The sequence below is a fragment of the Anastrepha ludens genome, chromosome 2, assembly GCF_028408465.1.
Source record: "Anastrepha ludens isolate Willacy chromosome 2, idAnaLude1.1, whole genome shotgun sequence".
Taxonomy (NCBI): domain Eukaryota; kingdom Metazoa; phylum Arthropoda; class Insecta; order Diptera; family Tephritidae; genus Anastrepha; species Anastrepha ludens.
Window position 1 is genome coordinate 41,862,429 of NC_071498.1, and position 72,089 is coordinate 41,934,517.

The 72,089-nt window shown below is 38.8% G+C and overlaps 3 protein-coding genes and 1 long non-coding RNA gene across 6 annotated transcripts; 1 reads left to right on the forward strand and 3 right to left on the reverse strand.

Moving 5' to 3' along the window:
* Positions 1–14,418: 14,418 nt before the first annotated feature.
* On the forward strand, positions 14,419–21,136 carry LOC128869619 (BOS complex subunit NCLN). Of its 3 annotated transcripts, none has more exons than XM_054112190.1 (8): positions 14,419–14,438; positions 14,660–14,892; positions 15,251–15,329; positions 15,385–15,493; positions 15,569–15,940; positions 16,027–16,206; positions 16,544–16,966; positions 19,988–21,136. In XM_054112190.1, the coding sequence occupies exons 1-8, from the start codon at positions 14,434–14,436 to the stop codon at positions 20,345–20,347; spliced, it is 1,761 nt and encodes a 586-aa protein (XP_053968165.1). In that variant the 5' UTR covers positions 14,419–14,433; the 3' UTR covers positions 20,348–21,136. The 3 variants fall into 3 exon arrangements, with proteins under 3 accessions (XP_053968165.1, XP_053968179.1, XP_053968171.1); XM_054112204.1 differs by lacking the exon at positions 14,419–14,438 and adding an exon at positions 14,453–14,560; XM_054112196.1 differs by lacking the exon at positions 14,419–14,438 and adding an exon at positions 14,457–14,587.
* A 3,269-nt stretch (positions 21,137–24,405) lies between these two features.
* On the reverse strand, positions 24,406–26,271 carry LOC128869636 (uncharacterized). The gene is made up of 3 exons (XR_008455355.1): positions 25,122–26,271; positions 24,602–24,930; positions 24,406–24,545 (listed from the first exon to the last, which is right to left on the reverse strand). It is a non-coding gene; the product is annotated as an uncharacterized LOC128869636 (long non-coding RNA).
* Positions 26,272–29,281: 3,010 nt separating this feature from the next.
* Positions 29,282–43,539, reverse strand: LOC128869609 (uncharacterized). The gene is made up of 8 exons (XM_054112185.1): positions 43,449–43,539; positions 42,498–43,266; positions 40,451–42,442; positions 38,914–39,517; positions 30,384–31,673; positions 30,176–30,315; positions 29,811–29,901; positions 29,282–29,735 (listed from the first exon to the last, which is right to left on the reverse strand). Coding segments are annotated over exons 1-8 (4,953 nt in total). The 5' UTR covers positions 43,451–43,539; the 3' UTR covers positions 29,282–29,670.
* A 9,027-nt stretch (positions 43,540–52,566) lies between these two features.
* LOC128869641 (E3 SUMO-protein ligase ZBED1-like) lies at positions 52,567–55,041 on the reverse strand. Its single transcript, XM_054112214.1, has 4 exons — positions 54,893–55,041; positions 54,737–54,799; positions 52,945–54,542; positions 52,567–52,890 (listed from the first exon to the last, which is right to left on the reverse strand). Exons 1-4 carry the CDS (start codon positions 54,951–54,953, stop codon positions 52,702–52,704), a joined length of 1,911 nt encoding a protein of 636 aa, XP_053968189.1. The 5' UTR covers positions 54,954–55,041; the 3' UTR covers positions 52,567–52,701.
* Between the last annotated feature and the right edge of the window lie 17,048 nt (positions 55,042–72,089).

Below are 72,089 nucleotides of genomic sequence, written 5' to 3' on the forward strand. Positions count from 1 at the left end.
AAGTATCGCGAATTTTGTGTTTTTTGAAAAATTATTTATTATTCATTAATATCTATTTTGTCCCCTTCAAAGTAGTCCCCATGAGATATTATGCACTTGTGCCAACGTTTTTTCCAATCTTCGAAGCAATTCAAAAAATCATTTTTTTATCTTGTTCAGCTCCTCCTTCGATGCCATCTTTATCTCCTCAAACGTAGCGTCGTCCTTTCATGGGCCTCTTCTGTTTCGGTAACAAGAAAAAGTCACAAGGGGCCAGATCTGGGGAATACGGTGGCTGTAGCATCATTGCGCATAACTTGCAGGTAATATTCCTTATTGACCGTTTTACCGTGTGGCAAGAACTCATGATGCACAACGCCCCAGCAATCGAAGAAAACGGTATGCAAAACTCTTACATTCGACCGAACTTGGCGCGCTTTTTTCGGTCTTGGTTCGTGCGGCAGATGAGATGATTGAGCTTTGGTTCCCACATCATAACCATAAATCAACGTTTCGTCATCAGTTATGACCCTCTGGAGCAAATTTGGGTCGTCGCGGACAGAGTCCAATATCTCATTACCAATGTTCATGCGATGCTGCTCTTGGTCGAAATTGAGTAGTTTTGGTACGCAAATTCTCTAACGGTGATTCGACGATTGGCCAAAACCATTATCTTCACTTCATCAATTTTTTGTCTCTTGTTGAAGTGCTCGGGCGTCCGGCACGCTTTTCGTCGTTCACATCTTCTCGGCCTTCTGAGAACATTTTGTACCACCGATAAACCTTGCTTTGCACTATGGTCTGAAATTCAAATTTTTTGGCATAAATTAGAAGGAGTGGTGCTAGGCCATTGAAATTTCGCATACAGGTTATATATGACTTAGTTAAGAAAAATTCCAAGAATGGATGAAATCGGTCATTCCCCAGGGGTACCTCCCTTGGACCTATAGTAAACATTTTTGAATTTCAGCTCCAAAAATTGCGATATCTTAACGAAAATTGGTAAATATGTTATTCTCGTAATACGCATCGACGATACCAAAAATAGTTGAAATCGGCCAGTCCCTAGGAGTACCTCCCTTCGACCTATAGTAAAAATTTGGTTTCATAAAATAAAAAATTTGCATATGATAGGCAAAAGTGGTCAAATAATTTTATTATCCAAATATTTATACATATGTTTTTACTGAAACAATTATTTTTATAATACCATTAACTGTACATCTGAAATGAGAGAGAAGTTACAGAATTATTAAATTCACTTGAATATAATATAAAAAGTTATATGTACCAAACAAATCATTCGAAATCACAGTCTTCCGTATCTAAAACTAAAGCGTTCTCCACAACGTCTGCTTCCGATATATCGGAATCAGAATTATCCGAATCGTATTCAGATCCCCCTGGCAAGTGGTTGAAAATTTGAAGCTCACTTGGAGGTGCAAGCAATTGTATTACTTCTTCTGGTAGCTTCTCTCTTTTCCGATATTTTTCTCTAACGGATAAAGACAAGCTGGATAGAAGGGGGTCTGAAGAATCCATTGCTCTATTGAAAACATCAGTCATATTATTTTTTCTTGTATTTTGTCTTGCGTGCGCGATGCGATCTCTCTTGTATAATTTATTTCGAGCTTCTGACGCATTTTCACCAAAACAACCAACAGGAATTACGCAACTTTCTATAATCTGTGAGCCGCGAACTAATATTTTATGAACTGTTGCTGACATTGGAAACCAAAAATATTTTTCCATGTACGATAGGGCAGTTCTTTTGCAAAAATCTTCAAACTTTGTGGTATCTATAGGATACTCGCAGGAAATAGCAATTAATATAATTCTAAAGTTATTCAAAATTTCTATATCAATATTTGTAATTAAAGAAAAGAGTTCCAAATTTTTAAATGCTTTCCTGGCAGTATTGCCGTCATTTGATGTTCCACTACCATTTGCTTTAGGCTTATCTACATGAAGGCCCATTTCTTCCCAAAACCTCTTTTGTACTTCTTGTTTTCGAAGTTGGAATGCTTTTTTAACTGAAGCTTCCCTTATTTGCCACTTTTTTAATTCTATTCTATAAGCAATATGTACAACGAATTCAAATACTCGAATCCATGCATGTAGTGGGCTAATACCATATCTAAGGGATGTAAGTTTTTAGTTGTTACGAATTGTTTTGGTGTAGCACCACATATTGGGCATTTTTGATTAGAATTGGTGTTTGTTATAACATTTAGTACTTTTCCATCAATCAAAGTCATATGCAAAAAATTAAATAAATGCTAAATCACTTTGTTTTGATTTTTTTGCCGCAACAGTAGTTGCATGAATCAAAAAATCAACATCGTCATTGTTTTCACAAGAAAGATCACTTGCCAGCTTCCTCTTAAGGCGATCTTTTGCATCTGTGTAGCTAACCTTTGGTCGTCCTGCTTTACTTGAACAGGGTTTTTCAAAATCATTCTCAGAAATTTCAATAATAGTTGCTGCGGAAACCCACTGGGGGTATTTCTCCTTAAATCTATTAACCATACGATTACATTTTGATAATTTTTCGCTAACATATGCTAATAAATTTTTTTTTTTTTTCTTATTTCATCTTTTTTCTTTAAACTTAACTCATTAGTATTAATTTTTTTTAAAACCCAATCCAAAACAACATTAGTTTTGCGATCGCCCTCTATCCAAACTCCAAGCATTTCTTCGTGTTGGAATTTAAAGGTTGCTGAAAATTACAAATATACTTAAATGGGGCAAAAACGGGCCAATGTTACATACATGATTTTAAAGAACATACCTCAAACTTCCACCGAACATAAAAATCTGGAACAATACGGGACAATACACACAACTTTCACTCCACAGAACACAGGTTAATTCGAAATTTTCGTTTAAAAAAGCAATTAAACAAAACTCCACACTATACAGATATGACACAATAAACCACATTTTTTTTCATTAAGTTAAAAAATAGATACCTTTCTTATATTCTTCCATTATAAATTTATTTCTTTTCTTTCCTTTTTAACTATTATCGAACAGCTGTTTTCTTACAATATTTTACTGAACTGTTTACAAGTTTGTTGTTGATTCAGAAGCATCACGTTTTACAGCTCATATTTAGAACAGAGTTGCCATATCCAAATAATTTTTTGTATTGTATATTTTAGACCACTGAAATGTCTCAATTAATACTGCGTACCAATTTTTTTTAAACAAGAAAAAAAAAATTTTGGATTTATGCCAAAAAATTTGAATTTCAGACCATAGTGCTTTGGTCCAAACTAGCTTCTCTGTATGACACAGTCAACATTCGGAATGCATCCGCGCACTTAATTTCGTTTTTCACACAAAATTTGATACAGGTTCTTTAATCCATCTTTTTGAATATGTAAAAATCGAAGACACGTGCAAGCAAAGCAGCTGTCAACAGGTAACTGAACATTCAAAATGGCCGAACTCGTCGGCATGAGTGAGAGACATGAGTACCAACATATCGCCACAAAAAAATCGAAATTCGCATATACGTAACCTGCGAAAATTCAAAATTAGCGCTACTTTTTGAACACACCTAGTATATAATATGTAGAATAATAATATTATAAAAAACCGCATAAACAAAAGGCTTGACATGACTATCCGCAGACAACAAGCTGGGTAGACAGGCCCCACTGCTCCTGTGTTGATCATTGGAATTATCGTGAATGGAGAGCAGCGTTACATCTCGTTTTCGACGACTACAACACCACCTTCGATAGCATCCACAGGGAGTGCATTGGGGCGCCATGCACCAGTTTCAAATGTAGAGCTCAACATAATGGCAGCCTATCATCAACGTTCGATTCAATATCAGGTGTCCGGTAATGGTGTATAATCTAATCTTGCTAAATCGGTAGATGGCTATCGTATAGGCATACATTGCAACTTCAACGGCCATCTGAATGATCTTGACTATGCTGACGATATACTCGTAGATCTAACGTCTCTTAGCACTTGGACATGCAGAATAAGATCATCGACTTGGTTTAGGATTATAAAAAAGTCGGACTAAAGATCTCTTACTTGGTAAGCGTTATATCTACAGACGGCGTTGCAGTAGATGATATTCAGTCTAGAATCACAGAAGCCCGATGCGCGTTTGCGCAACTTAACAAAATCTGGAATTCCTCAACGATTTCCACTACAACTAAGTTGCGAATTTTTAACTCCAACGTCAAATCGGCTCTTCTGTACGCTGCGAAACATTGTTAATGATGGATTCCCCAACAAACTACAAGTTTTCATCAACAGCCAGAACAATCTCCAACGCAAATCTTTGGGATCAGGACAAGCAAATACCTATGAAGTCAGAGATAAAACTCAGGAAGTGGAAATGGATTGGGCATACCTTACGAAAGCACCAAACTGAAGTCTGCGAACAGGCGCTAGAATAAAACCCGCAGGGTAGCAGACGCCAAGAACGACCTACATAGGTGCACATGGAAGAGAACGCTTGAAAAGAAGATAAGTGCCACCGAAAAGTCATTTAAAAAAACTAAGGTAATTGCGAAGGACCATACGCGATAGCAACGTTTTGTGGAGGCTCTATGTTTTATTTGGAACAAAAGCAATTGATAATGATGATTCTGTGCTGGGACATGATGTAGTCGGCCCTTTTTCGAGGCGAATACTAAATGCCAAGGTATTTGAAAAATTAGCGAATAAAATTTATTAATGGAATTATAGGGGAATTATCCACAGTATGCGAGTTCGACTATGGACAACGAGTGGTGTATAAAGCGGGGATTTTACCAGAAGTAAGAATTATTAAATAGGAGGAGTGTTGTGTTCAATCAAGGCGATGCTGGGTTGCACAAAAATCTACCGACGCACAGTGCGGCCGATTCCCGAAAAGCTGGCCAAAACTCAAAAAATTAAGTAATTGATTCAAAATTTTTTACTCGGGGGTTGTCGGGGTCGCTGATTACGAATTTGATCTTAAAATTTTGAAAATCCACCCCCTCACGTGAAATAGCGTATATTCTAGAACATAATCAAGATGCATGTAAATTTATATGTTTTCGGTTGTTCAATAGGTTTCAAAGCAGCATATGACGGCGTTGTATTACTATACAGTTTGAAAACTCAAATTTTATAAAAAAATTCCAAAAAATGTATCTACGTATTGCTGCAGCTAAAAATTTTGTGTCGAGGTATTGATATGTACTAAAGATTTCTCGTATTTTACTAACCTTCCGAAGATGATTCCATTTGGTTTTGTTCAATTTACTCCATTACAAAATCTTTCAAATGTGTAGGGTACAGGACGTTGCTATGAACGGTTTTCACTACTCAAGGCATTACTGTAGCCAACCCAAAGACAAAAAAACTCTATCTAGAAACTTTTTTTTTCGACTTTTGGCCAGCTTTTTGGGAATCGGCCGCAGAAGCTTTCACATCGATTGCATAAACCAGACGAATGCGAATATTACCTTTTCCGACATTTGCAAAATTTTCTGGATGGTACAAAACTGGCCTCAAGTCCGGCTTCTGAAATTAATTGCTCGAAGTGTCACCAATAGAGACGAAGACTTCCTCAATCACTGTGTTGAGATATTTTCCTCAAAATGGAAGTGAATGAAACGACACATATGCGTCATCTTCTTCTTCTTAGTTCTCTTGCATATGCGTTATACGCGTACATAAATCTATCGTGAAACTGAAACGAAAAATATGGTTGGAACATTTTCATTATATATGTAATTAGGTTATATGAATGCCTTTCAAGGGGCCCACTTGGACGATAAATCAAAGAACAACCATTATGATACCGTTGCAAGGCAAAAACGGGGAACAAATAGGAAAAGGAAGAATAGCAGGGGAAGAGGAAGTTCCTTGGCCTAACATTTCTTCTTCTTGACAAAGCATTATCCAAAAATTATAATTTACGACAATTTAAGCACTGTATCAGAAAATAACTAGTCAGTAGCTGAGATCGACACACTTTTTATTGCGGGTATATGCATAGGTGTATGGTATACTCAATCACATAGTATGCAAATACAGTAGCGATAAAAAAAGGCAGTGCTTTACTGAAGTCTACTATACGATAGTTATAAAAGTACCACTAAATTTCGAATTCAACCCAAAAATTTACAATCAAAGTCATTAAAAGTGCACTGGCCTATATACCAATAACAGTTATTTCAAAAGTGACGCCTAGGTGTCTGTATTTTTTATATACACCATAGGCAGCCACCATAGCCGAATGGGTTGGTGCATGACTACCATTCGAAATTAGGAGAATGTTCGATTCTCCGTCAAACACCAAAATGAAGAAAACGTTTTTTCTAATAGCGGTCGCGCCTTGGTAGGCAATGGCAAGCATCCTAGTGTATTTCTGCCATTAAAAAGCTCCTCATAAAAAAATATTCCATTTACTGGATAAAAAAAACCTTATACCAACATATCTATGAGCCAATTATGCAGACAATTAACTCTTTAAAACCTTTTAAGGTAAACCAGAAATTTTCCAAAAAAAAAAAACACGACCGAAATATAACAGTAGGTAGAATAGCGAAAGCCAACTTGCACGAGATTGCTATGATAACCACTAATATCTTATCAAATAAATTTAGAATAGAATAAGCCTATACAACTTTTTTTTCGGTTTCCCTTCGGGCAGACTACTATTATTTTGACTACAAGTGTGTGTGCGCCGTTTCGTACATTCCATTGATTTCGCCTCTGTCAGCCGTAAATTGCGCATCTTTTTCCACTTATGTATGTATTGTTGTCTATATTAACACCAGGATAGCTGTGATATTTGTTTGTTCAATTCCAAATTTGTGAATGCGATAAGACAAATCCATTGACGATAACGGAAATTCGATTTACCCTCTTCTGTTTTATGATTTATTTCTCAAGTGCTTGTTTGTTTTTGTTTTTCTTTTCTTTGCTGCTTTATTAGCCTAAATTAGTCCTTTGAAAATATGTACATACATATATGCATATGTATTGAGTTATACATTAATGTATGCAAAATTTTAAACAAAATTTCACGCATTAGCATTTTAGGTTGAAGTGGAGAAAAGGTATGATAAACCCAGAAACATTCATTCACATTATATTTTGCGGGGAAATGCTGCACTGAACTAACTAATATGTACACTCATACATATATCATAAAGGATTAATGAAACTATATTTTCTACTTCTCTTTATTTATTTATTATTATCCTCGCAATACTTCTTCTCCTTCTATTTTGGCGCGATAACCGCTTACGCGATTTTGGCCGAGTTTAACAAAGCGCGCCAGTCGTTTCTTTCTTGTGCTAACCGGCGCCAGTTGGTCCCACCAAGTGAAGTCAAGTCCTTCTCCACCTGATCCTTCCAACGCAAGGAGGCCTTCCTCTTCCTCTGATACCACCAGCTGCTACCGCATCGAATACTTTTAGCCGCTGGATCTTTATTCGCTGCGCTATGTCTATGTCGTCGTAAAGCTCATACAGCTCATTGTTCCATCGCCTGCGATATTCGCCGTTGCCAGAATCTTTCCCTCAAACATTCCAAGCGTCGCTTCATCGGATGTTGTCATCGCCCACGCGTCTGCGCCATACGTTAGGACGGGCATGATGAGAGCCTTGTAGAGTGTTAGTTGCCTACTTAGTCCAAAGTACCACTTGTTGGCAAGAGAGATTCTACGTTGGATTTCAAGGCTGACATTGTTATCGGTGTTAATGCTGGATCCTAAATACACGAATTCTTTTACAAGCTCAAAATTATAACTGTCAACAGTGATGTGGGTGCCGTTTAAAGACAGGAGGTACTTCGATTTGTCCTCGTTCACCACCAGACCCATTCGCTTTGCCTCTTTATCCAGTTTGGAGAAGGCAGAACTAACAGCAATGATGTCCTCGCAATACATTATCGTTAAGCCAGTTAACATTATTTTGGGAATGAAAATATTTAATATTTAAAAATGCGAAGACTTCAGACTTACAAGTCGGATGAGTCATACAATATTTGTAAATCTTTCTGAAAGTATTGCATCAAAGGTTATTCAAGAAGTGCGAATCTTTCATGGTGCGAACGCGATTCGGTTTCAGAGAAACTATAGGCATGTGGTATCCAGGTTCTGATACAAAATTGTAGAGATGTGCGAAAAGAAAGTATTTGATGGAGTGCAACACGTAAAGCTAATAAATACATTAACTTCTCTGAACATTGATAGCAGAGGTATCTGATGTATAAAGAACTTATATTGGAGCCAAAATGCGGATGTAAATTTTGGAAATATAAACCCAAACTGCATTTAAGTACACCGTGGAGTTCAAAGTTGTATTTTATCCCCACTGATATTTAATATATTTTTACAGCAAATATTTCAAAAAGCTCTCGAAAATTTAGAACCTGAAATCAAAGTGAATGGTCCACTTTTAAATAATATACGTTAAGCCGATGGCACAACCCTTTTAGCCGGCACTATAAAAGATCTTCAGTTGCTGGTAAAAAATATCAACTCAGTGAGTAATAAATTTGTCTTATATATAAACCTAAAGAAGACAAAATATATGATTGTAAAGAGGAACGGCCACATAAGACTTGGCCTGAAAAGATCCGGGTCTGACAAATAAAACACGTTTTTTTTTTGTTCAAAATTAGCTTTCTTCATCAACGTAATTTCCATTGCAATCATTTCAGCGCCGCTCTAACATTTCAATACCACTTTTGTCGAACGATTTATCTTTTGCCTCGAAAAAGTCCTCAGTTACAGCGATAACCTCTTCATTCGAGCTAAATTTCTTGATGGGCTTGTGACACGGTGCGTTGTCTTGATGAAACAAAACAGTGCGCAAACGCGGCATCCCCATTGAGCAGAGCTTTCTCATAGTCAAATGCTCATGCAATATAAAGCCAAAATGTTCGTTTGATATCTTCTCGATGTCAGCTAACTCACGCAACGTCACTCTTCGATCATTCAAAACGATTTTTTATGTCTTCTGGTGTTACCGCCTCATTTGGACGTCCACCGCGTTGTATACCATCGGTGTCTCTACGACCACGTTTGAAGTCAGCAAACCATCGTTTTATTGTTGTTTCTGATGAAGCGGAGTCCCCATAATACTTTTCGAGCCATTGCTTTGCTTTAACGGCATTTTCCCCCATCAAGGAAATTCTTTTTGGCAAATAACAAAAGTAACGCCTCAAAAGTAAAAGCGGAGATACATATATGTACATATATATTTATACAATTTGTTGTACTGTGCGCCAATAAAATTTATCCAAAAAAAAATGCCTATGCACGTGAAACTACACATTTTATAAGTAATGCTGCTTACTCAGTTTTTTCGTTTCTCATAAATTTAAATTTTTAAAAGGGCTTTAAATGTCAGAGTATAAAATTTTCAAGAAAAATATCACGTGCATCTGCAGCAAAATATTTGAAGAAGTCGACGACTTCTGGGTGCAACGGTATACTAAAGTTAAAAACGTTGACAACTTCCCGAACGAAGCCAAAAAACAAGGCCTCTCTAAGCAAGCTCAGAGATAATTGATTAGTTTGTCACAAAGCCGAACCTATCGTTGCGTGAAGCTGAAGCAGTTTTAAGGAAAAGTAGTGTTAATGCATCCAAAGATACGATTCGAGGACATCTACGTGCAGAAGTTTTAAAAAACTATTCACATGAATCTTTCCTTTGGGGCAAATGGTATAGTTGCATGCCATCTTGATAAAAAAAGTACCCAGAACAACCAAGAGGTTACGCTCTAAGTCAACTTATTTGAGTTCTGCTCATGTTTTTTGTTAGGTGGGCACATCTGAGACTATCATTCCTATCAATATTTGATCGCCATTGCTGGACATTTGTAAAAGCTACCCTGTCTTGAGTAAATCTACCGCTGCACGTGTTTTCGATTATTTACGGTTTTAAAAATGAAGCTCGATTAAATTTTGTGTTAAAAGTGGATTCAATGGTGCCAAAACCTTAGAAATGTTGGGAAACAATGATACTCTAGAGGAAACAGCCGTTTACGAGTGGCTTGAACCCTTCAGAATATGTAGATCGTAAGATCATCGAGGAATATAGTGGCAGGCCGTCGAATTCGAAAACTAATGAAAACATCAGAGAGCTGGCAGAGAACTTGAGCATATAGCTCCGTTCAGGGCATTGTAGATAATGACTTAGGTTTGCGCAAATTACTTGAATTTTGTGCAAAAAAGGGACCGCTTTGATATTGTCAGTGACATGATTTCCTACGCTGACTGGACGAGACATGGGTTTATAAGTACGACACGCAGTTCAGACATCAGGTGAGTGGAAGTAGAGCTGCGAATGAACCAGGCGGAAAAAAACCTCGTCATTTCAGTCAAAAATGAAAGTAATGCTTACCGTTTTTATAGATTACAACGGTATTGGACACCACTAATTTTGCCAAGAAGCTCATATAGTAAAAAGAAATATTATTTTTTGGTCGTTATGGGACGTTTACGTGAAGCAATTCGCCAAAAAAGCAAGAGTTTGTGGGAAAACACCTTGTATATTTTGCACCATAGCAACACACCGTCGCACTGTGCCATCTTTATCTGTGAATATTAAACCAAGAACGAAACAGACATCATCCAATAGCCATCGAAATCAGCTAATATGGCTCCCTGCGTTTTTTTGGTGTTCGATTGAGTCATACACAAACACTATGTTCCCCGTCTACCCCCGTTCCCCACTATACAAACGCGTTCCCCGTCTCAACAGCCGAAAGAAAGTAATGGAAAAATCGAAGACGACTCTGATGGCTATGCCAAAAATAGAGTTCCAAAAATGTTTCGAGGGCTGGATCAAACTCTGTCATAAGTGCGTTGTTGGGGAGTACTTTGAAGGTAGTAATATCACTTTTGAGAAATAAACTTGTCTTATGAATTAATAATACTTGAATTATAAATATACGAGGTGTGTTCAAATTTTGAATTTTCGCAGGCTACGTATATTCGAATTTCGATTTTTTTGAGGCTGGATGATGGCCACGCTGAACCCTTGAAACACCATTTTTGCGTTTTTAGAAGTTTAAGCATAGATTTTGTCGTTTTGCTTATTAAAAACTTCTTCAACAGTGACCATTTTCGAATCTGTGAAAGGAACATTTTGATTGTCTTTGAGCGCGTGCCACCGAAGAAGCTGTTTGCATCTGTCGAGCCTAATTTTCTACAAGCGCGTTGTCAAAAGATGACCAGTTGAACGATGGAAGACTTTCATATGAAGGTTATCTCTAATTAGTCTTGACATGGATCTGGTTGATGCATTCATTTCCCTGGATATGATTTTCTGCTTTCTATGCGGATTTCTCCGAATTCTTTCTCGAACGGCTTTTACGGTTTTCTGTCTGTCAATTCAAATGTTTGGGAAAAACGATTGATCGTGCGGTAAACAAACATTCTCGACATACCAGGTTTCTTCAGCAATTCGTAAATCCAACTTGCACTTTTAGCATACTTATTTCATGTAATCACTGCAATGCGATTTTCCTTAACCTCCACTCCATTGTTAACAAGCGAAATTTGCCACAAAACTGAGTATAATTTATGAGTAGGCAATGCATACGAACAAAAGCACTGCACTCACCGCCATAAACGATCAGATAAACCGCGGGCTTAACCAAAACCGCCCCTGCGAGAGGACTGTCCTAGTAGCGTTGGACCTGAAGAAGGCTTTCGACACGGTCAGCCATTCCACGCTACTTATCAGTCGACACTCCCGCCAGGGCTGAAGAGGTGGTCCGCAGACTACCTGAGCGGTCGGCACTCGTCAGTGATTTTTCGAGATTAAACATCAAAGCAGAGGAAGATTAAGCAAGGTGTACCGCAGGGTGGTGTCCTTTCTCCCTTGATGCTCAACTTCTATATCTCGAACAGTGATGGTAAATGGTTTCTTGAAAAATCCCTACACAGCCCAAAAAAATTCCCTAATTTTCCCTACGCTTACAACAAATTTTCCCTACGAAATTCCCCACATTTTTTTCTCCTGTGTTTACACTATAATGAGGCAATTGCAAAGTCAAAATTGAATTGTTTGCTTAAGATTTTTTAAAAATTCCGTACAGAGCTTCTGCAGTGCATTCAGTTCTTATTGGAATTAGATCCAGCAGCTTAACCACAAGCCGATCGCTTTCTTCGTCGAAAAATCTCACCATGAGGCACATATGCTTATTGAGACCGATGTCTGTGCTCTCATCGATCATTATGGAAAATTTGTTTACTTCTAATTTTTTAACTACTATAAATTGTCTTTTTCTTCTTTTGCTAATTAATTTTTTATTATGTTGGTGCACTTCTTTCTTCCGAGCTCAGAGTTTTTTATTATTTCAGAATCGGGCACGATTTCTTTTAAGAGTGGTATTAAATGGTTTACTCGCCTTTTCCAAAAAAAGCTGTTTATTTTAGATGTCTTTTTAATTGCCTTCATATTTTTTGGTGCATTTTTGTTTCGGCGTGCTTCTGTAAATCAGACTTGCCAGAGCTCAAAACTTTGTCGCACGCAGTGCATTTGCATTTGAATGGATCGTTAGCCACAGCTTCAAACTAGCCACTAAAATTTCGTCGTCAAGCCACTTGTTATTGAACTTTTGTTTCCGATACTTGCATTGTTTTTCCTGGTGTTCCTCCGAAGAGTCAGTCGAAGAGGAGGAGCTCATGTCTGTAAAATATATGCATTTTAAATATAAAAAAAAGCCAAAACTAAAATAATTGTAAACTTACTTCAAAAGTGAAAAGCACCAAAAAGCGTGGGACAACTAACAATTTTCGCGCAAAGAAAAAATCGTGCTAGCGTTAACGAAGAAAAAACGGCAAAGTTGCCGTATTAACGCTTTTAAAAGTATGCGGCCATAAGGAAAAGAAGTCTGGCATGAAATCTTACTGCGGATTTTTATTTTAAATAAACTTTTTTAATTTTACCCCGATATTTTAAAATTTTTTCTGTCCTTCTTGAAAATTCCCTACATTTACAGAATTAAAAAAAATCTGTCCTTCTTTTCCCTACACCCACATTTTTCGACAAAAATCCCTACATGTAGGGAATTTTCCCTACATTTACCATCACTGATCTCGAAGCTCACCCAACCACCAGCGGGAGTTTCCCTGATCTCATACGCTGACGACTGTACGATAATGGCGTCAGGCAATGACATCGATGGCCTGTGATCCAAAGTGAACAACTACTTCACCGACCTTTATTGCCCACCAGGTCCACGGCGACCCTCTTTACCACCTGGACAAAGGAGGTCAAGCTGTCCCTTAAGGTAAAAGTCGACGACACACCAATTCCGACGGTAAACAACCCCAAAATTTTGGGTGTAACCTTTGACAGCCTGCTCTCCTTTTCTGCGCACACAACCGCAATTGCCACTAAAGTCCAAAATCGCAACAAGGTCCTCAAATCGCTTGCCGGCAGCACTTGGGGCAAAGACAAAGAACTTTTACTTTCGACATTTAAGGCAATACAAACTGCTCAGCAAGCAGTTCCTGCTTGGATGTTACCGCAGGTTTCACCCCTGCAGACACCTGCTTGAGCCTGAGACGCCTCCCAGGCACGTCAGGAGACACCTTTTAGACTACGCTGACGAAATCCGGGACAAAACTGACCGCAATCTACTGGACCTGACAGTATTTAGACAGTCAATAAACGACATCCACCGGGAGACCGTTACCACCTTCATGAACTCCCGTCCTGTGAATGCCGTAATCGGAGTCCAACCACCACCTATTGCAGACGAAGAGCTCCAGCTTCCCCGTGAGACTCGTGTAACACTGGCACAACTACGTTCTGGATATTGTAGCAGGTTAAACTCCTACATATCCAGAATTGACCCCGACATTCCAAACACATGTCCGGCATGTGAAGGTACCCCGCACGACACTAACCACCTCTTCACATGCCCTCTAAAACCGACTCATCTAACACCCCTCTCCCTCTGGGCCCAACCTGTCGAAACAGCATGTTTCCTGGGCCTACCCCTAGATGAGCTAGACGAAGACGACCGGTGGTATGCCCTACACTGACAGGGCTACCATAACTGTTAAAACAACAACAACAACAACAAAAGCACGAATAATGGACATTTTTTCTGCCATATGCATTGTAAAATTTGTTACAAAATTTATGAGAAAACGAAGTAGGGTTCTTTAAATAATCAAATATTTGCTATTATAAAATCTAAAATTGCCTAAATATTTGCACAATATATAAATATGTTAACCAAAGAATTATTAGATCGGTATCGTTCTTTTAACTCGAACATACGATCCATCATTCATGAAAATGGAAAAATAGTTTTTGTTATATAATCGATAATTCGACAACTCTATATATCGATAATATGCTATTAGCAGCGCGGTATAGTATGGGTTCTCTGCTTCCAGGACAGTTAACATTAATTTTAAAAATGAGTATATGATATTTCTATTTGATTCAAAGTCATAAAAAATACATGATGTATATATATTTCTATTTCACAAAAATTAATAACAATTAAAGCACTAACTTCTACGTAATAAATCTTGTGAATGTCGATTACATGCATAGCGTACCTTTAATATCAACCCTACCAAAAATAAGTTAGCAAATAAAAAAATCAGCCGTGTGTCAGTTCAGTTGATCAAATTGAATAAATTAAATTTAATTAATCTAATTTAATTAACACCTGTCTTTAACAGAAACTTCGTGCCGTATAGCCCTGTGAGCCGCACTAGCTCCCAGCAGTACTCGCACAAAACGGTCACAATGCTTGATGATGCTGAGAATTTCGCGGATATTTTCCGCGGTGGACTGCCATATCTTCTAATTGCACTGCCAATTTTACTCATCTGCTCAGCTAATCCTGTATTAGCATCCAGCGAATTCTCGGTGCAACGCATGTCGCAGTTCGATGTGAATGGAGTAGCTTATGGTGAGTTCTGTGACACAATTCCATTCATTTGTTGAGCCATCGAAAGTACGGCATGAGTGGTAGCGGCAAGAGTGATGTTCGCTGAAATTAGGTTATAGCCGTGTGATAGTGATATCAAGCCCTTTGGCATTTCATATCTATGCTAAGATAAACTATTTTCGTGTTTTATTAATTTATGTGCCTTGTAAGACCATCAAAATTAAACAATTGTTGCTAATGCAAGTGCGAGATTTTTGAGGTTAGAAATTTGTCAAAATTTAGTTTCACCAAGATGAGTTAGCATATCCCAAAACTGGATATGCATACCTACATAATATTTGAAATTTAGTAACAAATTCCTTTTTTTTTAAATTTTAAGGATGCCGTGCGTCTGCTTTGTCCCTAGAAGCGAAATCGCTTTATACTTGGAGCACGGGCAGGCACTGTGTGTTGACTAAGTAAGGAATAATTCTATATATTATTTAAACAATTGTTTAATTCATTGCTTTTTAGATTACAAGATTTGACAATCGACCAGTTCCGCGAGATACGCCAAAAAGCTGGTGGTTTAGTTATACTCTTACCGAAGAACGTAAGCTCAATGACATTTGATGAAAAGGAGGTATGTTGTTCAATTTATAATCAATTAATGTGTATTCTCAGCTAAAGTAAACATAAAACACTTCCTCGCTTTCAGCATCTCAACCTGTTGGAGCAAGCTATGCTGGCACAACCAAACTCCATACCTATTTACTTCTCGCCATACAACCTGGAGTTAGAGCGTATTATAACAGACGTCACACGAACCAGCAGCAACAATGTAGAAGGCAAATCGCAGCGTAATTCCGCTGCATCAGAACTATTTGCCTCGATCTCTGCCAACGGCTATCAGGTTATTGTGTCTGGAGCCAGCCATGTGGCTAGCAAGAATAGTAGAATTCCCATTATACAAGGTGAATTAGCAACAACTACAAAATTAATAAAACAGGTAGACGGTGGAAATGAGGTGAATAACAAATTACCGCTGATTATTGTTACATCGCATCTCAACACATTCGGACTCTACAATGTATGTTGTCAATAATTTTTTACTCAGCACAAGTTCAAGTATTCAATTTGTTTTTTTTTTTTTTTTTTTTTTTTTTATTTGCTCAGGAATACCCATTAAACGCTGATGCCGCTGTATTACTGACACTCGCAGATTTATTTAGCAAAATGCATAATACGCCAAATGCAATACCTAAGTACCGGCTCTTATTTCTACTCACAGAATCGGGAACGCTGCTAAATTTCCAGGGCATTAAAAAGTGGCTTGATGAGAATGTACAACTTCAGGTACGGCCATTAACATCATTTAAACATTCTATACACATTTATATGCATATAATTGTGAATGAATCTATAAAAATGCTGCTGTGGATTAAAGGAGGACCTAGTGTCCATTACGGGCACTTTAATTGCGGCCAAAAGCCCAACTAGTATTAAAAATGAGGTTTGATAGCGAATTAGATTTGACTATCTATCAATTTATAGCTAGCTTAGCGCATAGTTTTGTGTAATTTAATGCTATTTAGAAACTTTGCTTTTTGAAAATATGAACGCTAATTTATTTATCATAATACTAAATTGTTAATATTCTATAACACCTTTTAATTATTTCATTTTCATTTAGAACGTTGATTTCGTGCTTTGCTTGGATACGATTACTCAGGCTTTGAACGCTGACACAGGCAGTCTTTATATGCACGTCTCGAAACCACCTAAAGAGGGAACGGCCATGAATGATTTCTTTAAACTACTTAAAACATTGTCTGCGCAATACTACAATGTCACCGTAGACGGTGTGCACAAGAAAATTAATTTAGCCGATCAGCAACTAGCCTGGGAGCATGAACGTTTTAGCATGAAGCGTTTACCTGCCTTCACAATATCCGCACTGAAATCCCCTAAAGAACCAATACGTTATACTATTTTTAAAGATTCAGATGCGCACATCATTGCGCAAACGCAGCAGCATGCCAAAATTATCGCTGAATCCTTGGCGCATTATATTTATGGCATACAGGAGCCAAATGAGATATTTGCTAATGAATTGGTGAGTAGAAAATACTACAGATACACTTGCCAGAAAAAGTATCCGAACACAAAGAAATGAAAACAGCATATTAAGAAATTCATTGTAAAAAAACTAAAACATTTTAAACTTTTATGAGAAATGTTAAGTCAGTAATTTTTCTACAATTTGTATACATTTTTTTTACGTACATCTTTAACAATTAAATTTTACAAAACAAAAACGAAAAACTTCACTTCAACGAAGCAGAAAAAGTTTCCGTACACATGAAAACAGGGATTCCCCGCAGTTTGCAGTGACATATTCATACCCAATAACGGTTTAGATACCCCTCAAAAATAAGGAAATTAGTGTTGGCGAGACAAAAATTATCCTCAAACTTAGAAATGATCATAGGAAGAAGTCACAGTGCAGTATGTCGTGCAAACATTCAATACAACTGGTTCAATTGTGTCAAAGCCACGTTCTGGTCGAACTAGCAAGCTGACCGTACGTGAAAGACGAACCATATTCCGGCATGTTAAGGTACCCCGCACGACACTAACCACCTCTTCACATACCCCCTCAAACCGACTCATCTAACCCCCCTCTCCTTCTGGACCCAACCTGTCGAAACAGCATGTTTCCTGGGCCTACCCCTAGATGAGCTAGACGAAGATGCATATCACCATGCCTACACTGACAGGGCTACCTATGCTGTTAAAACAACAACAACAACAACAACGAACCATATTGCAATCAGTGAAAAACAATCATCGAATCAACAATCATTGAAATCAACGGCTTTTCAAATATAGGTTGTCAAAAAAGTCTTGCGGTATTTTCGCAAGCTTGTCTTTGCAAGCGCGTAGTTCTAGTTGTATTCGTCGCATCGGTTCACGCTAGAGCTCTTTGGAAAGCTCTTTTCACGTGTTTGATTAATTGTTGTTTGCTTTTAGTCGTTCGTGAGTTATAGCGTCGCAAACATGGAGCAAAATAAAGAGAAAATACGGCATATTTTACAGTACTACTACGATAAAGGCAAAAATGCATCTCATGCTGCCAATAAAATTTGTGCAGTTTATGGACCCGATACAGTTTCCATTTCCACCGCACAACGATGGTTTCAACGTTTTCGTTCTGGTGCAGAGGTGATCGAAGATGCCAGAGGTGATCGAAGATGCTCATCCACTATGAGCTGAACGCTCAATTCGGACCTGTACTGCCAACAACTGGACCGCTTGAATGCAGCACTCATGCAGAAGAGGCCATCTTTGATCAACAGAGGCCGAATTGTCTTCCATCAGGACAACGCCTGGCCACACACATCTTTGGTGACGCGCCAGAAGCTCCGGGAGCTCGGATGGGAGGTTCTTTTGCATCCACCGTATAGTCCGGATCTCGCACCAAGTGATTACCACCTATTTCTATCCATGGCGAACGAGCTTGGTAGTCGGAAGTTGTCCTCAAGAGAGTCCTGTGAAAATTGGCTCTCCGAGTTTTTTGACAATAGGGAAGCGAGCTTCTATAAGAGGGGCATTATGAAGTTGGCATCTCGTTGGGAACTCGTCATCGAACAAAACGGCGCATATTTGACTTAAATCGCATTATTATAACCAATTTTATGAACAATTGAAAATTCAATAAAAATACCGCAAGACTTTTTTGACAACCATATATGAAAACATTTCCAATTCCTTTGGCAAGCATGTACAAAGTACTGTACGGAAAATACATAAAAAATATGGATTTCGCGGACACAAGGAAAATCGTACGTATCCATGGATTTTGTAAACGCCTCCAGAATTTTGGGAACGTGTTCTATTTTCGGATGAAAACAAATATTGCATATTTGGTATTAAAGGAAGAAAACTATTGTAGCGTAAGAGCGGTACTGCGGGGAGGTATATGGCGGCGCAAGGAAACTTGTTTTATAGAATTAACAATGGAAACATTTTCTTATTTAAATATTTTAAAGAGTAGCGTGATGGAAAGTGTTCAACAGTTGGAGCTTGGTTTCAGCATAATAATGATCTTGTTTGTTTGTTAACAGTAATAGTAGCCCCGCCAGTGTCGGGTATATCACCTGTCGTCATCGTCTAGCTCATCTAGGGGTAGGCTCAGGAAACATGCTGTTTCGACGGGATGGGTCCAGAGGGAGAGGGGTGTTAGATGAGTCGGTTTTAGGGGGCATGTGAAGAGGTGGTTAGTGTCGTGCGGGGTGCCTTCACATGCCGGACATATGTTTGGTATGTGGGGGTCGATTCTGAATAGGTAGGAGTTTAACCTGCTACAATATCCAGAACGTAATTGTGCCAGTGTTACACGAGTCTCACGAGGAAGCTGAAACTCTTCATCTGCTGTAGGTGATGGTTGGACTCGCGATTACGGCATTCACAGGACGCGAGCTTAAGAAGGTGGTGACGGTCGGGTCCAGTAGATTGCGGTCAGATATAATACATTCACATGGCGGCCGGTTCTACGTTACCGGAATGACTCGGGTTTTTTCCGACCAGGGGCTGCCGCCCCAGTAATCCCCAGACCTTAATCCCATTGCGCATTTCTGGAATTTTTGGAGCGCAGGATCCGTCAGCACGAAATAACCTCCAAGGAAATGCTTAAAAACGTAAAAATTAATAAATGGAGCAAAATTACCAAAAAGGATACTTATAAATTGGGCCATTCCATGCCACATCGACTTGCGGAGGTCCTCAAGCGGAAAGGTTATCCCACAAGTTACTAACACCTTATTTTTTTGTTAAATACGTATACTTTTTATATTGCAATGTACGAATACTTTTTCTGCTTCGTTGAAATGAAGTTTTTTGTTTTTGGTTTTTTGAAATTTAGTTTATAAAGGTGTAATTAGGAAAAAATATATAGAAATTGTAGAAAAATTACTGACTAAACATTTCTCATAAAAGTTAAAAATGCTTTCGTTTTTTTTTTACACTGAATTTCTTAATATGTTGCTTTCATTTCTTTATGTACGAATACTTTTTTGACGAGTGTAGATATTTCTCAAATATTTATTTATTTGCTATTGCATAAATATACTTTCAGCAAATTAGCCAAAACCTTATCAAATGTTACCTGCAGTTAAAATCCGCGCTACACAATAACGACCTGAGAAACGCCTTCGAAAAGTACCTAAAGAATGTGAAAATCATGTATGATAAGCCTGATACACGTGATCCAGACTTTATGTTCTACGATGGTCAAGAAGCGCGTCTAAATGTATATCACGTAAAGCCTGCCGTATTTGATCTCTTTCTAACTATACTCATTTGCGCGTATTTGGCATCAGTATACTTTGTCATACAATATTTCCCGACATTATACGATACAGTTTGCAAAATGACCAAAGCGCCCGCGCAACCGGCGCAAACGAATTCTAACAATACAAAGTCAAAAGTATATTAAATAATACTTAAATTCAATTATTTAAAGATATGTATCCAAATATGTAAAGAGACGTTTTCTTGTACGTGCGTATAAGGCAAATGAGAAATTGCAACCAAAAAGTTGTGTATAGTATAGAAAAAGATGTACTTTTGTAAAACGAGACTCGCGTAAGATAAGTGCTAAAATCTGTAATTCATTTATTGTTGAATACGTGATTTGAAATAGAAAGGGGAAAGGTTGTTAGGATTAAAATAAAACGGCTAAGCGGGAATGCTAACTTGGTTGAAAGGGCTGGACAACGCGAACAAGCTTGATGGTGAGAAAGGCATAATATCTACTTAAATTCCATGTAAGAAATTGTGTTGTGTTGCCTGCGTACGCGGCTTCGTTAATACTTCTATATCAATTGAGTGAATTGATGGATATCATTTCGGGAATTGAAACATCCATACAATGCATTTGGCACACACTTTCAAACCCACCAACGCATTTACTCCATTCATCCTTACACACACACACACTACGCATCTGCATTTATGGGCTAGATGATTTTATGCGTTGAACAATTTGGGCAACAGTTACAGCAAGCGTAGCAGCAGAACCGAAAGCAATATTTATTAATAATACTTTAAAAAAGAAATTACAACAATAATTAAAGAATAATAGTAGCCAAATATTGTTTTTTCCTTTTCAAATTGTTTTATTTTAAAATTATCTTTAAATAGCTTCAATTAGTAAACACTAGCGCCGCTAATGGTTAAATTGTTCTTATTTTTACATTGACTACTTTAAACAGAAGTAACTGAAGTAACTGAAAATAAAGACAAAATAAATAAAATATATGTAAAAATAAAGAAATGTATATTCATATGTGTTCCAGACCTCAATCATTGAGTAAGTAATAAAATAGAGTTACAATCACTACATTTTTGGCAAACGTTCATATTGATGCGGTCGGTCGGGTGAAAAGAGGAAGGGCGAACAATTGCAAAAAGTTCTAGAGGCGAGAAACCATGTCTTTGCTCGTAAACACAAAAATAATGCGACACGAGCAAGTGCGCTGAGCAAACGTACATACAATGGTGGCCTTATAATTAGAAACGATGTGCTAAGAAAAATAAAATCACTGTGCATATTTTTGGAAGACGTGCACTGTGAATTATGAGCACCGTTATTCTTAGAATAGGCGATGAACATTGTATTTAGGAAAACACGTTGATATTTGATGGTTGATTCCTGAAAAAATTCACATTGTTTCTCTGATTGTGTTTCTTGGCTGGCCACAAAATTAGAAACGCGCAGTTTTTTCTTAAATTTTCTATATTTATCTTGGAGTTAGTGTTAAAGTAAGTATACTGAAAAAATCCATAGATTAGCTTTTCTAATTTTAGTTCATCTCAATTGTTAGAATGGGTAAGAAAAAGTCATGCTCCCTGAAATTGAGGGAGCTAATTGTACAGTGTTACAAAAAGGAAAAAATTTCAATGTCGGCTATCGCACAAAGGTTTGGCTGCTCCAAAAAAATGGTATTCGGAGCAATTCATTTGTACAAAAAACGAGGAACTTTGAAACCCCAGCCAGGCAGCCTAGTCCTCGAAAAACAACTCCAGCGGATGATAGGCATATTTGTAGGACCAGCAAGAGCAACCCTTTTATGTCTTCGCATGATATAAAAGCCGAAGTTGCAGAGCAATTAAACTTAGAAGTCTCCGCTCGGACGATAAGAAGGCGCTTACAAGAGGCGGGACTACGTGGGTGCATCGCACAAAAAAACCGCATGTGTCAAAAAAAAATATTATGAAGCGGTTACGATTTGCTAAGGAAATGCTCAAAAAAGATTCAAGATTCTGGAATAGAGTTCTCTGGAGTGACGAATCGAAATTCAATTTATTCCAATCTGATGGGAAAACATATGTGAGGCGTCCTCCAGGCAAAGCTTTGGACCCCAGGTATACTGTGAGAACAGTGAAACACGGTGGCGGATCTATTATGGTCTGGGGAGCATTTTCTTGGCGTGGCGTGGGCCCAATTGTGCGCATTGACGGAATCATGGACAAACATCAATATAAAAGCACTCTGGAAAATGTAATGGAACCATATTCCTTTGAGAACATGCCGGTTCACTACATTTTCCAGCATGACAATGATCCAAAGCACACTTCGCGGTTAGTAAAGCGTTGGCTTTTGGATCAAAATATTGATGTTTTGGACTGGCCACCGCAAAGTCCTCATCTCAACTCAATTGAGAACTTATGGGCAATTGTGAAACGAGATCTCAAGGACAATTTCAATTGGTGCAGCGAAGCTGGGAGAGCATATCTGTTGAAAGATGCCAAAATTTAATACAAAGTTTGCCGAGAAGACAAGCAAAATGTTATAAAAAATAAGGGTTATCCCACAAAATATTAAAATTATGCTAATTTTGTTGAACTTTTTGAAGATATTTTTAAGTTTTCCTTGTCGTTTCTAATTATTTGACCAAGATGAATTTGTGTTTAGTATTAAGTTTATTTTTTTTTTAGGATTGTAGTAATGGTGAACATTTTTTATGTTAAACTGAAAGACTACTTGTTTTTGTATTATTTCTAATAAAAAAAAATGATGTGGCGAAATAAATTTTAAAACTGTATTAGTAAAATCAGATGCTGCTATCTCGTTTCTAATTATAAGGCCACCACTGTATGTACATATAGAGGTAAATAGATATATATGTATGCACGCACAAATGTAGTATATTTGATGCTATGGCAAAATTGCCATCCTATGCTCCAACTAGGAGTTAGAACATCTTATATACACACATACCCACATAAATATCTGTATTTATCTAAAGGGTGGTTAAGTTTCAAGGGCCGGTGTTGATTTTGAATAAAATACAATTTTTTTAGGAAATTATTGTCATTTCTCTTAATTATGATAATATTGGTATGGCTCAGTTACGTATGGAACAAAATATCGGCCAAATGGCCGCCGCGGCCTCGACGGCCCACCTCCATCCGATGGTCCAAATTTTCAATGACGCTGAGGAATAATTGAGGTTATATGCCGTTAATGTGCCGAATTATCTCATCCTTTAGCTCTTGAATTGTTGCTGGCTTATCGACGTACACCTTTTCTTTCAAATAACCCAAAAAAAAGTTCAACGGCGTCGTTGACGTTTAGGTGTGGTTCACATTCAACATCGGCCCTTGAAATTTAACCACCCTTTACAATGAAGTTTGCCGTCCCTCAGTCGATATTCCGAAAACTGCTCTCATAGGCAAACACAAAAAATACCTTCCCAGGCGCAGAAGCAGCATTCTAAAATGTTCTTTAATACAACAAAAATCATTCATAAACGCAATCGTATATTTTTCAAAGCAAATCTCGTCAATTCATTCATCCCACCACATCTTCCCTCACGCGCCTGAGCAGTCTGCGCCTGAGCACAATTAAAAAAAAAATGTATTATCCGAAATAAACATTTGGATTGTTGAAATGCTTCAGAAAAAAACAAAACATTTTTAACTCATTTTAAAGCTATAAAAAACAAAAACAAACAAACCTGAATATTAAGGATTCAGTGTAGTCTAGCCCACTAGGAACAAATTTGTATCAAAATGTATCCATTTCTGCAAACTGTTTATATTGAACGTTTACTCTTTATGTTTACGAACAAGACCATCATTGGTCGATTTTATTACTCGACACACTGATTTCTGTATCTTTATGTAAATAGAAGACGGGCAGTCTATTTGTCTGGAACATTCATTGCCCTCGACATGATTTTCTGCTTTCTGAGGGGATTTCTGCGAATTCTTTCTTGAACTGCACTGGTTCGAGCCCCGCGAGGACGACCACTTCTTTTTCTGTCTGTTACTTTAAACGTTTGGGAAAATCGATTGATCGCGCGGTAAATAATCATTCTCGAAATGCTAAGTTTTTTCAGCAATTCGTAAATCTCACTTGCACTTTTACCACACTTTGGTAATGCAATCACAAACGTAAAAATAACGGAACTTATGGCAAGACTAAGTACTTGGCGTCCCTAATACTAGTAAGAGTTAGGAAAATGTATTCATATGATCTGAAACTAATACATCTGGAAATTTTATATTTGGCTAATATAATCCATAAATTGGGTTGATCAAATACAATGAGTCGCAGCGAAAAAGTGGGCGTTTGCTTGTGTAGATATTGGAACGCTGCACATATTCGGGCAGATGTAAACATGGACCTGTAAACCAAAGATCTGAAAAATTGTTAAATCACAAATATATGACTACAACTTACGTGTAATTGTGGACGGAAAGTGCGAGGACTTGCTCTTACATCCACGTTCAGCGTACCGTTCTAGACCTGGTAAGGTAAGCCAACTCGATTCAGTGACACCAGCAAAAGCACATAACGACTGTCACGTACCAAACACTTGAAATTATTTACACCATCTTCACAGCACGCTCAATGTCATCCATGAAATTGTCCGAAGCACTACATATGACAATGGTAGACATACGCGCATGCTCGCCTTCGTTTCTAAAACCACTACAGTTGTACCACCTAGCTCTTCAACGCACACCGTCCGCTGCTCTTGCGCGCCTGTGAACTCCTGCAGATAAAAACTTTTAAAAACAATTTATTTACAAATCGTCCCCTTAGTATAATTATAAAAGTGGGTCAAAACGTCAGTCAAAAAAATATAGTATAAATATGTATTAAATTATTTTCCTCAAAAATCATGTAAACGCATATACGCTATTTTTACATAAACTAAATTTTCTGTTTATTCAATAGAATAGTAATGTACACTCACATACTCTATTTTAACTTTTAGGAAAAAAATCAATTTTTTCATGACACAAACACCTAAAATGACGTATAATGATATACGTTGTTGTTCAACAAATATTTTCAATTTGTTCATTTGTATGAATCTTATAGGCCGTTATATTCTCAGAACAATTAACATGTGTTTTAAAATTACAAAAAACAAAAGTAGCCTATGCAATGCTTACGTTGTTTTATTATGTATGTAAATGCAATAGAAATAATTTGTGCAATTTAGGATTTCAGTTCGTTGTTGAAATTCGCTCGTTCATAATCATTTAGTCGTTCATTCGTTCCCAATCATTCATTTAATCATGGATTTGTCAAGCTCTGGTGAGTATCTGCTATCTTAAATTGCAGGAAAGAATATTTAGGTATATTAATTGTCAACAGAATTTGCGACGGAATCAACAGGAGCCCTATGTGTGAAACTTGCTCCAAACTCTGTTGGATTATCTGTGGAACCAGTGGATTCAAATATATCGTAAAATGACGAAGAGGATGGAGAAGAGTTTTCAGCAGAATCGTCAGATTATTATATTCCAGAAACGGATGAAGAAGAGGATAATCTCGAGGGGAAAATTGAAAAATCTTCGGTAAAGCAACATGAAGTACTCTGCGAAATCGCGGAAGAAAGCAATGATGAAAATGTAGAATTAACAGTAACACGAAAAAGAAAGGTGAGTTAATTAAAGGTAATTTAAGAAGATGTCTCCTACAATTATGGATTTGTTGTATTCAATAGCGTAAGAGCCAGCTTTAGATGCAAAACAAAAGAAAGAGTGACAGGAGTCAAGGAAAGGCTTATGTTACAAATTGTGGTAAAGTAATTAAGGAACGTTTACCGAAGCCCGCTGATTGCAGCTGTCATCGCAAATGCCCAGAACACTTCTCTGAAGAAGATCGTAAGAAAATCAATGCAGACAAAGGACACATGCTCAACATGCGGAATGTTCAAAAATACAGAGGACAAGGTTTCAATACAGAAATCATATGATGAACACTTATCAAATAAAGCCCAGGCACGACTCTACAAAGATACTGACAAGGAGTTATCTAAAAATAACAGCAATATAAAAGTATTTACTTTTGACTTAGGTACAATTAGTGCTATTGACACCATGTAGCAATGTAAGCACCTTGTATTACAGTCGAAAGTTCGCCACATACAACAACATATTTTACGATTTAGCTAGTGGAGCTGGATATTGTTTCCTGTGTGATAAAAACCATGGTCACCGTGGGTCAGAGGAAATCGGAACCACTTTATTAAAAATGTTGAACAATTTACCCGAATCAGTAACGGATGTTATTCTGTATTCAGACTGCTGTGGAGGACAGAATAGAAACAGATTAATTGCCATATTATTGCTTCATATGAACATTCATTGCATTTTAATTCAATAACGATTAAATATCTTCAAAGTGGACACACACAAATGGAAGCAGATTCCATGCATTCGGCTATAGAACGAGCTAAGAGAAATATTTGTGTATATTCACCAGAAGAATTACCAACTATACTTAGACTGGCAAGACGAAAAAATCCGTACGCTGTAGAAAGGCTTAACTACAGTGATATTATTGATCTCACAACGGCGTTCTCAAAATTGAACCATAACTTGAAGAAAAATGTCAACAATGAATCGGTAAATTGGCTTAAAATTAAGGTTCTCCAAGTAATAAAAAGTGAAAAGAGACAGTTGTTCTACAAGGAACAATAGAGAATGAAAAAGAAAGGAGTCACAAATTTTACATTAACTCACAAATATAAAAAAGAACTACCAACTTCTGACACAAAATTGAAGGATCTCAAAGATTTATGCAAAAAAAATGTAATTCCTCCCGCACACAGACATTTTTTTTTTTTAATTTACAAGGAGGGAATAATCGCGATTGTTTAGATGAACCAGACAGATTCGAAGAAGAGGACGAAGACGACAATAAATAAAGACCATGCTAATAATTTACGATCTTACTGTAATTAAAACATAATTTTATAGTAATAAAAATTCATATTAAATTTACTTATTATTCTGGGGTATTTCTTGAATAAAATAGTGTATACCATACAAAATAAAATAACGTATCAGAAACTTAATAGAAAACATTAAAAAATAAAATAGCCTATCTGATGTATTTGTAGTGTACACCTCTTTTTTGTTCACTAAAAGGATGATTATAATAATAAAAATTGGTCAGTTAACAAAATAGACTCATTTTTATAGTCTTAAAAAAAAACGTCGAAAATAATAAATATTTACAGACATAACGAGATTTGAGTGAGAGCTACTTTCGACAAAAAGTTTGAAATTCATTTTCTCAAAGCATCAAAAAATTTATAGGCTATTTGAATACTAAGGGGACGAAATATTCTAACAGAACTTACTAACTGTAGTTTATGTATGTAAACTTAATTAAGTTTAAAAAAATATTGAAAATTCGTGAGTTCGAATCTCAATGAAAACACAAAAATATAAATTTTATAATTTCTAAATAAAACAATTTAACGAAACTCCTCAGTCTGATTACTTTTTTACGAAAATGAGGAGTTATTGAGGAGTATGTGCTGATTACTTTTTGATGACGAAAATGAGTAGTTTAGAGCATAGTAGGTATATTTTTCAGTTATAAGAAATTGCTATTGGTAAAAGAGAGATAGAATATCACACCGACAAAGAGAAACTCTCAGAACTTTCCCATGGTCCCGATTTACACGAGGAGACATCTGGAAGGGAGACACTGGAAATTCTCTTTTGATGTTTCATTCGCGTACACACGGGCAAAAATGTTTCCGCGACATTTTGACATTTAATACTTTAGCATCGTCTAGTTCGGATGTATTCTAGCACGCGCTTACATGTAAAGCGGAAAACGTTCGTCAACAATTTCTTAAATATATGAATGAAAAATGCAAACTGGTTAAATAATAAATAATTTGTTGTTTTTTTTATTGAAATATATTTATAAATTCTTATACTTGAATAAAAAAAATTAAATTAAAAATACTTCATATGTAAATAATTAACTTATAATTAACTTGAGTATCTAGAAATGCAGGGAAAAATTAGGAATCAACATAAACATGTCCCATAACTATTTTAAATTATACCTACTTTACTAGCAGAAATAATCGTGCATTTCCCAAGCAGCGTTCGTATGTTTGTCATCGTTGTTATCTTCCGTTTGATTGAAAACCAACTCATAACTTAGAACTTTCTTCCACAAAAGAAGAAAACGAATGAAGCAACTGTCAAAAATTGCTTTAAGATTGGAAATACGAATAGAAGAGCAAAGCGTGTCGCCGAGTACGTGAGACAAAATCCCTTCTTTCTTCCCCGATCGTCCTTCGCCCTTGAACAAAACGTTTCCCTTCCAGATATCTCCGTGTAAATCGGGTCATGGCTAGAACAAAAATGTGTAGTTGGATGAGGATGGTGATGATGGTAATATGAGTGATTATATGATAGTCAGCTGTTTTGTAGGGTATATTTACAAAAACACAGTTCTAAAAATCTATGAATGAAAAAGTTTAATAATAATTTTTACAACTGCCTGATCTGGACTTACATGTGTGAAAATTTACAAACCGGTGGTTCTCTGCAGCCGAAAGCCGGCTCCAAATGACCGACTATCACCTCTATCTTATAGAGATCGACCTAAATAGTGAAAAAATCCATTCACTCACAAAATAATTAATTTTAATTTCAATACTTACTCGAATGTTTACAAACAGATAAATGATTTTCAACGAATAATTACAAGGCAAATAATCAAAATGGAACAGTTTTGCCGACCCTATAATTTGAACCAAAAGTTTAATTTTTACTACAATTTAAACGTTTTTTATAAAACATGTACATAAATTTGTAAAGAAGCAAAATGTTATCATTATAAGGGAGCCAATTTGTCAAGAGAAAGCGAAAAAGCTGCTAACTTATTTAGCTTACTAAATCCCGTCTGTGCGATGTAGTCAAATCTCGTCTTTGTCTAACTCATCTAGCGGTAGACACAGACAGCGTGCTCTGTCTCCCTATCTGATGTCGCCATCAAGGCTAATTAATTTTTTTGTTGTGGCATCTCGTTTGCAATTCTTTCCATTCGGTTCGTGAAACTTCGTCATTGCAACAATATAAATACAATAAAAACTTTTACAGCATTTAGACATGTTTTTATTTTTTTTTCATTTACAATAGAAAATATGCTGTCTAAATTTTCTTCGAAAAAAAACAACAAAACAAAAAAAAAACTACTATATTATAGAATACAATATAATAATAGGAGTAATTATTATACAAAATATATTTAAAACTGAAAATATGCTTAAGAAAAGAAAATGCGACCTCACTGCTTTAATTGATGTGTGTGAATTATATATAACGCGCCTGTATGTATCTAATTGACATCGACGCAATGATTTTGTTTTCTCTCTCTTGGAAAGAAAACAAAATCAATTCGGGAACGTATCTATCTGTGATCGAATTATAGCGGTCGCCACTGACCACTATAAAAACAAAAAAGCAAGCGCATCTCCACTACTGCCTAAATACCATTATTATACCAATATCTTCTTCCAGATTATCGATTTTATAACGGCATCCTGCAAAGAGGGATAGAGAGAATTTGTTTAACTCAGCAAGCAAAATATTTATATTTCCCCAACTCTATGACTTACCAATATTGATAGATACCATATCGCCTATACCAAGTGTGGCATGATCCCGATCCGTGCTAAATGAAAATAGTCCTGAAAATACAACAAATTGCTGGAAGAAAAATGTACATCTGACATTAAATAAAAGAAACATAAAATGGATATTTTTTTGCATTTTAAGTGGTTTGCTTTTATACGGTAAAATTTTCAATTCGTTTTACGCTTTCGAAACTGGTACCTTAAACCTTAAAGTTTTCTGCATAATGATTTCGCGTAATTATTCGCGAAACACAAAAAACCACAAAAGTTTAGTCATCAAAAAGCAGTAGGACACAAACACAGTAATTCCTTTTGAATGTATGCATGGATTCCCAAACTCCACTTACCAAAGGATATTTCTTAGTCCGCTTCAAAGGCTTGCTCTGCAGCGGCTTGAATCGCAAATAGCCTATATTACTATTTTGCGTATCGTAAAACGCATAGTCGATACCGTCTAATTCTGTGAAAAACAGGTTACCAGCAGTAGCTAGAAATGAACAGAATTTATATCAGAATTTTTTTAAATTCACCAAAAGAAATATCCAGTAAACTTACAAGTACGCATATCCATAAAGAGTCCACCTGTGTTAGTGGCAGATCGCAAATAGCCTACATTCTTCAGCCACGACGACAATTCATCTCGGGCGCTTTCTGCTTGTGTAGAAGTTGAGGCAGGTTGTGGTGTCGGTGCATTTGATGTTGTCGCACTTGTTGTGTTATCACGCAAACGCCTTAAACGTACACGTAGGCGGCGTGTACGACTACTTCTTGTTACGCTTGATGATGAGTCGGAGGTGCTCATTGGTGTCGGAGTTGTATGTTCACTCGAATTATTAGCTGCGTTTTTCAACTGATCGAACATTTCATTGAGTTTATCCAATGGTGGCGGTATAGGCAAAGAAACACGACTACACTCTAAAACGCCTATTCGATTTTCTGTTTCCATAACGTTCTCTGGCCGGCTATTTCGTGGCAATTCCATTGACTCATCTACTACTGCCGCTGCCTGTGTTGCTGCTGTTGCAGCCGTTACCGTTGCCGTTGCCGTATTTTTTTGTACTTGTAACTCAAAATCTGCCACTGCATCTGTTTGCTTTTGTTTTTGATTTGGATTGTTCCGCTTTCCTTTTGGCGTTCCTCTTTTCTTTTTTGGTTCCTTCGTTTCCTTTGATGGAGGATTGGTTGGGAATGTTTCACTGTCAGTTGTCGCTGGTGAGGACACTGCATTTGCATTGTTCCGCTTTTCATTTGGCCTTCCTCTTTTCTTTGCTGGTGCCTTCGTTTTCTTTGTTTGAGTGTTGGTTGGGAATGTTTCACTGTCAGTTGTCGCTGGTGAGGACACAGCATTTGCATTGTTCCGCTTTTCTTTTGGCTTTCCTCTTTTCTTTGCTGGTGCCTTCGTTTTCTTTGTTTGAGTGTTGGTTGGGAATGTTTCACTGTCAGTTGTCGCTGGTGAGTACACTGCATTTGCTTCAGCAACGATTTCACTATCAGATTCCATGCGTGCTTCAGCAATCGCTTGCAACTGATTCGCACTACTGTTTTCTATCCTACTGATCCTAGTGAGCACCGTCTCCGATGTTGTATTTGTTTCACCTAAGTAACTAAACGTTCGTGTGACTTTCTTCTTTCTATTGCTGCGCCCTCCTGCCTTTGCTTTAGTATTATTTACAGTGCTGGAGGCAGCTGGCATTGACATTTCGTTACAGGCGTCTGACGATAAATATCTAGACATCTTACGTTTTTCGTTGTTTCTATCCCTACGATCTTGGACTTGTTTATATAATGATATCAAAAAGTTATTTGTCTTTATTGGTACTTGTCCGCGCTTTGATCGACGCAACTCTAAAAATCATTGAAAGAATAATTTCAAATTTTAAACACATGTTTGCATACTCGTATGAACAACATATACATACATGGGTAACAAATTTTATCGATACTTAAATTTTTCATATTGTCTTTATTAAACCAATGTTGACGATCCATTCCCATGCATTCCCATGGCAGCCGGTTCTACGTTACCGGAATGACTCGGGTTTTTATTCCCGACCAAGGGCTGCCGCCCCAGTACACTAGCCCTGTCTAGTGTATCGTATATCACCCCACCCCTTACGTCACAGGAGCAAACTCCCGCAGCTAACCTGCTCCAAATACTTCTCCTCAGGGCTGGTGTCGAATCCAACCCTGGGCCAGAGGTATTCTACTGCTGCGTCTGCCACCAACGGCTCCACCCGAACTCCACCTCGGTTAGGTGCAATAAGTGCAACGGGTGGAGCCACCTTAAGACCTGCTCAGGCCTTAAGTCGCACAGGGAGTGGTCCACACGGTATGTGGCCACGTGTTGCTCCCGCCAACAGGCGTCTGATGCCTCCACGGCTACTACACCCCCTGATAGGCCGGCACTACCAACCGCCACCACAACCCACACCTCCACGGTGAGGAGCCTATCGGAGCAACACAACTCCCCTTTAACCCCTCCTATCCCTTCCTGCTCCAACCCCAGTGCGGGGACAAACCAGCAGCTCCTGGTCCCCCGTACAGTCTGTTCCGTGTGTCAGACCGTAATACCTCGGAATCTGGTATCAGTCCAGTGCAATTCCTGCAATGGCTGGTGCCATTTTCGGAGATGTTCCGGCCTGCGCACCACCCGTGAGTGGACAACTGCCTACGTTGCCCCCTGCTGCAGAGCTCTGCACCCACTACCTCCCCCGGAGGAGCGGCCGCCCACCACCATCAGGCCGCAACAACCACAGTGGATTGCACAGCAGGTCCAACGTAGACAACCCCACGCGTCCCTCACCCCCCGGATTACACTGACCTCACCGAGAAGCTTCAAGCTTCTCCAGTTTAACTGCAACGGACTTACGAGTAAGGTCGACGAGATAGTCGACTTTATGAACCGGCACAGTATCAAGATAGCTGCGGTCCAAGAAACAAAGTTGCACGCTAGGTCATCTCTGATCACCAGGGATGGCTATAACGTGCACAGACACGATCGCGAGCGAGACAACGGTGGTGGCCTAGCGTTTATAGTCCACCACACTGTGCAGTATCGTCTTATCGATGAAGGAATCGACCCCAGGGACAGCACCTTAGAATGTCAAGGCATAGCTGTCCGGTCAGGCGATTCCGAGCTCGAAATTTTTAATATATACATACCCCCTGTCACCTGCTGCCCGGCAGGATATCACCCTGATATAGGTGCGCTCATCAGAGGTGAAAACCGATTGGTTGTAGGTGACTTCAATGCGCATCACGATCTTTGGCATTCAAGCCTGCCAAATGATCGTAGGGGACAGCAATTGGCAGAGCAGATAGACGACTCGACATTCAGCACAGTGAACGACGACGCCCCCACCAGGGTAGTGGGCAATTGTAGCAGCTCGCCTGACCTAACAATAGCTAGCGCGGGTCTGATAAATAGCATAACGTGGCGACCTATGCTATCGCTTGCATCAGACCACTTGCCCATTATCGTCTCGATCGAGAGACCTGCCGATTTCGTTTCCGCGAATCACCGGTCCTATTTTAACTTTATAAAAGCTAATTGGGCCGGCTTCACGGAATTCACCGAGGACACCTTCGCCGCTCTTCCCATCCCCACTGATGTGCGCGTCGGCGAACGCGCATTCCGCAAGGTGCTCACAGCTGCTGCGGCTCGCTTCATCCCAGCTGGATGTTATAAGGACATCCGTCCCCACTTCCCAGCAGAAGCAGCCAGTTTAGCAAACGAGCGTGACCACCTACGCCAGGCCGATCCCGGGGATCCCCGCATAAGGGATCTCAATTTGGAGATCCGGCAACTGGTAAATCAACACAAGCGGACTAAATGGGTTGAGCACCTGAAGACTTGTAACCTCACCTCCGGAGTGAGTAAGCTCTGGTCCACCGTTAGGTCCTTGTCGAACCCGACGAAACACAACGACAAGGTGGCTATCACCTTCAACGGTTGTACTTCGTCGGACCCGAAGAGATGCGCGAGCTATTTTAGCCGGCTGTTTACACTGCATCCTCCGGGCGACAGAACCAAACGTCGTGTTACCAGAAGGCTGCACAAACTGACGAACGACAGTGCGCCACTTACTTTCTCCGGCGATGAGGTTCAGGGGGCCATCAACAAGTCGAAATCTTCGAAAGCCATTGGCCCTGACGGACTTAACGCGCTGATGCTGAAGCATCTGGGACCCCTGGGAGTAGGATACCTCACAAGGGTCTTCAATTTGTCTCTGGCCACTCTCATCATCCCTGACAAGTGGAAAGCAGGGAGAGTGGTCCCACTATTGAAACCTGGGAAACCCGCCAACCAAGGGGAGTCCTATCGGCCGATAACTCTCCTTTCCCCAGTAGTGAAGACACTTGAAGCCCTCCTACTCCCACTCTTCACGACCCACCTGGCCCCAGCCCCACATCAGCACGGATTCCGACGAGTGCACAGCACCACCACGGCACTCACCGCCATAAACGCCCAGATAAATCGCGGGCTTAACCAAAACCGCCCCTGCGAGAGGACTGTCCTAGTAGCGTTGGACCTAAAGAAGGCTTTCGATACAGTCAGCCATTCCACGCTACTAGATGATATTTATCAGTCGACACTCCCGCCAGGGCTGAAGAGGTGGTCCGCGAACTACCTGAGCGGTCGGCACTCGTCAGTGATTTTTCGAGATCAAATGTCAAAGCAGAGGAAGATTAAGCAAGGCGTACCGCAGGGTGGTGTCCTTTCACCCTTGCTTTTTAACTTCTACATCTCGAAGCTCCCCCAACCACCAGCGGGAGTTTCCCTGATCTCATACGCTGACGACTGCACGATAATGGCGTCGGGCAATGACATCGATGGCCTGTGTTCCAAAGTGAACAACTACCTCACCGACCTTTCTCGCTTTTTCACTGCGAGGAATCTCCAACTTTCCCCCACTAAGTCCACGGCGACCCTTTTCACCACCTGGACAAAGGAGGTCAAGCTGTCCCTTAAGGTAAAAGTCGACGACACACCAATTCCGACTGTGAATAACCCCAAAATTTTGGGTGTAACCTTTGACAGCTTGCTCTCCTTCTCTGCGCACACAACCGCAATTGCCACTAAAGTCCAAAATCGCAACAAGGTCCTCAAATCGCTGGCCGGCAGCACTTGGGGCAAGGACAAAGAACTGTTGCTTTCGACATTTAAGGCAATTGGCCGGCCGGTTCTAAACTATGCTGCGCCTGTCTGGTCGCCTGGCACTAGTGATTCGCAGTGGATAAAGCTTCAGACATGTCAGAATACCGCCATTCGGACAGCGACCGGGTGCCTCCTGATGTCACCCATACAACACCTGCACAACGAGGCACAAATGCTCCCAGTCGCGGAGCACAACAAACTGCTCAGCAAGCAGTTCCTGCTGGGGTGTTACCGCAGGTTTCACCCCTGCAGACACCTGCTTGAGCCTGAGCCGCCTCCCAGGCACGTCAGGAGACACCTCCTCGACTACGCTGACGAACTCCAGGACAAAACTGACCGAGACCTACTGGACCGGACAGTATTCAGACAGTCAATAAACGACATTCACCGGGAGGCCGTTACCACCTTCATGAACTCCCGTCCCGTGAATGCCGTAATCGGAGTCCAACCACCACCCATTGCAGAAGAAGAGCTCCAGCTTCCCCGTGAGACTCGTGTAACATTGGCACAATTACGTTCTGGATATTGTAGCAGGTTAAACTCCTACTTATCCAGAATTGACCCCGACATACCAAACACATGTCCGGCATGTGAAGGTACCCCGCACGACACTAACCACCTCTTCACATGCCCCCTTAATCAGACTCATCTAACCCCCCTCTCCCTCTGGACCCAACCCGTCGAAACAGCATGTTTCCTGGGCCTACCCCTAGATGAGCTAGACGAAGACGACAGATGATATACCCACACTGACAGGGCTAACTATGCTGTTAAAACAACAACAACAACAACATCCATTCCCATGGCAGCCGGTTCTACCATACCACAATGCCTGTCACCCTTGTAAACTAGCCCTGTCTGATGCACCGAATCTCACCATTCTTCTATCCTCACAGGAACAATCCTATGCAGCAACTTTGCTCCAAATACTTCTCTTCAGGGCTGGAGTTGAATCCAACCTCGGGCCAGAAGTATTCTATTGCTGCGTCTGCCATAAACGGCTCCACCCGAACTCCACCTCTGTTAGGTGCAACAAGTGCAACGGGTGGAGCCATCTTAAGGCCGGCGGGCCAATTAAAAGGTCAAAAAAATCGATTTTTTTTTTTCCTGAAATCAATAGCTTAGATATTCAAGAACATGAGACACAAATTTTCAGAGTTAAATTCCAAGTATTTGCAGAGCTACAGAGCCGAGCGTAGTGCGGCGTCGAGCTTATTGTTGTAGTTTGAAGCGCGTTTTCTAGGCTTTTCATTTTCACGATTTTACCTAATTAATGTACACGATTGCAAAAAAACTAAACGAGCTATCCATTTCATTCAAAATGCGTTATCTTCAGTATTGTTTTCTCTTCTATGTGAACTAAAAAAAACATCCAAAAACTTTTTTTAAGCGACTTTTTTACCCAGTTGAAGAGATTTTTTTTCCTTGAAAAATCACTTTTTTTTCTACCTTCCCCAAAAATTCGAATTTTACGTGTTTCTCCCAATTTTCTTAGTTCACATCGAAGATAATTACATCAAAATTAATCTTTTTTTTTTTTTGTTTTCAGATGAAAATTGCAAGTTGTATCTTGTACAGAAGTTGGATACTTCAGTGGCAAGGCGCTCTGGGAATCTATTGATAACTCGGCTTACAATATATTGTTGGAGATTGTACAAATTTTTTTTTTTAGTTCAAATATATATTAAACTATCCCCAAAACTTCATTTGGCTAATTGTTTTTTTTCTCATCCTACAACGCTTCGCGAAAACTACTGAATTTGGGACATCTAATTGGCCCGCCGGCCTTGAGACCTGTTCAGGCCTTAAGACACATAGGGAGTGGACCACACTGTGTGTGGCCTCGTGTTGCTCTCGCCAGCAGGCGTCTAATGCCTCCACGGCTACTACCCCCCCCCAACCACCAGCGGGAGTTTCCCTGGTCTCATACGCTGACGACTGTACGATAATGGCGTCGGGCAATGACATCGATGGTCTGTGTTCCAAAGTGAACAATCGGCGATCCTCTTTACCACCTGGACAAAGGAGGTCAAACTTTTTTTTTAAGGTAAAAGTCGACGACACACCAATTCCGACGGTAAACAACCCCAAAATCTTGGGTGTAACCTTTGACAGTTTGCTCTCCTTCTCAGCGCACACAACCGCAATTGCCACTAAAGTCCAAAACCGCAATTGCCACTAAAGTCCAAAACCGCAACAAGGTCCTCAAATCGCTTGCCGGCAGCACTTGGGGCAAAGACAAAGAACTGTTGCTATCGACATTTAAGGCAATTGGCCGGCCGGTTCTAAACTATGCAACACCTGTCTGGTCGCCTGGAACTAGTGACTCGCAGTGGACAAAGCTTCAGACATGCCAAAATACTGCCATTCGGACAGCGACCGGTTGCCTCCTGATGTCCCCGGTTCAACACCTACACAACGAGGCACAAATGCTTCCAGTAATGGAGCATAACAAACTGCTCAGCAAGCAGTTCCTGCTTGGATGTTACCGCAGGTTTCACCCCTGCAGACACCTGCTTGAGCCTGAGCCGCCTCCCAGGCACGTCAGGAGATATCTCTTAGACTACGCTGACGAAATCCAGGACAAAACTGAACGCAATCTACTGGACCTGACAGTATTTAGGCAGTCAATAAACGACATTCACCGGGAGACCGTCACCACCTTCTTAAGCTCGCGTCCGGTGAATGCCGTAATCGGAGTGCAACCACCACCTACAGTAGATGAAGAGCTCCAGCTTCCTCGTGAGACACGTGTAACACTGGCACAATTACGTTCTGGATATTGTAGCAGGTCCTACCTATCCAGAATCGACCCCGACATAGCGAACATAGGTATGTCCGGTATGTGAAGGCACCCCGCACGACACTAACCACCTCTTCACATGCTACCTCAAACCGACTCATCTAACACCCCTCTCCCTCTGGACCCATCCCGTAGAAACAGCATGTTTCCTGGGCCTACCCCTAGATGAACTAGACGAAGGTGACAGGTGATATACCCGACACTGATGGGGCTACTATTACTGTTAACAAACAAACAAACAATACAACCTCACGCCTCCCTCACACCCCGCGTTATGATAGTCCTCCCGAGTAGCTGGAAGCTTCTTCAATTTATCTGTAACTGACTCACGATGAGATAATCGAGTTTATGAAACGACACGGATTCCCAATAGGTATGGTCCAAGAAACCAAACTTTGTACGCTAGCTCCTCCTTGATAACCAGGAATAGCTATAACGTGCGCAGACAAGATAATTAAGAGCTTTGTATTAGAGGATGACGATCAAGCAGTGGTTAATTACAATTGCGTTAGCAGCTTCAAACTGCTGATGGAATTCACCAGGTGTATGATATTGCAAGCTGCTACCTGCTATATCCGGGTGACTCTGATCTACCTGTGGCCAGAAAGACCTCGGGGCTTGCCGTTTGCGCACTGATCCAGCGCTCCCTGAGTTGACGCGAAGCCTATTTTCCAGGAGCAGAAGTAGCATTATTATTGAATTATTAGCTGCAATCACCGCAAGTGCTGATGATAGATATCAGAATCAAGGGCTTGTGCAAAGATTAGCAACTCATAATGTACGATCCTTTCGAAACCCATCAACGCTAGGCATTACCTACGGTTTGAGAAACCTCAGCTCGTTTTGCCCTCGTTACATTTGTACCTTATTATCGCAAATAATTAATTTTTCATCACCTCGACCAATCGGTGACTAAATTTTGTTCCGTTTTATTAGCATTTCGCTCTTTTAACTATTTACTTGATTTCATTTAATTTTTCACTGATTGGGTGACCAGAGCTAGGACCTTCCTGTACGAAAACGAGTGCAAAGAATTTCGCTTGTGTACCCAAAGTCTAACATAAAACCACCTATCACCAATTTGTTAGCAAACATTTTAAACTACTTAACTACTATTTACTCACCTACTTTATCCGAGGGTTGTGTTTCGGTTGCAATAGCATCGTTGCTAGCAGTCACATTGGTTCGTGCCTTCTTAGCACCTTTGGCTTTTGCTTTAGGCAACACACGCGGCACAGGCACTGTTGGTCTTTTGAATAAAGCGTCGTCATCTGTTTGACATGCCACCTGTGTTGCAGTTTTTGTTACCGAAGAGCCCGTCGATTTTCCACTACGATTATTATCGGAACAATTGTACAAAAACGGCGCTGGCGGTGATATGCATTCGTCCATTGGCGCTGTTGATACTGCAAATGACGGTGGTGGCGGTATGGGTGAAACAACGAGTGGTAGGTTTGGTGATGGCGCTCTACTTGGTGTCGGTGAAATATGAAATGGCGGAGGAGGTGACGGTATATGCAAACTACAGATTTTTGAAACAGTAGGTGGCGACGATAGTGGCTCTATTGTCGAAGAAGGGCAATTCTCCCTCTCGGGTGACACATTGACGGCGGGTCCTGTATCCTCAGGTGCAGAGTCTCCCTTCGAGTATAGCGAACGCTTTGATATGTTTGATTTCCGTCTTTTGCTCTTTTTATGTATTTCCAAATATTTTTGTGTTATTTCAGGCTAAAAATAGAATAATGAGAAAATGGTTGTAAAAAATAAAGATGCGTTGAAAAATATATTGTAATGAAATATAAACATATTGAATGAAGCTGTTTTCAATGCTGTTAGTGATTGATTTCTTACTAAAAGCAGCCCACTTTCATTGTATCAAAAACAAGGGGATCATAGCATAATATTAGTTTGGGGGAAAAAGAAATCGGCTATTCTTGCGCAAATGGTTTAAAACTGTTTTATTGGCGATGCTATGACTACTAACATGTCGGTCAACTTCAATTATTTCTGTGATTTTATCGACATAACATCAAAAATTCCTGAACGGAATCGACGATACCAAAATTGTACGTAATTTAGCCGCTTGACTTGCATTTTCGCCTTTATCAAAGAAAAACTGTAGAATGTAATGAGTTTTCTCTTTGTTGACTTCCATTGTTAACACCCTGTAACTCACAACTGAATGAAACAAACAAAAGCCAGCAAAATAATTTTTCTCAAGAGCGTACATGAACTTTAAATTGTTTGACCGATACTTTACGAGATATCAGTCACTACAGCCATCTACCGAGAACATAATGAGCTTATATTTCCTTTTCCCCCCAACTTAATATAATGAATAATTCGTTGCCACATTCACGGCTCAACTCAAGTAAAATATGAAATAAACACATACAAACTTATGTACACAGTTTTTGTTCTTAGTCTTCTAACGTTTTCAGCAAAAACAATGAAAACGCGTTTATCACTTCAGGTCGTAAGTTACAAAGCTAAATAGTGTCGTAGTTTTTTTCCATAGTAAAAACAATGTAAATTAACAATGAATTGAGTTACGTACGCAACTTATTCACAACAGCAATAATTTGAAATTACTGCTAACCAAATACGCTAAGTTACAACAACATAAATTAACACATTTTGATTGTATTTCATTTCACTTACCAACTGTTCTTCCTTCTTTTTTCGGTTACGACATTTTTTGTCTTGTGTTGTGTTATAGTTAATTGTCGTCGGTGACAGAAAGGACACACGTTCAGTGCTGTTATCACCTACTAGTGAGGAACTGTGGCGTGATCTCCGTATCAATTGCGAAAGCGTCGATTTACTTCTGGTTACGTTTGTGATTGCATTATCCTTAAACACGTCGGGTGCTGATGGTAGTTCATTAAATATCAAATCATCGCCAATTTCACACTCTACTGTAACATCTCCGTTTTCATTTTCCTCCACTTCCTCATGTAGTCCATGTGATTCACCCACTAAGTCTCTACGCAAAATTTCATATTGAATACACTCCTCGATTTGTAATTTCTCTTGCAAAGCTTGCTTCATATCAGCAGTAGATTTTTGTAAGGGTGTAGGCCTTATTAACGTGTGACCGAGTGAGTTACGCTTACGCAAATCAAGTATTTCCAGATTAGTCAAACGTTTTAATTGTGCTTTCAACTCCTCCGCAAACTTCTCACCATTTTTTGGAGTATTTGGTGGCTTATTTAATGGACGCTTCGGTTGTTTTCGCGTTGTGGATTGCCCTCGCTTCGAATGATGTAAATTAAGTGGATGCGCAGGTGGTGGTCCGGGATCTGTCTGTGTGTTGCTGGTTATTAAAGGTGTGGCTGTAGGTCGACTTGGTAATGTGCGTTTGGTTGTGAGCCGACTATGTACAGCCGGCTGGTGTTTTTCGGTGGCAAGGTTAAGTGGACCGCTCTTCCTTAAGACCCGTTTTTTGTTCATCAAATAAATGGTGTCACCTTCATCTTCATCTTCAGTGATTAGGGGGGAATTAGCCACTTCAGTAGTTGAGAGTTCTGCCGTTTTCCTAGCAAGGTTGCTTTTATCGCCGAAATTCCGATGTGTAGTTGGCTCCGTTACCAAATGTTCATTGTTTAAGGATTTACGTCTGGCCGGTGGTAGAGGGCTCTCATTCTCAGCTACTGAATTAGCACATGGGTTTTCAATCAATTCGTGAACCTTCTTCGATTCTGTCCTTGTTTGGGTAAGAGTTTGATTGCTGCTTGTAGATGTTATTATTTGATTTACTGGTTGCACCGAGTTGCGACATTCGTTCTGTGTTCGATTGTTATCTGTATATGCTTCCTGATTTATTGGCCGCAACGGACTGCGGCATTCGTTCCGACTAGGCTCTCTCAATGCAGACACGACCACTTTCTCAGTATGTGTATTTGGTTTCGTAAAAGTTTGCCATTGAGATTCATGTGAATGACTATTATTAGTGATTATGTTATTATCTCGTACTGAATCAGTCGAAACTTTATAATTTATTGTGTTAGAGCGCATGAAAGTACCATGACACTTTGATGGGCTATTATTTCGTATCATAGTGTTGACTAACGTCTGCTCATTCTCAGTTTCGTGTGTACGATGAAGACCATCACTAAGCGATACGTGTTCTTTATCATTGTGTTGTTTTGTTGATGGTGTCGGCGCGTTATTAAAAGTCTGGTTCACGGGTATAACAATCTTTGGTACTTGTGACTGGGACTTCTGTATACATATAAGTGCCTTCTGTACTTCATGCAGCAATTCCTGAGTATTTGGTTCTTGGCTCTTATTTACTGGATGACTTGTAGATATATGAGCTTGCGCCTGCCGCAAAAGCTCTTGTGTCTGCGGCAATACATTGGAATGTCCAACCGACTCAGGAGCTGCTTCAATTCGAACCATTGTATTTTCGATACTTTTCATTTGTTTTACTGCCCCCTCCAGCGCTTCTGCAATCATATCTCGAATGCTTGGCAAATCTTTTTGGGTCATATGTTCATTTTCTGAAGGCTGTAACGTGCCAGGAATCGAATTATGTTCTGCAGTTTGCATCGGTTGGTCCGCAGTTGGCACATTACTTCTGCGTGGTGGTATTGTTTCCAACGTTTTTGCTGGTTTATGATGCATTGGTGTACTACATATTTGTGGCGCCTAAAATCAAATATATTTTTACATTGTGCAGTCGTGGCCATACATATATACTTACAAAATCAGGCGAACTAAGCGTGTTTTCGAATCCTTTTAGTAGATTGCGCCTGCCATAGTTACCCTTATTTGATAGCCCTTGCAGCACTTGACGCCTTAGGTGATTTTCGCTTCGTACGGCCCCGGATCGCGATATCTTTGCTAGAGGTGAACGCAGCGATTGCCGTCTTACTGAATGAGGGGTGCCCGGCTGCGAAAGAAAAGATGGTACAGGCGTGCAACATGGTCTTTGTTGTTCAGCGATGGCCGCTAACGGTTGAACACTATTTTCTGGCAAACGTTGTGGGCTAGATTCCGGCGATACTGGCATAGATGTTGTTTCTGGTCGTTGAGTTTGTTCACATATTATGGGTAATTGAACATCTTCTTCAAATATTTCCGATTGCCGGCTCGTTTCAGAAACTGACGTCCGCGAATCCCGCAACTCCTGGTTTGATATCTCCAATTTGATATCAGCACATTTTGAAATTGGGGATTCTGATTGTTGTAATTCGTCCTCCCCCTGTGCCTCTTCACTACAGACAGGACCTTCTTTTATACAATTATTTACAACATCCACAATAGGCGGATCTCTAATTACCGGTGGATGAGGAGAACTTATTCGCCTTAGGCGTACATTCAAGCTAAACCGTTCAGGTTCGCAATCAAATATACGCCTACGACCCGGTTGTACTGCACCACTCTTTTTCTGCAAAAATTGTGCCAAGCGGTGGCCATCACTGTCGTCGAGAAATTCAGATAATTCGCTTAAACTGACGTGATCGGCAGCCCTATAGAAATTGCAACGATAATAATTAATATCATATAATTCTAAAATTTCAGTGTCTAAAGAGCACAAGCTGCATAATAACAAACTAGAACTAAAAACACATAATCTCCTTCGCGCACTTTTAATTTTTGACACTTTTCTAATTTCATATGGACTTTTTTTTAATCTACGCACCAAACTTACATCAAATATTAATTAATTCGCTTTATATTTACTAAACGAAATATATCAACTCTCCGACGCTTGTATTTTCCATTCTCATATAGCCGTTACTGCGCCATTTTTACGAATTGTATTGACGTTGCCACCCCAGTAAGAACGTTAAATGAAAGGTTGTGCGGAGAGCCATAAATTTTTTTTAATGATAAGTATTTATTTGGTTTTCACATATGTATATATTTTTCTAAAATTAGTGACTTACATCAGTGGTACATCATTTAAAGTTCTAATAAAAACAGTTTAATAACAGAAAATAAGTATACTTTACCACAATAAAGTATTGACTTGAGCTAAGATACAAGTACATTGCAATAATCGAATGGCAGCGCTATGCAGGGTTGCAACTTTCATTCAAAGGAACTTTAACCCGAATGCGGCACATTGAGCTCAATTTTATTTATTTAAGCCACAAATAAGCATGTTGATAGCAAAAATATTCTAATCACCTTGGCGAATAAGAGCATGTCGAATCTATTGGCCTCTGGTGACGCCCCAGCATGCTTGTCCAGCAGGCTTATATGTGTGCGTGTCGGGTGACACTCGTACTTGCTTCGTGTCACACATACTTGTTGTCGGCTTTTGAATGATGAAAATCAAAAATTTTAGATATTAGCGTCAAGCACCCGACACGAACACATATAAGCCTGCTGGACAAGCATGCTGGAGCGTCACCAGAGGCCATATACAAGGTGGCGACACTCAAATACAATATTTACATGTAAAACATTATTACAATTTGGTTTTTGAATGACAAAATGTCAAATATTACAATTTCAATAAAAGTAAAGCCTCCCATTACAATGGTATAACTTAACTTTGCATCAACTTAGAACTCTCGAGATATTTTCTCCATTGCTCCAATAATAAATAAAATTCCCTGGTGGCTTGTCCCTTATCATAAGATGCGAAACTCTTACATTTTGAGTGAAAGTATGAGCTCATTTCAAAACTTGGCAACATTCACACATTGTGGGATGATGAACAGCTGATAGGCGAAATGGCGGGTTGCTAGAAAAAATGCGCCGAAAATAACTAACGAAAACAGTTCGTTTTGCTTAATGAAAAAATGCCGTGATTGAAATGTTTTTAATTATTTGTCTTAAAATTAATTCAATTGAATTTTAATTAATCTTGTGTACATATGTATGTATATGAATACGTTTTACTCGTACATACATACATGTAATTTTATTGAAAACTGTGTGTAGGTTTATGTCGGTAAATTTGTATATCTGTAAATATTTTAAGGTTGAAAAGTGAAAAGAATATTTTACAAAGATTAAAGATAATCTGTTTTAATTTAATCCGTTCATTGTATCAAAATTTTATTTTTGGTTACCCACTTTTTGTGTGATAGTAAAACATTACAATAGTTTATGTTTTTATTTATAACTAATGTTGTCGCAGCAGAAACATTCCCGATGCATGTACGAGGAATGCTGCTGGAGGATATAAATCCGGGTCGTTCCGGCAACGTAGAACCGACTAACGTACCTAAAGTGCTTTAAATACTTATTATTGTATATTAATTTTGTATTTGAATTTTGAATAGTTTCATTTTCATCTCATTTTTGAATTTTTTGCTTATTTATGTGCACATTTCAAACTGATTGTGGCACAATCATTGTGCTTATTTTTATTATATTATATGTATGTAGGTGTATACAAGTGATATAAGGCTATTGGGCAACTGCGCACTAAATACTAACCTCAGTGGTGGCGTGGAAACTAAAAATTCCCAATTTTTGTTTAAAAAATACCCATAGCCAAATAGCCCAAATAGCTCATAGCCCAAAATACCCGAGTACCCAAGAATGATAGACACAAGATTGCGCCTATCAGAGAGTGCGTGACGTCACATTAGCTGAGTTGTGCAGTGTTGCCATCCATTTGCTCTTCGCAACAAATTTAGTGTTGGTCGCCTTGTCGCGGGGATGAAGCTTAAGTGATGGTTTGACCCCCATATCATGGGGATCAACTCAACACGAACTAGGAGGGAAGCTTATTATGGGGACTGGCTAGCCATCCATTCGCTTTACGGCGAAATTGGGGCTATCCAATAACCGTGCGAAGATCACCGCACCGAAAAATATTCCTCGTTTTACCTAAACCCCCGTCATCCCATTATTTCCTCTCCTTGCTCACCCCCTAATCCAGGGTGTTATGCGACACCGTGCCCATTGGATGGTTTGCAGCCAGGGGGCTTACCAGACCGGCTGTATCTTAACGACGCCTCCCTTACACCGGATCGCCTTAGGGAGTAACTGTGGCCTTGGGCGCTTCCGTGGTGGACCATTTGAATTCCCCTTTATATTATTATACATAGACCACTGCGCTTGCCTTGTCGACCAGGTGGTCATACGTCAAAATCATTAAATGCAAGGGCAATCCCTCTCTCACTTGGGTTAAGGACGCTGTGAAGAAGTTTTAAGGCCTATGGGAAGGTGCTGCATTTGAAATACTGGATCACAGCTGTGTACCGTCGATACGCTTAAAACGCAGATCAAAGCCAGATTGGTGGAGCAAGGAGCTGGGGTCAAAATGGCGCAGCGTAACAGAATTCTACAAACTGACTCGGGTAGCCGATAATGAATGAAAGCACAAACGAAGCGGGTAGGCTCAGGAAACTGTTATCAAAACACCCGACTATGCCCAACTTAATACATAAATCCAACGGGGGCTGGACTGATAGTTGTGAAGAATCACTACAAGGTCTAGTCAGTGAGCATTTTCCAGGATGCATAGACTACTTAGGTCAGGAGCCTGTTAGAAATAACGTAGTAAACATCCCGAAAGGCAATGCAAAAAATAGAATGGGCAGAAAGCACCTTTGACCCACTCAAATTACCGTGTTTAGACGGATTTTTTCCAGCCATGCTCCAAAAAAATTGGCAATCTGTTGGTACCATGACTAAAAGCGATATACACAGGATGACTGAGGTTTAACTATGTGAAAGTACTGTGGAGAGAAGCAAGGGTTGTGTTAATACCGAAAGCAGGTAAAAGCAACCCTATACTCTCAAAGGAATATAGGTAAATCAGTTTGATCTCATTCCTCCTGCTTGAGAAAATCCTCGACGCCCACATTAGAGAAAATAGGATGTCGGACTTCATGTCTAAGCCACAACACGCCTATACTAAAGGCAAACAGAGACTGCGTTACACTCACTAGTGTTAGTTATAGAGAAAACTCTCTACAAGGAATACGATTCAGGAGTATTTGTAGCATTAGTGGTCCATTCAACAATGTGTTGAGGGATGCCATTTTATTATATATATATATATATATATATATATATAATTGGCGCGTACACCCTTTTTGGGTGTTTGGCCGAGCTCCTTCTCCTCCTCTTGATGCTGTTTCACAAATGGAGGGACCTACAAACGCCAAATATTTTTTATGAGGAGCTTTTTCATGACAGAAATACACTCGGAGGTTTGCCATTGCCTGCCGAGGGGCGACCGCTACTAGAAAAAAACTTTTTCTTAATTGTGGTTTTAAGAGACTTAGATACAATAAATACAGAATCTGCTGTTTATTCATGGATAAAGAACCTTTTAAGTTGAAGAACGAAGCCAAACTCCCTAAACTCCCTAAACTCGCATGTGTGCCACAAGGTGGCATTCTATCTCCACTTCTCTGGTTACTCGCATCTAATGAGCTATTTACTAAATTTGAAGGCACGGTCTATCACTCTCAAAAATGTATTGGTGCTACTCAGCTGTATTAAAGACAATATTACTCTATGGTGCTCTAGTGTGGTGAACGGCATTGAGAAAATCGACAAACAAAACACCTATGGAAAGTATTTAACGTCTTGGTGCACTTTGCACGACAGAGGCAATGAAAACTACTCCTACGGCAGCATTTGAAAGAATACTCAACCTACCACCTATTGACGTTGCGACAGAAGGTCTAGCAGCTAGATCTGCCGTACACTTAACGCAACGGATGAATTTACCTGTAAAATATTCGAGCATAGCTCAATAGGTAAAAGTTATCGGACCAACACGGACTATATGACTCCGAAATACAATTGGGTGAAGAGATTCCGAACAACAATAGAAGAAGAATGGTGGAAAAGAGGTATGAAACCTAGATCCAATATGCTTAATACATTTATTTAGGGCTCGAAAGTGATGCACGGAGTAGGTGCAGGGATTTATTGCGCAGAACTGGATGTCAGGTGGCCAATAAAACTTCCTGACCATTGTAGTATTTTTCAAGCAGAAGTATTTGCAGAAATAGCACTAGCAGAGACATCGAGCAGCTCCAAAATAAATATGCACGTTGACAGTCAAGCGGCAATAGAGACAATAAACTCACATGGAATTTCATCTAAAAACGTTCTGAGGACCAGGGAAGCCATAGAGAGACTAGCCGCAGACAGATGGTTACACATCTATTGGTTACCTCGACATACGGGCATTGCAGGAAACGAAATTGTAGATGAGATTGCCAAAAGCGGTGTTTACATACAATTCGAACAAGAAAACGATATGCTGAAACCTTTAAATACGATATATTATACAATGACATCGCTGCGTACATAAAAACACGGATAGACAGAAGATGGAATAATCTAGCCACTTGTAAAACTGCGAAAACATGTGTACACAGAATGCAGATAAACACGCCAGATTCGTACTAAACCCGTCTAGAAAGGAAAGCAGAACTATTGTAGGTATATTGATAGGCCACAATTTGCTAGCAGCACACGCATACAAGATAGGAATCGCAAACAATGATAACCGCAGATTTTGAAATAAACTTGGATAGAGGGAAACTCTTGAACACCTTCTATGTTCTTGCCCATCATTAGCTAGAACCCGAATGAAATGCTTACGAGCTTCACAATATGAGAGGTAATAATGTGTCTCGGGGTTGGATCTTCAGAGCTTACTTAGATTCGCAAAGGACGCAGGTTTATTACAAGAAGGATTGTGCTTATTTTCATTGCACAATAAATACTAACCTCAATGGTGGTGTAGAAACTAAAAATCCCAATTCTTGTTTAAAAAATACCCATTCGAGGTTTTCCGGTGTGGCATTACTAACGAATGTTATAAAAATGCACATTCAGCGATCTCACGAGAAAAAAAATTTCGCACAAGACGTATCTATAGGCGTATAGTAATTGTTGGTGTTTTAAATTGAGATTTAAAATGTTTATATTCCTTCAAAGTGCCTCTTGGCAAAGTGATCCATTTGTAATGTAACACTCAATTGAAGCCATCACACTCCAAAGGATTTGCATTCTATTCAAACGTATCGGGACAAGTGAAATCCATAACCGGTACTGGTATAGTGGAGTTTTCTTGCTTCAATGCATGGACAAGAGATTCAGCCCACTGCTGGTTGACTTTAATATTTCAGTATAGGAAAACAAGTACATCGCTCTCCGCTGCATATGCATCTACCATACCAAGATGTGAAACATAAATTAAAACACATAAGACAAAAAGAAAGGAAAGGGAAAAAGAACTCATTTTGCTCACCATCGTATATAAATAACAATGCAATAATATCATATGATATTATATACGGATAATCGTTATTTTTTGCGTTTCAATATAAATGTTACAAATATTATACAATATTTTGAATAACAGTACAGAAACAAAGAAATATGGAAACGAAACGAATTCGCCTTGGCACAAATTTTTGACAGAAGTGCAAATTCGCCCAAAGCGAATTTATCAGTTCTTCTAGTGACACCACCTTCTTGTTGGAGTTAACTATGCATCCAAATCTTTAGCCATAATAGTTCATACGTGGCAAATCTCCAATGATCATATATTATCTATTACTCTCGATACATTTTTGTATTCACTACCTTTTTATCTGTCAGTATATAATTTTCTTTCCATTAACACGTGGTATATACATCTCACTGTAATATATCACAATCAATTGAAGTTAAATAAAGTTATATTGGTACTTTGCATATATATTAGTGATTTTCATTATTGGTACAATTATCCGGATGCTAGTTAGTTCTACAGGTTAATGCAACACTTCTATAGATACGCCTTGTCAGTAACACTCTCATCATTTTTTCTACTGGCATTACACATCTTGTAGTTTAGGTCTGTCTCATTTCGTAAGTGCCCATTTACACAGGGAAACATTTGGAAGGGAAACATTTTGATCGGGAGAGAAGGACAGCCGCGGAAGAGAGAAGGGAACTTATCTTCCGTACTGGCGACACGCTTTGTGCTTCTTATTCGTATTTCCATTCTTAAATAAATTGTTGACAGTTGCTTTATTTGTTTTCTTCTTTTGTGGGAGAAAGTTCTAGCTATGTGTTGGTTCTCAATCAAACGGAAGAAATCAACGATCACAAACATCCGAACGCTGCTAGGGAAATGCAGGATTATTTTCGCTAGTAAAGTATGAAGGTACAATATAATTTAAAAAAGTTATGGGACAGGTTTATGTTGAATTCTAATTTTCCCTCCATTTCCGGAAACTCAAGTTATTTTAAGTTAATTACTTATATATGAAAAATTTTTAATTTAATTTTTTGAAGTGCAACTTCTTAGGCGTCGATGGACGAGCGAGAATGGAGATTAAAATTTCAAGGCCATGCAACGTTTTGGGCATTTTCGTTCCGCGAGAGAGAAAAAAGATATAACGTAGAGGAAAAGGAGAGAGAGCTATAACTTAGATATATCTTAGATACATTTTAGGCTATTTTTCCTGAGTTTTTCCTTGTGGTTGCTAATTTCTATTGAAAAACAACACTGCCTACTTTTTGGCGCTTGTTTGTTGGTGCAAACTTTGTAGGAAATATAATTTTGGTGCCTACTTGTTGGCGTTATATTCCCTTTGGGGTGTATTTTGGTCCCAACTTTTTGGCGTTTTTTGGTGCCTACTTTTTGGCGCTTATTTCCGTTTCCTGGTTAGTGCTTGTGCGTACTATAAAATGATATCCATTCCGGCGTCGGATTTATTGGTATTGCCTTGCGGTAATTTGTGCCTTTGCCCCTGGAATCGCTGCGTTTGTGCGGGTGATAACCGCTCGGAGTAGTGCGCGTTGTTGCCACGGTTTGTGTCCGCGTTTACCTACACCGGTCGACCCTTTGTCCGTTTTTTGTAAATTTTGTCTATTTGTATTCTCTGCAAATGTTCTGAATTTATTTAGATATACATATACTCGTATTATTTCTCTCATTCGCTCTCGGGTCTCTTCCTCTCTTTAATTGTCGGCCTTGAAAGTTTCACTTCTGCTATGTGTACTACGCTACATGCACTTTTTTTTCAAGTACAAAAATTTATATATATGGGTCAGGTGTTATGAATGAATGGATTGCGCTATCGAGGGATGATTAACGGGTTTTTATAAGGTTGCCGTGCCCGATATCCCAATCGTTGACGACGGGACTGTCATTCCGCTATCCGACCATGACGAGGTGAAAATAGCGATAACGTGGCTAGAAAACAACAAAGCCGCGGGAGCCGACGCACTACCGGCTAAGATATTCAAACACGGCAGCGAGGAGTTGGTAAGTTGCATGCATCAGCTGCTCTGCAAAATATGGTCGGATGAAAGCATGCCTGCCAATTGCAATTTAAGTGTGCTCTGCCCAATCCACAAGATACTGCAATCTGTTTAAGGTCGCGTATAAGGTCCTCGCGAGCATATTGTGTGAAAAGCTGAAACCCACCGTCAACAAACTAATTGGACCTTATCGGTGTGGCTTAGACCCGGAAAGTCCACCATCGACCAAATATTCACAATACGCCAGGTCTTGGAAAATACCCATGAAACGAGAATCGACACACCCCATCTTTTCGTCGACATCAAAGCTGCATTCGACAGTACGAAAAGGAGTTACCGATATGCCGCGATATCTGAATTTGGCATCCCTGCAAAACTAATACGGCTATGAAAATGACGTTGCTCAATATCAGCAGCGCTGTCAGAATTGGGAAGGACCTCTCCGCGTCGTTCGATAGCAATCGAGGTTTAAGCGTACAATTGTTGGCGTATGCCGATGATATTGACATTATCGGTCTTAACAACCGCGCTGTAAGTTCTGCCGTTTCCAAACTGGATAAAGAAGCAAAGCGAATGGGTCTGGTGGTGGACGAGGACAAAACGAAGCCCAAATGGATACAAACGCTCCGGCTTTGAAAGTATTCGATGTGGTACCAGCTGATGGTAGCGAAGGAAGAGGAAGACCTCCTCTACGTTGGAAAGATCAGCTGGTGAAGAACTTGGCTTCACTTGGTGTTTTCAAATGGCATAGCCCGAGAAAGAAATTACTAACGCGTTTTGTTAAACTCGCCAGCATCACGGGTAACCGTGATCACGTCTCGCATTGATGTATTTTTTTTTTCAATTGAAACCGAGGATATAGTCTCTAACTTTACACGTTCATACGCAAAAAATTTTATAATTTCTAGAATCCGACAATTCAAGCTTTACTTTTTTGCGTTTTGCTTTTTTCCTTCTTTCCCTTTTTCTTTGTAAACGGGCATAAACAACAAACATTGCAATCGCATCATCCGCGTTTTTTCTATGCATCTTTACGCTATCAGTACAAAAGTACATATGGGCCACTCCTTATCGTTTACCACAAATGTGTTGGGGTCTCTCTACAATTCCTCTGCGTTCGAATTGCTCAATAGAAGCCCCAAACTACAATAATTAGTTTATATTATATCAATCACTTAACCTCTCTACTTGTCGTTTATTTGTACGTTCATATAAACATGAACTTAACAACTATCGTAATTTCTAGGTGTGGTAACTCGTACTTTCTGGCAACTTCTGCTTTGTCATCTGGCATTCATGTGTTTGTTTTAGTATATCTTTCGTTCGGTTTCGCGTATATTCAGTAGAGCTGGCAAAAGATCGATGTTTGTCCACATCGATGTTTCGATGTTTTTTATTTGAAAACATCGATTAATCGATTAAACATCGAAGTTAGTAAAAGAATTTTTTTTTTTTCATTTATTTAATATTGACTTCATTATTCAACATATATATAAAAAAATAACAAAATAATGTTTTTCAAACAAACTTAAATTAACAGTATTTTGATTTTTTCAAAACAAATTAGATTACGAAAATATTATTACTTAACTTAACACTATTTAAAGCTTTTAAAAACAAATGAAATATCCAAAATATAATGATAACTTAACATAACAGTTTTGTGAGTTTTTCAAACAAATTAAATTATGAAAATATAATGACTCAACTTATCAGTTGTTTGAGATCCATTCATTTTTATTTAGGAAAACCAGCATATCCACATTTTTTGGCTTTAGTGAACTTCGTTTTTCACTCACTATTAAACCTGCTTTGCTGAACATACGCTCACTTTCAGTTGACGTAGCCGGTACGCAGAGATATTTTTTTGAGCTCATCTTCAATGGCTCATCAGTCGAGATCTGAAAAAAGTTTAGTATTAATTATAATGCTAGATTTTATATAGCATGAATTACCTTCCAGTAGTCTAAAGGGTTTAAACTAGAGTTTATATTTTCCATGTTGAAGTATTGACGAAGGGTCAAAATCGAATCAACTCGGGAATTACGAATTTTTTGAGTTTTGTTTTTTTCCAAAAAATTAAGAAGTGGAGTTTTATCGCATAGTGGTGTTGGCAGGCTAGATATATTTGGAGGGTGATTTTCTTTGTAAAGTGGCGAAAGTTCATTTTCTAAAAATTTTTCGGCTTCTATAGAGTTTGTATTTGAAAAAAAACCCTCCTTTTTAAAACGCGGATCCAGTAATGTCGACAAACGAGTCACAGTTCTTTTTTCATATGGCAGTAGTCTTTGCCGTATGCCTTCCATTAGCAAGTTGCATACGTTACGGCCATCATCAGTTTCTAGTCGATCTTTGATTTCACTCAAATTATGCAAAAGTCCGCTAACCAATGGTATAATTAGCGAAACTGTTACATTAGAGCTGGATGATGTTTGTACCGTCGCATCCTCGAATAGTGAAAGAACCTGCTTTAAATCTTCCAGAACAGATAGCTCATCAACTGATAGAGGTAGTATTGCTTTCGGAGTATCTAACAGGACTTTAGCAATAGCTGACTTTGTGGCCAAAATGCGCTCAATCATGTAGAAAGCACTATTCCACCTTGTAGGGCACTCCTGTTTTAGACTATGTGGCTTCATTGGTTCCTGGGCTTGCTTAAATTTTGCATACGCTATTGAGCTGCTCTTGAAAAACGAAACTATGCTTTTGCACTTTCCCATAATTGTCTTAATATTTTCAAGGGAAAAACAGCTTTGGACAATTAAATTAATGCAATGAGCAAAGCAAGGCACGTTTCGCTTTTGTAGAATCTCACATGCTTTTACAACGTTCCTCGCGTTGTCTGTAACAATTGCGCTGACTTTGTCAATAACTTGCCATTCCACAAGGACTTCGCGCAAAGAATTTGCAATATTTTGCGACGTGTGGTTGGTTTCGTCAATGAGATTTTTGGTTGACAAAACAGCTGCTTTTAGCTCAAAGTTGTCATTGATGAAATGGCAAGTGACTGTCATATAACTTTCGTTAGCCCGTGACGTCCAGCAATCTGTTGTTATAGCGCAATAGTCCACTCGGTCCAGAATACAGTGTAATTTGTCTTTCATATTTGTGTAAAAGTCTTGCATGCATGTGTTTCTCAATTTGTTACGAGAAGGCAGCTCGTAGCGAGGATCCAATGTACTGACAAAATTACGAAATCCTTTGTTTTCAACAACTGAGAACGGTCGCATGTCGGAGCATATATAGTGCATTAGTGAGCTATCAAGACTCTTTTTCCTAGCGGAAGATGCTTCGTATTTTTTTTCAATGAAGGACAAAATAGACCCTGAAGATTTCGGAAGCTCGCTAACAGTTAATCCTGCATGCATCCGTTTCAGGTGTCCAGCCAAATTAGTGGTATTGCCACATGTTATATATGTTTTTCCACACTGAATGCATTTAGCTGAACTGCCATCCTTTGATTTGTTAAAAAATTGCCATACAGCTGACTGACCGTACCTTGTTCTTTTTGCTGGGTTTTCTTCTTCCACCTCCTTTGAGCTCGTCTTTGAAACTGCAAAAAAAAAAAAAAAAAAATAATTTGTAGTATTATATATATGTATGTATGTACAAGTACTCTTATACACCTAGTCATCACTTTGCGTTGGGTATACGTTCCCAAAAAGTACGACTCAAAGCGACGTCTAGGTGTAGATATTTTGTATTAACAATACGCACTCAGCTACATACATAAAACGATAATCTTACCTTTGCCACTAGAACTTTCTACAAACCGCTCCATTTCAATCACTGCCTGCCAACACCAAAAGCCTAAAATTTAATAATTTTCATATTAAAATGGTATACTTAATCAGTTTTTTTAATGTAGAAAAGTTTTTTAATGCATAAAAGTTTCTTACTTACCACTTTCGTTCCACGTGCAATTACTAAGTGATGGTACAAAATTTGCGAAAACATCGAACATCGGTTTACGAACATCGATGTTTCATTTTCAAATTGAAACATCGATACATCGATATAACATCGATATTCCGCCCAGCTCTAATATTCAGGATTAATCACAATACCCTCTGGTTAAGTCTGATCGTCCCGATTAGACACAAACTTATTCGATCCAAATGGAGCCAAACTCTCCAGATGAGCTGCCTTGATTTTCTTTAATCATCTTTCAAGGACCTTTCAAAGATGCTTGCACCTCTGGATAAACCCCTTTCTTTCTTTGAGGATTATAAAGAACTATAAAAACTACCTTCGCTGAATTCTTCGGAGTTCACAGCACGGTCAAACCGACTCTTCATCTTATTACTCTTTAGCTGGGTATGTTGCCTTATGCTACCGAAGTCACTTGCTGAAAACGGACCCGTCACATGGATGACTACACGCTCAAGTCCGCGTTGTATTGCTGTAATCTTCTACGGCTTCTCTTCATTTTATTGATATCCAAATGACCTCCACTCCGACTGGATGGTTCTCACAACTTACAGGGTTGGTTTAAGTATCCTCTGGATAGCTCCCGAACAACCCGTTTGAGAGCGAGCTAATATAACAAGGTAAAACAGCGCAGGATATTTGGTTGTGCGCTGGGTTTGGGACCCGCCACTTAAAAATCTTCCCTTTAAAAACAAAACAAAGCCTCGGATGAGAACTTCCTACTTCAGAACATATCTGAAGACGTCCCCTGCAAACGAACAAAGGTTTATGAATTGAGGGCATGCACCTAGAATGCCCCTTCCTTTAATGGCGCATGTGCCTCTGCCCGGCTGGTTGATATCCTCGTAAGAACAAAGGCTGGCATGAATGCCATTCAAGAGATGCGATGAACGGGGTAAGGCAAGAAGAACATTGGACCTTACGACTTCTACTACAGCTGTAAAGAAGCGCAAACTCCGTGTTAGATTTATAGTGGGAGAGAGACTTAGTCGTCAAGTACTCTTGTGGACGAGAGCCTCGCAATAATCTACCTCCGAACATAAATCATTAAACGGTAAAACCACCGTCACCTCTTGCAGGCAATACCAATTTTTATGACAAAATAAAAAAAACTTCACATTTCATTTCATTTAATTTATTGCCCAAAATCATTTTAACATAGGAGTTTACAAAGTTATGATAAAATTAGATTATTTAGCATTATCCTAACATACATTTGTATTTATCTAGGAGTTTAAAACTTATTTTTCTTTTGATTATACAATAGGTTATCATTATTATTTGGAAACAACTTCATATAAAAAACTTCTGCCACTCGGAGGCAGCATAAATCTGCAGAGCTCTGGAAAAATTTCAATGTTTGTAGAAACACCAATATTACGCTGAGATATTTTCATTTAAATTTTTACATATTCCATAAAATATCCCTTGCCATTCCATTTCTAATATAGGTATATTTTCTTGTGGTTCCATTTTTGTATCAAGTAAAAAAGTATTAGAACTCGCATTTGTGATTGTAAATATAAAACAGCTGTGAAGTGAGTGCCACTTTTGAATAGTCAATTGGAAAGCTGCATAAACAACACTTCTATATAAATACATATATGTATATGTATATACGTATTTAGAAAATTTATTATAGTTTTATCAGTTTGTTTATATTGTTTCTATCTTCGTTGGGTATATACATATATAATTGAGGTCGTTGTTCACATGCATAGTTACATGTGTTCATTGACTTATGGAGGCATGTGAGTGAGTGAGTGAGTTTCACGTGTAACTAATTCAGATCAATCAGAAATATTTCCAAAGAGGTGTATTCTCGCGAATTTATTTTGGGCAAATGGTATAAAAGATATTTAAACCATATTTAACTCCTATGCGATGCTACAACTAATAACATGCCGGGCAAATTCGATTATTTCTGTGATTTATCGACATTTTCGAGATTACCGACATTTTCTTTAACATCAAAAATGCTTGAACGGAATCGACGAAACCAAAAATGCACTTAATTAGCTGTTACAATATCGGCACCATAAACACCATTCATTAGTTCAGTGGCTTGGCTTACATTTTCGCTTTTATCAAAGAAAAATTGCAAAATATACGGAATTTTCTCTTTGTTGACTTCCATTGTTAACACCCTGCAACGCACAACTGAATAGAAATACTACCTTAACAACGAGCATAAACTTTAGATTGTTCGCGCGATATCTCGTAGAGTGCCACCTACCGAGAAAATAATGTATTTCTTTTTCCCAAAACTAATATTTGCTGCGCGTTACATAGAATAACCACTAATTTTAAAGAGTCCTCAATTCTAAGTAAGTATGAAGTAACAGTATTTGTCACCCTATTTAGAGATAGCGATAAGGTAATTGCTTTGGCCTCAACCCAATGCTCAGAAAGTACGCTATAGAATAAACTAAAAAGTGGTAACCCAATTTTCTAGAATTTTAAATTAAATAATTTTGAACATAAAAATTATACTTTTTTATTATTGTAATTTTTTTTAATATTAAATAATAAATTAAATAAAACCTATTTAGAAAAAAATAAAAATGATTACTAAAACAAGCATGTTCTTGTTACTAATACTATGCACAAAGATTGGGTACATTATTGGTTGCTTAATTTCCTGCTAATCTCCTTATAAAAAAATCTCTCTCCTTTATAAAATTCTCTCACAATTTCAGGATTTCCCTGCATTACGTTTACAAGTTCATCTAGTTGGCGTTTGTATACAGTTTTTGACTTGAAATCACATTTCTATAATTTTCTTGCATTGAAATTTTTTTGTTCAGTGCTTTCTTGCACTTTGCCGGCGAAGAGTTCGTTTTAATATGACAGCATTCCTTTCTTGACATTCTTGATACATATCTTTTTTGCCAAAAACAATTTCTCAGCACTCCCTGGGTTCACTCATTGACCATAGATGCTTGCTTACCCAATGCTGAGCGCAGTAAAGATTTTCTGAGTTTCAAGACTCATCTAAAATGTCAGGATACTTAAAAAAGTGGTTCTCCAGAAATCTTAAAGGCATTCCTCGAAGTGTGACGCATCCGCGCAGAAAGAGTTAAATGGTCTCACATTATCAGCTCTAAACTTCTTCCAAAATCGCCTAAAAGATTTCGTCAGTCCAGTCCGCTTTTGGAGTAACTTTTTATTACTGCATTCTTCGTTCTTCGAGTGTTAGCCATGGTGAACAAGGTATGAATACTCCGCAGTTGTCCGGATGAGTTCACGAGCTTCTCTTGCGTTCTCAACTTGCGAAAACAGAAAACTTAGCAGGTTTCTTGCTTTCTCATTCGATACCAAAAGTTTTGAAAGACAGCTTAGCGCACTCGTTCGCTTTCTCATTTCCCAAAATACCATTCTGACCACTGGGACCCAGTAAAGAGATCAGCGTTGGGTTGGAGGTCTCTACAATCTTTTCAATCTCTTGCATACAGTATTTGCTTGGGTGCATACTTACTAACACTTTACTCTCTCAGTGGTTTTTTGAGGGACTGACATTGGTTAGCGGTCGATCCTCCACAATAGGGCAATAGAAAATCGGGGAGTGCATTTTACCATTGGAAAATGCCCCATAAAACCGATCTGCCGTTCGGAGGTAGCATGGAACTACACCACCTCACCTTTTGCAGGGGAACACGTACACCAGAAATTGGAGAAGCTACACCAAATGTCTACATAAAGGATGTTTATGGTAGTTATATATGATATAATTATGTTAAAGTATATTACTTAAATTTCATTTGCTCTTCTCTCTGCCTTAGTGTTTTGATCACTGAATACACCCAGCGTCAAAACGGTAGTAACACCTCACCATTTTATTTAGTTTTTATTATTGAAGTGAAACTTCTTTAGGCGCGTCGGGAGCCCCAAGGCAGATTGAAAATAGGCGAGTGAAACGGTAAGTTCGGAGCGTTACCGAAATCCGTCAAATGGGCGGGGCCAAGGAGCAGCTGCTCCTTCCCACTCTCGCCTATTCGCTCTCTCTGTCGCTCTCTCGCATCGCAAGCGCTGAACGAAATGTATATAGCACACAAGTAAGCATTGAAATAGACTGGCGACATGCAGGCAACCGACAATCGACAACCGACAACGGGTATTATAGATAGCCATAGCCCGTGCAAATGAGTGCTGTGTGTGAGTATCAGATAAAGCGCCGATTGAATGTGTGTAAGCGGGAAAGCAATAAGAAACTGCTGTGAAGTAAATAGATGGTAGGTATGGAGGAGACGAAGCGATACAATGAGTGCGTTTGCCAAACGAGTGACGATAGTTGAAGTAGAAGGTTGTAAAATGACATTTCAACCGTTTCGGTGATCAAAGCAAATTGATTAACGCGCCAAAAGTAGGCAAAAAATACCATTGGAAGTGCAAAGAAATGTCAGCGTCAAGTGCAACACTGCACCCAAGTGTCAAATTTGAAGCTAATAAGGACAAAAATAAAAAAAAATTTATGTGGAGTGATATAGAAAAAAAAAATGAAAACCTGAATTTAACACGAGAGAGGGGGGGAGAGATCTAAACCGGGGCTCCCATGCATGGAACAACCAACTTAGAAGTTTCACTTCTACCGTGCGTGAGTCTGACAGACCCTAGTTTTTTTTTCCCCTTTTTTGGTGTGAACTATAATTAAAATTTTTTTTTTTTTTTTATAAATGAGTAGGTTATTGTTAATAAAAATCATATAAATCTAAATTAAAAATTGTATACAAAAATTAGAAAAATTCCACAAACTCCTCATCTCATTCCACGCTTTTAATCAGAATTACTAAGAAAAGTTTTGGTATGCAGTTTTTCCATGCACGATATTCCGCCAAGGAAAAAAATTATAAAAAATCAACTGGATTTTTCAGCAACTTAGGAACTGCCCTTCATTATACTATAATTAAATAAGGTATAAAGCTACCTATCAAACCTTTATCTAGAAATTCCAATTAAAAACCATGCAATGTTCTAATTATTGCTTAAAGTTTGAAACTTAGATTTATATGGGTTTTGTAAGAAAAAAAGCCATACTTTTATAAAAAAATAATGAACATAAAAAAAGTACAATAGTCAAATCTGGTTGAAATGTTGAGGTGCTATTGTTTGTCGCTGGCTGTATGTATGTATGCACTCATGAAAATAGATACGTACTCGTACGCATATGTACATACACATATATAAATTAATAGTTATGCGTACTAGTTCTGAATGAAAGTGATCGACGGTGCATTTTTTTTTGTTTTTTTTTCGTTTATTGGAAATTCGCTACAATTCCAGAACGAATGATTCAAGCTCATGGTTCTGAATCTTGCCCACTCGCTCACGTTGCTTTGTTCATATGTATATTACTTCGCTGTGCTTGTTGTTTGTTTTTGTGTCACGTTTAATCGCCGGATGCTTCCTGAATGCTACGATCCGTGTTGTTAGTCACAAATGATTGCGAAACGTTTGTGCGCATTTTTAATGTCGATCAAAGCTTTGTGCTGCTGGGCAGCAACCGTCCATGATGGCACCAACATCGTACAATCAAGCAAAACATTGTCGCTCTTTTTGTAATTAGGTATGTATGTACAAGTAGGTGGAATCACCATTCAGTAGCGGTGCTTTTAGATTCTTACGTGCAATAATTGCAATTAGTTGGCTTTTCTTTTATGCCGATATGCTGGTACATTTTTTATATTCTGCATCTATGCAAGTGTATATGTACATACATAGGTATGTGTATTAGTTTCAGTGGGTGAAAATTTGCCGTTCGCCTTGTGTCAGCCATATACCAATAACTAACTATGAAGCAGTTGAATTGTTTTGGTTGCGAAATTTCAATAGTCACGTGGTTGAGACTTGTGACTCCGTCAATGCCGTTGCCACACCACCACCAACAACAGTGTTGCTACATTTCGGGGTTCGACTGATTTATTTTTTGTCATATTTATTTGTGTATTTTTTGTAAATGCACACATACATACAAACATGATACTCTATACGAGTTGTATGTATCCAACCTCGTTGTTTGCCTGTTGATTACAATTCAGCTGCCATCACGATTGTATTTTATCGTTTTGCTTTACTTTTGATTTGAATTAAAAATTCCTGCGAAAGATAACATTTTTTTGTATTTATTCTTCTTTTTTTCATTCTTTATAAACTATAACAAAACTTGACATCCGTGGCAGGCAGCTATACGAACATGTGAGTAGAAGTGGTGAGTTTATTGATCCCACTTTTGTATATACCTACATACTTATAGGTATGTGCATGGATATATGTATGTTGTATCCAAGTGAAATGCATATTTGCACCTATGTATATACATAGTTGGACGACGATCGCTACTGTTGCAACTACATGTGTATGCATGTATGCATGCGCATGAACAACAATCGTTGACCATAAAAAGCACACTACATAGATTAGATAAGTGCCACTGGGTACAAGTCCGTTAACACGTTGGCTGCCACGTCGCACGTTTTCATGCGACACCTAAATGTTACCCTGAGGCCACGTCGCACAATTTCATGCGACACGTAAATTTTACCCTGAGGCCACGTCACACATTTTTGTACATTTCAATTTGGAATTTTACATAGAATTTGGATTCTCTGGCCCGTGGTGAACATTTTGGTGTATTTCCCATGGCCGTTGTGTATTTTTAATCGTATTTTTTTGGATAATAAAAAAATTGTAAATTAAAATTTGTCTTTTTATTAATTCTTTTAAAAATTAATTCATTTATGAACAAAATCTGTAGAAAAACAATAAACTTAAAATTATAAATTAAATTTTTTAATAGAGATCAGTGCAAAAATAAATTTTTCTGGTGGGAATATTTAGGAAAACATTCTACACATACATAGTTGCGGTTTATTGGGCAGTAAGTGGTGGTCCTTTTCAAGCTCTTTCTGGCTGTTACTCTATCAGCAGATTTTTTTGACATGGCATAACATAATACACAAGCACGCCTTATGGGTTTTCCGTTGTCGTCCTTTCTTTTTTCTATAAAATGTTTTCCTTTTGTTATGGGTTCTGAAGACATGAAGTCCAACAAAGCATTTGAAGTCTCCTGCCGGAACTTGGTTATTGAAATTTGTTTGTTTGTAGCCTTTTTATATATTATAAAGGCATTTACGACAGACATTCCTAGTAACAGTTCAAAAGCCATTTTGCGGTACCACTTAACACCTCTTCTGAGAGTGGTGGCGTAGGCGGTCATTTGATCGGATATATCAACACCTAATTTGGCTTTGTTGTAATCAATAACAGCAAGAGGTTTTTCAAAAGCTCGTTGCCCTCGCTTCCTGGCGGAAAACTAAGTAAAATAAACCAAAAATATCAAATACAACTCAAAAACTACAAAAAATTACTGTCGCACATTTTCGTGCGACGTGGCCCCACAACATGTTTTATGATATCCCAGGCCATGTCGCACGAAAATGTGCGACACAAAAAAACCATTATAACTGCAAAATTAGCGACCAAAATAAAGTCGCGAGTAGACAAAACTTATTTTTAGGCACTAAGAAACAAAAAAGAACATAAATAAGTTGTTGGCCTCAGGTGACCAAAATTGTTAAATGACACTGCTACTGAACGATCAAAATTCTAAAAAGGCTTTGGCAGCCAACGTGTTAATGTGGTTGGATTAATATTAGGTTGCTTGCGTATAAGAATTTTTCATCCATCGTATATTGATAATGAACTAGCGCATGATATTGTCGTTATAGACACACATGGTGGTCTAAATACTGGCCTTTCAAATTATCAGCGCCATACTGAATACTCCCGAGGAGTTTGCTCTCCTCCCTTTCCCCAAAATTTCGAATTTCGAAACAGCTGGCTTTTGTATTTTTGACAGTCCTCAATAAAATAAATAAAATAGCTTCTTATCATATTATACTTTTTTGTTAGTAATACGTTAATACAATTTGAAAAAAGTGTTTCTCAAGTCCTAGCTCGACAACATGTGTGCACTGCTCATCTTCAAAAGCCTCTGTAGCACCATTCGTGGACGCTTTCTTTCCAGTTGCTTTTCTAATTATTTTTTGAACCTTATAAATTGCAAATTGCTACTGGTGTCTGGCGGACTTAGTACGCTCGGTATGCTGTATGAGCCCTTCCTGTCAATAGTCAACGAAGTTAAGCCCATAATCTGCATGTGCTTCTGGTACTCTATTAGATGCATTTGAATATGACAGCCCAAAAGTTTGCACCGCAGCATCTTCCACTCAATCCTTCATCCCCACCAGATTAAAGATAGCTTTTTTCGGTTGGAGAGAATAGTTACAGAAGTTTCGGACTATCACCTTTACTGGCATTAAAATTTTGTAACGCCTTATAACGGACGCATTTCTTTTGGCCGGCCCAAAAGTAAAAAGTAGATAAACTAGACGAAGATCATAAAATAATTATGCTGAAAACACTCACCGACGTATCGTAGTCCCTAACCGCAGCACCTAGAGAGCACAAAATTGAGCAAAACTCATCCCGTAGGGAACAACTGCGTTCTTTTATGCTGAAAACAGTGAACACCGCACGGAATCCCTTACCGTTACTACGATACTACTTACTACGATACGGAAGGAAGGAACTTTTCGTTTACATGGGGTTCTCATTAGTTTGATCGGAACAGCTGAGTCGGGATTGCGTTTACGGTGTTCACTGTTTTCAGCATTAGTTACATATTTACACAATACATCGGTTTGTGTGTGTATGTGCTTGGTTGTATCTACACAATGTTGCCATTGATAATTTTGCTTACACAATTATATAATAATATAATTTTTTTCACACGTCCGCGTTATCAGTTACAATTGTTTAATAAACCAAAGCCAAAAACCAAGAAATGCAAATAGTTCATTTATCTATAATTAACATTATTCAACAGTGCTTTTAAGTTATTTTAATAAAAATTATAATTTTTCTATGCTTATTTTGTAAATGATTTCGAAATGTACTGTTTGGCAACACTGTGTGGTGAGAGAGCAATCAGCTGACACGGTTCTACGGGAATTTTCAAAAATCCTGCGATAAAATCTACGATACTACGATACGGAAGGGAAGTATTTTTTATTTAAACGGCACTCTGATTAGTTTGATCGTAACGGCTGACAGGGGACTACGTTTACGTCGGTCACTGTTTTCAGCATAATAGGCTTGTCACTGTTGCGTTCGTTGTGGCAACGAATTTGACTGAGAGCAAAATATATTATGCTCTCATATATGTATATATTGTGTGTTATTATGCGGTACTCTATGTACGACACGAATGTGGCGTCTTCGTGCCAAATACACAATCGATTTTGCTCTCAGCCATGTTCGTTGCCGTTACATGATCTACGGTTCCATTGATTTTTTATATCACCATAAGATGATTCCTTTAAACATGTTAGTGCCGGTTTATTAAAAATTTATCCGTAGTTAATATTAGGAATAGGCCTATATAAGTTTTATTTTTGACACCGAGTCGTTGCCACTAGCAAAGAACTAGGTGATCTTATCAATACAATTTCCTAAAGTGAAGTTTGGGAATACCACGATGAAAGTTTCGGGAATTACTAAGCATAGTTTTTGTTGTTATTGTAGCAGCCTACTAAGGATAGTCTCAGCTTTTGCTGAAAATAATAAGAAACAAATTTGTTTGTGTGGGGAAAACAAATTTTCTCAAAGATTTTGAACAAAGCAATACATTTTTTTTCAAAAAATAATGATATTTTGCTTTAATAAATGCTATACCAAAATTTCCAATCTATCTATCTATCTATATATATAAATGTGAAAATCTGTCCCTATGTTCGCTTATAACTCGAGAATGGCTGAACGGATTTATCTTATCTTGGTCTTGAATTATTCGCGGAGGTCTAGGGAAGGTTTAAAAGGTGAGAAAAATTCGAATAATTGCCGGGAAAATGGTCAAAACGTGGACCCGGGTAACCTTCTGATGTGTATATACAATATGGGTATCAAATGAAAGCTGTTGGTGAATGCTTTAGTTCAGAGTATTTTTCATGCCGCTCCGTGACTAGGGTCCCGAGATAGAGACCAACACGTGGACCCTAGAATGTGTTTGTACAATATGGATATCAATTGGAAGCTGTTGGTGAATGCTTTAGTACAGAGTATTTCTCATCCCGCTCCGTGACTGGGGTCTCGAGAGATAGGTCAAAACGTGGGCCCGGGTAACCTTCGGATGTGTATATACAATATGGGTATCAAATGGAAGCTGTTGGTGAATGCTTTAGTTCAGAGTATTTTTCATGCCGCTCCGTGACTAGGGTCCCGAGATAGAGACCAACACGTGGACCCTAGAATGTGTTTGTACAATATGGATATCAATTGAAAGCTGTTGGTGAATGCTTTAGTACAGAGTATTTCTCATGCCGCTCCGTGACTGGGGTCTCGAGATATAGGTCAAAACGTGGGCCCGGGTAACCTTTGGTTGTGGATGTGCAATATGGGCATCAAATGAAAGCTGTCGATAAGTGCTTTAATGTGGGGTAATTTTCATACCTATTGATGACTAGGGTCTCGAAATATATGCCAAAACGTGTACCCGCCGTGTCTTTAAACCGAATTAAACCAAACTTACACACATTGTTAAGTAGGTATTGAAGATGGTTTCCGTATAGTTTGAATACCTATTGGTAGATAGGGTCTCGAGATATAGGTCAAAACGTGGACCCGGGTAACCTTCGGACGTATATGTACAATATGGGTAGCAAATGGAAGCTGTTGATGATTTCTATAGTATAGAGTATTTTTCATACCGTTCCGTGACTAGAGCCTCGAGATAGAGACCAAAACGTGGACCCTAGAATGTGTTTGTACAATATGGATATCAAATGGAAGCTGTTAGTGAATGCTTTAGTTCACAGTATTTTTCATGCCGCTCCGTGACTAGGGCCTCGAGATAGAGACCAAAACGTGGAGCCTAGAATGTGTTTGTACAATATGGATATCAAATTGAAGCTGTTGGTGAATGCTTTAGTTCAGAGTATTTTCCATGCCGCTCCGTGACTAGGGCCTCGAGATAGAGACCAACACGTGGACCCTAGAATGTGTTTGTACAATATGGCTATCAATTGGAAGCTGTTGGTGAATGCTTTAGTTCAGAGTATTTTTCATGCCGCTCCGTGACTAGGGTCTCGAGATAGAGACCAAAACATGGAGCCTAGAATGCGTTTGTACAATATGGATATCAAATTGAAGCTGTTGGTGAATGCTTTAGTTCAGAGTATTTTTCATGCCGCTCCGTGACAGGGGTCTCGAGATATAGGTCAAAACGTGGACTCAGGTAACCTTCGGATGTGTATGTTCAATATGGGTATCAAATGGAAGCTGTTGGTGAAATTTAGTACAGAGTAGTTTTCATGCCGCTCCGTGTCTAGGGCCTCGAGATAGAGACCAACACGTGGACCCGGGTAACCTTCGGATGTGTATGTACAATATGGGTATCAAATGGAAGCTGTTGGTGAAAGCTTTAGTACAGAGTAGTTTTCATGCCGCTCCGTGTCTAGGGCCTCGAGATAGAGACCAACACGTGGACCCGGGTAACCTTCGGATGTGTATGTACAATATGGGTATCAAATGGAAGCTGTTAGTGAATGCTTTAGTTCAGAGTATTTTTCATGCCGCTCCGTGACTAGGGTCTCGAGATAGAGACCAAAACATGGAGCCTAGAATGTGTTTGTACAATATGGATATCAAATTGAAGCTGTTGGTGAATGCTTTAGTTCAGAGTATTTTTCATGTCGCTCCGTGACTAGGGTCTCGAGATATAGGTCAAAACGTGGACTCAGGTAACCTTCGGATGTGTATGTTCAATATGGGTATCAAATGGAAGCTGTTGGTGAATGCTTTAGTTCAGAGTATTTTTCATGCCGCTCCGTGACTAGGGTCTCGAGATAGAGACAAAAACGTGGTATTGAATAAATAAATAAATAGTATGAGAATAAAGAAATAAATAATATGAAAACTATATCTTTTCTGTTCTAAACCATATCTATTCAATTTTAGTGTGCCCAGCGAAGCGGGCCGGGTTTGCTAGTACTGAATAAGTCTCATAATTTTTAAATATTTTTCTATTTTCAGTTTACGTCTTAAGTTACAAATAAACCAGTTTTCAGAAAATTTTACCATAATGCACAAAATACTTGGATCATTGACATGGAATCGCTCACTTGTCGTAACAAGTCTGACTGCACCTTAAGTTTGTACCTGATATCGCCAGGTGTGGCAGAATAAGAAAAAGAGTAGAACCAAGTGGAATAAAAAAAGAGACCTTTGCATTATGTGTGGGCTTTGAATCATGCGAGTAATGAGCCTTGATATTCTTAAATACTCAAAGGCAATTCTGCGAAATCGTTATCATTCAAAGAAATATACATAAATGCCTGATGAGCGAAGGCGTAGTATTGCGAATAATTTCATATGCAAGAGGTAATAATATACATATGTATGTATGAAAGAAGCATGAGTGACAAATATTCTGCACGTACACTAAAGCGTGGCATACACAAGGAAGATTGTTTCAAACTTAAGTTACAAATATGCAATGTTACCCGCGATGTTTGAAACAATGTTGAAGTTACGGTTGAAGTTATTCAAATTTTTGGATTTTGAGGCATGTTGGAAACAATATTACAGGATGTACGGGCATGTTTGATACAAGAAGCGTAACATTAGTTATTTCGTGGATGCAAAAGAGTGCATATATGACATCAATTGCAAAAACAGACGATTGGAGCATTTTTTTGTCACTTTGAAAGGGCTTCTAGAGCTTTGGATGGTAAAAAATGATCAATATAAAAACAAATTTAATAAAAGGGACGCTTTTGAAAAACTTCTTAAAATTCATAAACAAATATATTAGATACAAACGATTTTTAAGTTCCGCGGGTGATGACAGGTGTTTCAGTTGCTTTAAAAAATTACTATTCGAAAATTCATCACCATATTCATGTTGTTGTTGTTGTTGTAGCAGCATGAACATTTCCCATACATATACGGGGAATGCTGCTGTAGCGACAGTCCTTCGCCGGGTCGTTCCGGTTACGTAGAGCCGACTGTCATGGGAACGGAGACTACATTCTCTTTCGTTTTGGTTTAATATATTCCTCCTCCAAATATTCATCAATAGATCGCGTTTTCTTTCAATTAGGCAAAAGTAGATTTTTGTATTGACGAGCATCACAATTTTGTATACAGTGAACTGGTTAGTATTTTATAGAAAAGCTATTCCGATGTATTTTCGGGACTTAAAAAATACCGGTATCCCGGGACTAACATTTCTAACTCACATACATACGTGCCCTACATATATAATATATGCATGTAGTAATATATATAACATATTATATACAGGGCCCGCCATCTATCGTTACGGATTTGAACTAGGTATTATTTGAAGAATGGTAACACTTAGCTGTCATCTGATTTGACAGAAAATTAGTTTTATTCTTCCGCTGAACGAAAATGGTTATGTATACGCTCAAATAACGCTGGGAAATATTGCGACATTACTTTAAAATCATGGTAATGTTGCAGAATGTGTACGAAAATTACGTACGGCAATGGGAAGAAGAAAAGCACCGAATGAAGCGTATGTGCGTTACTTCGCGAAAAAAGTAAGAGAAACTGGGTCTGATATCGATTGGCCGCCTCGGAGCTGCGATTTGACGCCGTTGGATTATTATCTTTGGGGTGCCGTCAAAGACCAGTGTTATGCCAACAAACCAGCAACAATTGAAGCACTCAAGACCAACATAGGCGATGTCATAGCTGAAATACAGCCGCATACAAACGAAAATGTGTTGAAAAATTGGACCGATCGTATGGAATGGTGCATGGCTAGCCGAGGCAGCCATATGAATGAAGTTGTATTCCATCATTAACCGGAAGGATTGTACTTCAAAATAAAAAAACAGTTTGGAAAAATATTGAGTAGCATCTTTTTTATAGCATTTTTAATTCCGTAAAGTTATATGGCGGATCCTGTATATGCATGTATGTATGTATATAACATATTATATATAGTACATATGTATGTGGACATGATTTGCAAAAGATTGCAAAATTACTCCGTGTTGGCTTTGCTCTGTGTGTGCGTGTGTGTGCGTGCACATGACTGCAGCTGTTGATATAATCAGTTTCTTTCGATTTGTTGCTCTGGATTATACTTACGTTTTATTAAAAAAATATTTTTCTTTCACTCATTCTGCCTCTCTACGTTCTCTCTGAATTCAAGATCATCGTATGTATGCATGTACATATGTATACATATATGATATGTATGCATGTTCATATGTATATGTAAATAAAAGGCATGCCGTGGTCGTTTGTATTGCCTTTCTTTTGTCAATTTTTTCCATTCCTAATTATATTTCATAGGTACGACATGAGACCGTAGCTGGCCTGTGATCGTTACACGTGCTGCCAATCGAGACGTACACAGCTCATGGAAAAATACGAGATGAGTACAAAAGTAAAGCAAAACCAGAAGAAACGGATAAGTACAAGACATAAAATAAATAAAAAAAGACAACAATGAATTGATCTATGCCGAAATGTGTATGTATGCAAATATGGATGTATATTTGTTTATTTTTTGTTTGAAGAAATCGCAGAAAAAAGCAACAAATTAAAGACAGAAAACAGTCTGCGAGAGTCTTCAGAGCGTAGCATGAAAATGAAATTGAAATTGGGTAAACAAAATGAAAAAAAAAGAAACAAAGCTAACAAAAGTCAACCGTCAGCAATTGTCTTTGTGTTTTTTCTCTGAGAATTTCAGTTCGCTTAAGAAATACCATTTATTCAACCCGACCAACCAGGTCATAGCTGTTCTCAGACTACCCGTTTTTTCATACCCGTGCGCACCATTCAATTAGGGTACTAATGAATTTGTTCATTAATGGTAGTTTGAAAGGGAGTAATCGAGATATTTGCAGACATTTGTACAGCGTAATAAGAATAATCCATCCGTCATTTAAGTTTTTTTAATTTTGAATTCAATTTTTTTTTAAATATATGTACATACCTATATACATACATATGATGTACTAAAAACCACACAGTCATCAAACAATTTAAAATTCAATATCGATAAGAAAAACATTTCGAAACAAATTTTATGACATTCGAAAGAAGAAGACTTGTACTTAATAGACTAGACAGACGGTAGCGTTAGTCCCGATTAAACGAAATTCTCCTTCTCCTTTTTTTTTGCTTTAAAAAATCATATATGTATATGTAGCTAAAGCATATCTTTTCTATGCTTTAAGCTTAATAGAAAGTCTAAAAAGGACCTACAGGGGCAGTGAAGTGCTGGGCGTCGAACGAAAGATGAGTAAGAAAGAAAACTGGATAATTATCAATAAAAATATTTTTTGATCAATCTGTTTATGCAAAAAAATGTATTTTTTCTTTCAAATTATCATGTTTTTTTTTTCGATAAAAATAGGTACGTGCAAAGCGGAATGACTTATTTTAGTGAAACATTTTTGTCTGAGGTACGGTACACTAGGCAGGGCTATTGACGGCTTGGCTTTTATTGCTTAATATAAATCAACCTCAGTAGATGCCGTTTACGGATTTCATCCAACTGCCTATTCTTCTTCTTCTTCTTAATTGGCGCTATAACCGCTTACGCGATTTTGGCCGAGTTTAACAAAGCGCGCAAGTCGTTTCTTTCTCGTGCTAACCGGCGCCAGTTGGACACACACAAGCCAAGTCCTTCTACACCTGATCTTTCCAACGCAGAGGAGGCCGCCCTCTTCCTCTGCTACCACCAGCTGGTACCGCATCGAATACTTTCAAAGCCGGAGCGTTTGTATCCATTCGGACGACATGGCCCACCCAACGTAGCCGCTGGCTCATACAGCTCATCTTTCCATCGACTGCGATATTCGCCGTTGCCAAAGTGCAAAGTTCCAAAAATCTTACGCAGAATCTTTCTCTCGAACACTCCAAGCGTCGCTTCATCGGATGTTGTCATCGTCCAAGCTTCTGCGCCATACGTTAGGACGGGCATGATGAAAGTCTTGTAGAGTGTTAGTTTTGTTCATCGAGAGAGGATTTTACTGCTCAGTTGCCTACTTAGTCCAAAGTAGCACTTGTTGGCAAGAGAGATTCTACGTTGGATTTCAAGGCTGACATTGTTATCGGTGTTAATGTTGGTTCCTAAATAAACGAAGTCTTTTACAACCTCGAAATTATAACAGTCTATAGTGGCGTGGGTGCCGATACGCGAGTGCGCCGACTGTTTGTTTGATGACAGGAGGTACTTCGTTTTGTCCTCGTTCACCACCAAACCCATTCGCTTTGCCTCTTTATCCAGTTTGGAGAAGGCAGAACTAACAGCGCGGTTGTTAAGGCCGATGATGTCAATATCATCGGCATACGCCAACAATTGTACGCTCTTATAAAATATTGTGCCTGAGCGATTAAGTTCTGCGGCTCGTACGATGCTCTCCAACATCAGATTAAAGAAGTCACACGACAGCGAGCCCCCCTGTCTGGAACCTCGTTTGGTATCAAACGGCTCGGAGAGGTCCTTCCCAATTCTGACGGCGCTGCTGGTGTTGAGCAACGTCATCTTACATAGCCGTATTAGTTTTGCGGGGATACCAAATTCAGACATCGCGGCATACCGGTAACTCCTTTCCGTACTGTCGAATGCAGCTTTGAAGTGTCGACGAAAAGATGGTGTGTGGCGATTCTCCTTTCATGGGTCTTTTCCAAGATTTGGCGTATTGAGAATATTTGGTCGATGGTAGACTTTCCAGGTCTGAAGCCACACTGATAAGGTCCAATCAGTTGGTTGACGGTGGGCTTCAGCCTTTCACACAATACGCTCGCTGGAACCTTATAGGCGATATTTAGAAGACTAATCCCGCGGTAATTGGCACAAATTGCAGGATCGCCCTTCTTATGAATTGGGCAGAGCACTCTTAAATTCCAATCGGCAGGCATGCTTTCATCCGACCATATTTTGCATAGGAGCTGATGCATTCACCTTACCAGCTCCTCGCCGCCATGTTTGAATAGCTCAGCCGGCAGTCCGTCGGCGCCCGCGGCTTTATTGTTCTTTAGCCGTGATATTGCTATTCTCACCTCGTCATGGTCGGGTAACGGAACGACAATTCCGTCGTCAACGATTGAGGTATCGGGATCTTCA

Coding starts and splice junctions, on each gene's coding strand:
- LOC128869609 (XM_054112185.1), bottom strand. Junction 29,902..30,175: donor GGACTAAGAAATATCCTTTG/GTAAGTGGAGTT, acceptor TTTTTCTTCCAG/CAATTTGTTGTATTTTCAGG. Junction 29,736..29,810: donor TATGGTATCTATCAATATTG/GTAAGTCATAGA, acceptor CCCTCTTTGCAG/GATGCCGTTATAAAATCGAT.
- LOC128869641 (XM_054112214.1), bottom strand. CDS start 54,953: ATGTTCGATGTTTTCGCAAATTTTGTACCATCACTTAGTAATTGCACG. Junction 54,800..54,892: donor TTGCACGTGGAACGAAAGTG/GTAAGTAAGAAA, acceptor ATTAAATTTTAG/GCTTTTGGTGTTGGCAGGCA. Junction 54,543..54,736: donor AGAAAGTTCTAGTGGCAAAG/GTAAGATTATCG, acceptor TTTTTTTTGCAG/TTTCAAAGACGAGCTCAAAG.
- LOC128869619 (XM_054112190.1), top strand. Junction 14,893..15,250: donor TGTGAATGGAGTAGCTTATG/GTGAGTTCTGTG, acceptor TTAAATTTTAAG/GATGCCGTGCGTCTGCTTTG. Junction 16,967..19,987: donor AGATATTTGCTAATGAATTG/GTGAGTAGAAAA, acceptor ATATACTTTCAG/CAAATTAGCCAAAACCTTAT.